The 59,613-nt window shown below is 40.0% G+C and overlaps 3 protein-coding genes across 13 annotated transcripts in view; all 3 read right to left on the bottom strand.

Annotated features, from left to right (window-relative positions):
- Positions 1-947, bottom strand: part of hyou1 (hypoxia up-regulated 1) — a 20,426-nt gene extending 19,479 nt beyond the window's left edge. For both annotated transcript variants that reach the window (XM_034889520.1, XM_034889521.1), the window contains exon 1: positions 692-947. The gene's annotated coding sequence lies outside the window, so the exon portion shown is untranslated. The remainder of the gene's footprint in view (positions 1-691) is intronic.
- An 836-nt stretch (positions 948-1,783) lies between these two features.
- vps11 (VPS11 core subunit of CORVET and HOPS complexes) lies at positions 1,784-19,011 on the bottom strand. The gene is made up of 16 exons (XM_034889522.1): positions 18,818-19,011; positions 17,887-18,035; positions 17,653-17,788; positions 17,388-17,551; positions 15,494-15,741; positions 12,028-12,229; positions 11,785-11,936; positions 11,398-11,584; positions 9,121-9,264; positions 5,855-6,052; positions 5,542-5,703; positions 4,269-4,402; positions 3,964-4,166; positions 3,014-3,185; positions 2,592-2,814; positions 1,784-2,360 (listed from the first exon to the last, which is right to left on the bottom strand). The coding sequence occupies exons 1-16, from the start codon at positions 18,957-18,959 to the stop codon at positions 2,196-2,198; spliced, it is 2,781 nt and encodes a 926-aa protein (XP_034745413.1). The 5' UTR covers positions 18,960-19,011; the 3' UTR covers positions 1,784-2,195.
- A 1,006-nt stretch (positions 19,012-20,017) lies between these two features.
- On the bottom strand, positions 20,018-50,233 carry LOC117955205 (HMG box transcription factor BBX). 10 transcript variants are annotated; one of them, XM_034889523.1, is made up of 17 exons: positions 50,116-50,230; positions 48,586-48,649; positions 47,138-47,215; positions 41,779-41,950; positions 41,165-41,425; positions 38,636-38,843; positions 38,485-38,552; positions 38,181-38,252; positions 37,432-37,512; positions 36,201-36,266; positions 34,570-35,428; positions 32,282-32,414; positions 30,420-30,571; positions 30,139-30,228; positions 27,426-27,620; positions 25,215-25,410; positions 24,070-24,148 (listed from the first exon to the last, which is right to left on the bottom strand). In XM_034889523.1, exons 4-17 carry the CDS (start codon positions 41,935-41,937, stop codon positions 24,070-24,072), a joined length of 2,619 nt encoding a protein of 872 aa, XP_034745414.1. In that variant the 5' UTR covers positions 41,938-41,950; positions 47,138-47,215; positions 48,586-48,649; positions 50,116-50,230. The 10 variants fall into 10 exon arrangements, with proteins under 10 accessions (XP_034745416.1, XP_034745422.1, XP_034745419.1 ...); XM_034889525.1 differs by lacking the exon at positions 50,116-50,230 and having other exon boundaries at positions 20,018-24,148; positions 48,586-48,714; XM_034889531.1 differs by lacking the exon at positions 50,116-50,230 and having other exon boundaries at positions 20,018-24,148; positions 30,154-30,228; positions 48,586-48,714.
- Positions 50,234-59,613: the final 9,380 nt, after the last annotated feature.

The raw sequence follows: 59,613 nt of genomic DNA, 5'->3' as shown, positions 1-59,613 counted from the left end.
ATATATATATATATGTGTTGGCACTTCCAAACACGTGGCATTACAATCATTGTCAAGCTTTGATGTCAGTTAAAAGTTCAATATCTACAGAAAACCACTCTAAACTCAAGTGGAAATACGAGATTAATAGAAATGTGGGAGTATAAGGGTTTTTCAATTATGCAAATGCATACTGTAGTGAGAGTTTAGCATTCAGATTAACTAAGGTTAACTTTATATTGTTAAAAGAAGAGAAAATCAGGCAATTTGCATAGTAATACCTCTAAATGTTAGGCAGTGACGCATGAATGCAAAATGGATGAACAACTTAAACCCACATTATTTGAAGAAAAAGAAAAGAAAAAACAAAGTCTAGTCTTTTGGCATTTGTAGATTACGTTAGACAACGTCTAACGTCAGCTGCAGTGTAAGTGGCTGATGTGTCTTAGCTAACGTTATACAGCCAAGTTAGATACAACCATTTTTGTTTAGAATTACATAATTAACGTTAACAATTAACCGTTCAATTCAAACGCAACTGGACAACGTGGACCATCTTTGCACCCTTCCAATTAAAAAGGCATCACTATTAAACTGGACAAAATAGCCCTAACATAAGTTGACAGCTAACGTTTCTGTTAGCTAGCTCACTGTCAGACAACCGTCAGTATAAAAGCATGATTGACACACTGTGCTGATAGCATGAACTTACCTTTCCTCAGCCGGCACAAATGCTTGTGTAGGTTAGGCTTGTCTGGCCGGGTTCTGAGATTAGTTTTACTAGTCCTGCTTGATTCAGAGCCTCTTCGTTGACACGCTTGGTCGTTTTTAGTTCCCCTTATCACCGGCGGCTCGCTCTCCGCTGTTGGGCCCGGAACGCGGCGTCACCTCATTGGATCCACCGAAGCCGCTGCGTGGAGAAAAACGGATGTGAAGCTAACAAGAACCACACATACTGTTTCCGGTTGGCATTTAAGTGCAAAACACATAGCGGACTAACAGACAGGTAAAGTAACCGACTCAAATAGTTATTTTTGATTGGATACCAAATTGAAAATGAATAATCTTGTTAATAACGCATTTAAATAGACATCTAGGTAACTAATGCTGGAGCTGCTGCCCCCGCCGACCCAACCCAGATAAGTGTTTAAACTGAGTGAGTGAAGTAACTACTTAAGGCATTATGTAATGAATTTAAAAAGCATACATTGCTGTTAATGTCATTATCAAAGTAAAGTTTTATTGAATCGGCCTAACTAATAGCATTAGCTGGTTAAACAAACTCAGAGAAACGTGTCATGTGCGTTAATTGGGCTAAGCTAGTGTTCGCTAATAGGAATAGCGGACACAATTTATGAGCTCTTGTTTTGAAAGGAAGACATCTTTGGCTCTGGTAATCCACGCCGCCTATTTGGCGCCCGGTGAAACATCCGACAATGCTCCTGTACCCGCCCACCTCACTCCACGCACTGTCCTGTGATTGGTCCACGTGAGGTGAGTGACGTCGGAATACTTCTAGCTACAGTCAATTGGTCCACGTCCAGACAGTGGGCGTAAACCGACTGATGACACTTCAGGTAAAGTCTGAGCAAACCACATGGCTCCCTAAAATTATTTGATTTAGTTAATTTTACATTTACTCACTTTCATTTATATTTTAACTGAAGATCATTTTAATAAATCAAAGTGATGGATGACAAATGTTTTAAAGCTGTATGTAAATATAAAATTAGTGTTGTAAATAATCCACTTTACAAACAGCAAAACCCATAAAGCCCAGAGACAATGCTACGTTGACAAAGTGCACTTAATAAGGACTTTATTCACAATTTTAATCCTCAAGTTAGAGTGAAAGACTTCGAATAATTCTATTAATAACAGACATTTTAACTTTTTATGTGTTTTAGTTTTATGTGCAAGATTACTAGTACAAGCAACCACATCGAAGCAAAATTCGCCAAGGTGTAATTCAGCAAGGTTTGAAGACACAGTGTACATGTTTTTAACTAAAGTACATTTATACAGTCCCCAGTGAAACAAGACTAGGAACAACAATTATGCAAATAGGTCCATCACAGGAAATAAAAGCAGGCGGCTGCTAAATAAAGAGACATCCCGAGTAGCAAAGCGTGTGGTGGAGAGCCTGTGCTGAAGTGAAGCTGGACACAAAGTGCCTGCTAAGGTAGGATTCAGACCATAATCACAAGCTGAGGTTTTTAACAGTTTCTCTTGGTGTGGATGAGAAGGTCTCTCTGTAGGTTGACTTCCAGATTCCCAATGGTTTTGCTGCCAGGTGGGTCGGTGACCAGAGTCAGTTTGTTAAAAACTCCTCGACCAAAATAGTCAGCCACGACAGAGAAACCATCATTAGAGCTGCGTAACTGAAAACCAGGGAACAGACACAAGAACTTGCATTAACTCAAACGTTCCTGGGGTTTTCAGGAAAGTGCCCTGCTCTGCAGTTAACTGTTACAATTACACCAAAGTCTAACGTAATGAGTAAAGCAGGTTATTAGATTAGATCAATGATAGGAAGTCCAAAAGACGAACAAACACAGAACTTCTAATGTTTTTGGTTAACATCCTTCTAGTCAAAGCTCAGATATCGTTACCTGTCTGTTGAAGTGGTCATGCAGGTCACGTTTCTGGTCCTGGGCACGCAGCATGTCCATAACCTTACGGTTCTCGGGAGTGCAGGTTGGGCACTCCGCCTCACTCTCAGCGTAGCTTTCGAAGCAGTGTTGGTGGAAGGAGTGGCTGCACAGGAAATGAACAGACGGCAGCTCCAGGGGGCTGTTGCACATGTTACACTTGGTCTTCTGGAATATCTTAGCACTGGGTAGAAAAAGAAGGGTTACAATTTACAGCCATATAGGAAACTCTCTACCCCCCCCTCCCCCCCAACAACAATGTAATTCACAAAAATTAGATGACAGAATTCCACTAAGGAACTTGTGTTTATCAATGAAAAACAAGACTGGTGAATGACATATGTATCCTGACTGTCCAAAATGCCATCCTTCATGCAACCCACCTTGTTTTGAGTTCCTGGATCTCAGAGCGAAGGTGAGCCGTTTCTTCCCGATACTGGCGGATTTTGCGTTCGTCGTCCTCTATCTGCTGGCTCTCCCTCTGCAACTTATTGATGAGGTAGTCCTTGATGACGGAGAGGGTGGCTGTCGAGTTGTGTGCCAGTGTTTGCACCACTACGGCAGCATATAAAAAACACAAATTGAATACAGTGCTTCTTTTTCAAACAACATTCTACTAGAGATACAGACACAAGCAATACACGCAATATTAAAACGTGACAATATTCCTCATTGAGGTGAAAAGTATTCCTGCAATATTAGAACACAAGTGCAGAGCTGCAGCAAGCATGACAGAGTCTGGCTTTGACCTCACAACTAGCATAGAAGATCCCCCGCCTGTTCTCCAAAGTTGAATTTTGCAGTGCGGCAGAGGAGATGCAGTTAGAAAAAAAGCTGCCTGTAAATCCCAGCGTTAGAAGCTCCTGGAAGTATGGTGGCGGGTACAGAAACAGAAAACCTAGTTAGGTACTTCCCTTTGGAACCGATAATCGGATTCTAAACCAAATCTTCTGAACAATTTTAGTAAAAAAAAAAAACAATGCTGCAATGAATTGAATGCAGAGGAGAAAAGAGCATATGTTGCCACAAAAGCACCTGTTGAGTGTTTGGTGGTTATTTATTTGTGCATAAGAATGTGATCTCTGTAAAATAATTGATTTTTTTTACTGCAGGAGACATAGTTAGTGGCCAAGGGCTATAAAACCTGGACATATGTCTAAAAAAGAGCATGACCATATCTTAAGTTGAGTAGTGGATCATGTTTCATTATTGATAGAGTAGTGCTTTGATTATGGTTTGCACTTTAAAAAAAAGTCATACAAACCCCAGAATCCCAGAAAAATACCTGAGCTTTTCAGCATGCAGGTATGAAGTAAAATGTCCACTAGCTCACCAAGTAATGGAGGCATCAGGTTGTTTTGGTCAATGTGATGTAGGACCTCACTGATGTAGGTCTTGCAGTCCTCTTCTTTTCTGGCAAAGTATCCCAACGCCTGCTCCCAAAGACAACCCTCCTGATCCCCAAAGCGCTTGCAGGCCTCTACCACTTTTCCATACTCCTCATTTTGCATGTGGTAGTGCATAATCTGTTGGTACCTGCACACAGATCATGTCCAATTTACCTATAGTCCTGACATGGACACACACGCACGATCTGCTTCATACATATTCAGATGGTGTTCTGTCACTCTCACTTACAGTTTGCCCTTCTCATAAAGGTAGAGGACGCCTTCTTTGAAGTTGTGCATCTGGCAGAGGACCAGGGCCTTATCAAACACAGTGTTGTCGCTCCTCAACAGTGACACAGCTTCCCCCTGCAGGACCTTTTTTCTCTGCCAAACATATGCATTAGAAAAAAAATATTATTACTGCGTTAAGCAAAATTTCTGCAAAGCCTTCTAAGGGTGATTTTAACACCTATAGTTCGGTAGACTCGGTGCTATTCGAGCGTGAAGTTAAAAAGTGAATGGTAGGAGACAGGAGAGGAAGTTCTGGCTGTCTGGGAGATGTCATCCAAATCCTCGGTAATACAATGTGGTTACCTGAACCATAAGGTGTTTATCTGCATAACAATATCTAAAAGAAAACCGATCGCAGTGTGTCAATTCTGCAATGTAACGCTAAATGGGGAAAAACGCTATCTAAGAACAGTCCGTTTACATTTAACAGACACAGCTGTGGCCTCCAAACATTTTTTTCTGCACTTAGTAAGCAGGCATAAAGAAAGGTAGGCTAAGTGTTAAGTGATGCTACCAAAGCTAGCTTGCTTACGTTATCAATCTGCCACTGTGCCAAAACTCTTCAGAAAGTCTTCAGCTTCACCCCTCACCCAAAGGGATATAGAGAATATTAGCTATACACGTTAGCTTGTTGTGAATCTACTGTATGCTTCAGAGATGTAGTTTCAGCTGTTTGGTCTTGACTGGCTCAACCCCTCAAAGTCTTGGTCTTGGCTTGGTCTCAATACAATTTTATCTTGTTAATGACTCAGTCTTGGATTAGGTGGTCTTGACTACAACACAGGTTACACGGTTGAAACAGTCGCTTATCTATTGGACAGAATCTCAGAAACTCGCCGACACTTCCCGCTCTCAAAAATAATGGAGCAACACCAAATTTATAATGTATTGGGTTTTCTGGTTCTGCTTTATTGTTTCTAATATTTTAGAGAGGTACGACGAACAGTATGAGAAGATGGTAGACAGCGAGGCAAGGGGAGAGATGATGATGTATTGTCACACAGACAACCAGTAATGGTTGGTCATAATAGGTTATGGATTTGAATGTTAAATCATAAATCAACCATAAATATCCAATGAAACACTCCAGGGTTAAAACAGAACAGATTGCTCAGGTGTGAAAGCACCCTTTATATCTGGAATAACAAAACACAGCAATCTCTACGTGCAGCAAACTGTATTATAAATGTATAATACAGGATTAACAGCTAGTTTGTGTGTTTTGGACTGACCGCAGGGTCCTGTTCGTGTGCCCAGTCTTGTAGCCGGAGCTCCAGCAGTGTGTCGTACACGCCCTGGGGAGAACGGGGGTCCACCTTGATCATGTGCTCCAGGAAGGCTTTCAGCTCGCGGGGGTTGTTGGCAAAAATTGGGATGAATTCCTCGGAGTTGGCCTTATACCAAAACAAAGATGCACAGTCATTTATAAGAACATTTCTGACATTATAGTACTCTGAACATTTTCAGACCACAGGGATAATACAACATCACATGAAAATGAAAGGAGTTAGACTTAAACAGAAAATAAAACAAAGGCAGACTGACCTTGTTGACCAGACCGCTGCCCAGGCTGTCTTTCTCAGCTGTGTCTCCACTGGGTTGGTAGTTGGTGCATAAACCCTTCAGGAGCAGCGTGGTACCTTCAGGTACATGGTGCATCAGCGTTTTTCCGTAACGCTTCATGTTGCTCTCAGCTTGTTCGAAAGGCAGACGTCCAATGTAACGCAGCCCTTCCTGATAGTTCTGGGTTTTGGAAGGGAAACATAGTAAAGCCACAGAACATGTAACATTGCTGGTTTTAAATATGTACCGGGAAGCACAAAGCCATGTTTCTATCCAAAATTTTAAATAATTTTAAATAATGTCAAATAAAAAAATAAATACAGTGCATTATCCAATTATAAAAGCTGGAGGGAAGCAACAAAATTAGACAAAACTGTAATTAGATATCACTGAAAAGGTTTTTCTACTTTTGTAGATGAAGAGTGAAATGCAACAAATAGGCAATGTAAACGGGTTTGTCAAATAAATGATGTAGCAAATATTGCATGAAGAATCAGCTGTTCGGTGCGATTATATTGCTAACCCTAACCATTGATATCATATTAATAGGGTTATAATAATATAAATAAAAATATACTAGGTTTAAACATGCTGAATGTAACCAGGACTGTCTTTAAATTATCTGCAGAATAACTTTCTGTGAGCTGTCAAATGCACTGATGCACGTGTAGGGGAGACTCCTGTGACCTGTTGTCGTATGAGCTGAACAAAAGAACAGAAGAAGGCAGAAACAGCAAAGCTCTTTTATTCCATCTTTGGACCATTGTGCTCAGACGCTCGGGAAGAGTACATAGAGCCAGGAGCGCAGCTTTAGGGAATTTAATCGTCATATTAACCAGTCATCGTCATGGTCCCTAAAGTCTCTTTCTCTCCTGATTTTTCCATACTAATACTGTGTTTGACCCCCTTTCGCCTTCAGAACTGCCTTAATTCTATGTGGCACTGATTCAACAAGGTGCTGAAAGCCTTCTTTAGAAAGGTTGGCCCATATTGATAGGATAGCATCTTGCAGTTGATGGAGATTTGTGGGATGCACATCCAGGGCACAAAGCTCCCGTTCCATCACATCCCAAAGATGCTCTATTGGGTTGAGATCTGGTGACTATGGGGGCCATTTTAGTACAGTGAACTTATTGTCATGTTCAAGAAACCAATTTGAAATGATTCAAGCTTCGTGACATTGTGGCATTTTCCTGCTGGAAGTAGCCATCAGAGGATGGGTACATGGTGGCCATAAAGGGATGGACATGGTCAGAAACAATGCTCAGGTAGGCCGTGGCATTTAAACCACGCCCAGTTGGCAATAAGGGGCCTAAACTCTGCCAAGAAAACATCCCCCACACTATTTCGCCACCGCCACCAGCCTGTACAGTGATAACAAGGCATGATGGATCCATGTTCTCATTCTGTTTACGCCAAATTCTGACTCTACCATCTGAATGTCTCAACAGAAATCGAGACTCTTCAGACCAGGCAACATTTTTCCAGTCTTCAACTGTCCAATTTTGGTGAGCTCTTGCAAATTGTATCCTCTTTTTCCTATTTGTAGTGGAGATGAGTGGTACCCGGTGGGGTCTTCTGCTGTTGTAGCCAATCCGCCTCAAGGTTGTGGATGTTGTGGCCTCACAATTTGCTGAATACCTCGGTTGTAACAAGTGGTTATTTCAGTCAAAGTTGCTCTTCTGTCAGCTTGAATCAGTTGGCCCATTCTCCTCTGACCTCTAGCATCAACAAGGCATTTTTGCCCACAGGACTGCCGCATACTGGATGTTTTTTCCCTTTTCACACCATTCTTTGTAAACCCTATAAATGGTTGTGCGTGAAATCCCAGTAACTGAGCAGATTGTGAAATACTCAAACCAGCCCGTCTGGCACCAACAACCATGCCACGCTAAAAATTTCTTAAATCACCTTTCTTTCCCATTCTGACATTCATTTTGGAGTTCAGGAGATTGTCTTGACCAGGACCACACCCCTAAATGCATTGAAGCAACTGCCATGTGATTGGTTGATTAGATAAATTGCATTAATGAGAAATTGAACAGGTTTTCCTAATAATCCTTTAGGTAAGTGTATTGTTCAGTTCACCACCTCAACATGTGCAACGCCAATTCCCATTGGCCCACATTTATGCAACGTGAATACGACCTAATCCAAGTTTAGGACAGGCGTACGCCGATTCTTACGCAAGGCAAGCCATTTTTCAATTTGAACGTGAGTGTAGGCCACAAGAAACTCTGCACAACATTGTGCAGGAACATAGGGTGCCATGGATGTAGTGACAGAGTCAGATGACCTGATGCCCTGAGAGCAGTGTCCAGCACAGACCCAACTGGGGGATATACCAAGGAGACAGGATATCATTCCTCGCTTTAAAAAAACGGTATATTGTTATGTGTGGCAATGATATTCAATACAGGAAACATGAAAATGCACAACATTTTTATTCTTCAGGTTTTCGTTTGTCTTTTAAAGTGTTGTTAATGGCCACAAGTGAACGATTTCTTTTTGCTATTGGCGGACATATTTTGGCTTGTTTTCCAGCCCCTTTGCTGTCAAGAGGCCGGGTCGGGGTGGTGGTCCAGTCTAATACCTTGCGGTGGCCTGGCTCTGCACGTGTAAAATAAAAAAACACTGCATAAACTCTGCTACTGTGTGTTTATTTATATTATATAGGTACATTTACATGAAGGCCTAAGTGATTGCAATAATAGGCTGTATATTATTATTAGGACTATAGCATACATATGTCAAGGATGTATAAATTAAATAAACTGAGTCGGATTCAACATTGTGGACAGCATCAGTTAATTCTTTCCATTCCGCATTCTTCCTACATCCTAATAACAGTTTTTAGACTGTCATATTGGACATACGGTAGGGAAAATTAAACGGAGATGTCAGGATTTCCATCTCTCTAGGAGCACATTCTGCGGTCCTCACGCAGAAATCCAACCATTTGCATGGTAAGTGGCGTATGCACATTTTCAACCCTGTTTTGTGCGTATGCCACGCTTCTAAATGAAACCCCTGATGAATAGAAGCAGCACCTTTTTTCACTAAGTTTTTAAAACAGATTGATAGACGTTTACAACAAAAGACTTGACACATTATGATGTTTGTGTGTTCAGATTTGAGTGAAACTCAAGTGGTGTGACATTTGTGGAAAATTGTTACCGGAGAAAAAAAAATTATATTTCAGCACAAATTTTGGCTTGCATTGTATGTCTACATGCATATTTTTTTACCTTGAGGTCTTCCAGCTGGATCTTCAGGTACCATTCATGGTGCATGTGTTTCTCAGCCAAGAAAACAGCGTGGCTATGGTAGGCGGCCTGCCGAAGGACCTTGATGGCGATCTCAACATCAAAGTGGACCTCACTTTCACTGCTCTGTTGAAACACAGGAGGAGGACCATGCTGTTATATATATGTGTTGTACCGTTACTGAAGCCCAGCTGTTCTAATGGAAACCACTTATCTCATCGTCAAGAAGCTGTTTTACTGTACAAGTTCCTTCACCTTGTTTATTTTATTTTTTTATCTGTATTTATCAGAAAAAAACTCCACCAGCACCTGGCACATGCACAGACAGAGCGGGGAGGGGGCTTGAACAGCTGCCATTCGCCCTCCCAGAGAAAAAGTGGTCTTTGAATGTGTTGATGTGTTTTGTTGCGCACAGCCTGCCCTGCCGAATAGATATATTGATTGGATCAAAATATCAGGTTGGGAGTTGGTGCTCCTCCTTGGTGGGAACCGAGCATTTTCTTTAGTGAAGACTGCACGTATACTTAGTTGCACACATATGCAAGCATAGACATTCGACAGACACTCAGTGTAATGAGTTACTATGAACAAGCCATTATTTCAGTAATTTTGGAGGCAAGGGATGAAGGAATCTTAACTAAAAATATTCAGGCCTATCTTAAATCAAAATAAACCAGTGTCCAATAGCCCTGCACCTTAACTATGGCTTATGCGTTGCTTTTTAGAATTGTGACGAACATTATCGCAGGTGCTTTGCCTTCTGTGATATCATTATGAGATCACTGTCTCCTCTCCCCCTCGCTTACAGACAGACTAGACTCCAGGATTCTTCCTACTGCAAAGCGGCTCTTAGCTTCACTCCATCTGTGGTGGTTTAGTTAACACCACAATAACATTTGTGTAGGCAGTAAGCCAAACAATTGTGACATTTATGCGTGTTCAACCATCCAATGAAGAGCCCTTTACAGCTCCTTCCCTAATTTTGTCTCATCCAGAGAGGACCAAAGAGGTTCTGTGTCTGTCAGATGGTCTGAAGGGCAAACTACCATATCAGCAGAGCATTAACGTAATGCACAGCAGACTGTCGGCCACGTGGAATTGTTCTTGAAATACTGTGACTTTATTTTTATTAAATGACAATTTTATTTATATGAGGGAGTTTAAATGTGCAGAAAGAGTGCGCTTGGACAGCTCAGTTGGTAGAGCAGTTGCCCATAGATAGAGGTTTATTCCTTGACACAGCTACTCCAATCCAGCTACTCTACGGTAGAGGCACAGCTGGAGGATGATAGGGGGATGTTGTCAATTTCCCTGGTGGAAGTTGCTGAGGGAGTTAAACAACTCCACAGTGGCAAAGCCCCAGGGATTGATCACATCCATCCAGAAATGCTGAAAGCTCTGGGTGTATAGGGCCTGTGACCTTCAGCACACACTGGATCGGTTTGCGGCCGAGTGTGAAGCGGCTGGGATGAGAATCAGCACCTCTCAATCTGAGGCCATGGTTCTCAGCAGGAAACCGATGGAGTGCCTTCTTCAGGTAGGTAATGAGTCCATACACCCAAGTGAAGGATTTTAAATACTTTTGGGTCTTGTTTGCGAGTGAAGGGACAATGTAGTGGGAGATTGGTCAAAGAAGCGGCGCAGCGGGTGCGGTATTACATTCAATTTATTGCACCGTTGTTATGAAAAGAGAGCTGAGCCAGAAGGCAAAGCTCTCGATCTAGTGATCAGTTTTTGTTCCTACCCTCACCTATGGTCATGAAGGCTAGGTCACAACCGAAAGAACAAGATCCGAGGACAAGCGGCCGAAATGGGTTTCCTCAGGAGGGTGACTAGCGTCTCCCTTAGAGATAGGGTGAGAAGCCCAGTCATCCCTGAGGAGCTCGGAGTAGAGACGCTGCTCCTTTGATTCGAAGGAAGCCAGTTGAGGTGGTCCAGGCATCTGGTAAGGATGCCTCCTTTGGGTTGTCTGCTGGAGCTGCTGCCCCCGCGACCCGATACCGGATAAGCGGACAAAGATAGATGGATGGAATTGTTAACTGGCGCCTGAATGTTTTCCTTTTTTTTTTTTTTATAATAAATAATGACATTTCAATCCTAAATTGATGAATAAAAGCCTAAAAGGTGTAAAGAATACAGCAGAGTGCAGGAACTTAAGTGTTTGATCTTGTCTATGGAATAATAAGTGAATTTAGGTCCCTGCCCCTCTAAAATCCTTTGCACGTCCCTTCTCATCGCTTACTTTTACAGGTCATTCACCTTTATGAACTCTTCCAGCTTGGAGCTGTCCTTCAGCTTGGTGTAGCAGTTGAGCAGCAGTGTGGTGTGGTCTGCGTTGGCCAGAGACTGCCTGTGCAAGGCTTGCAGATATGCCGTCAGGTTATGGATCCTCTGCGCGTCCAAGAATTTCCTGATCACGTACGATGGCTCCAGTTTCCCAATGGTGCTGTGGGAAAATACAGTGATGTTATAACATGGACACTGATCAAAAACACAGTCTCCGAAGGCTGTGCGAGATAGAGCAATAAGTTTAGGCGTGACTTTGTGTCAATCCCAACGCAGTCCTCTCAGAGTCTATAGCATATATCCCGGTCCGATCTAAAACTCAAAGTTTAAGCCCTGGATAATGTTCAGTAATGCGATTACCGAATGTACTGCTGGATTGCACCGTCATGGTCTCCCTTCAGGTAAAGGTGATCACCGTACTGTCTAAAGATTTCAGACAGGCCGTCACTGTCAAGGTGCTGGCTCTTCGCCAGGTTTATGGCCATCACAAACAGGTTCTTCTTAAACAGCATCTTAAAAGACAATTAAGGAGGTTACAACCCTGCTGCCGGGTCCACCGTACAGGATTAGACAGTGGGTTTATTTTATACCCTCCGGACTCACCTCCAGTTTGGTCTGCGTGTCTTTCTCCTGAAGAACAAACATTTTTCCATCTCTAGTAAGGATGTAGAAGGAGCCCCACTCTGCCACTACATCAATGACATCATCAAAAGAGGCGCTGTAGGCAATGAACTTGTTGTCCAGGTCATAGATGGTCAGAAGCTGTTTGTCTGATGGAGAGTTCTCCCTGCTACCAAACTCTGTCCTGGGTAGAAAACGTAACCAATAAACAGTCTGATAAACTTTACAGTTAGATTGTAATGTAAATCTATAATGTAATGTCTGTAAGGCATAGGAAAGAGTGAGATGTGGGAAGCTGCTCATCAATTGCTGGACTAAAACCTGGAATTTCAAACACTTCATTTTCACCTTGTAAAATCAGTCCGGTAAGCAAGTATTTTCTTTTAAATTACTGGCACAGCCTAATGTGCTGCACTGCCCTAAATGGGGGGGGGGGGGGGGGGGGGGGGGGGGGGGGGGGACTTTCAAGCATGTTGCAATTGTGGTGACACCCCAGAATGTGAGGCAAAGCAAGTTTTCCTGACAGTGTTATTAATAATAATAATTATAATAATAGGATTTACCCTGCAGAGATCTGTTGGGCAGTTAACCATAGTCCTTTAGGAGTTTAGAATGCCAATACAGACTGAGGAAGGTGACGGACATCCGGCAAAAATAAGGGACATACGGCAGACTTTCTTGCAGTACTTGGAACAATCACAGCCTCACTCTTGCCAATGAACTTGCTCAACCATCAGAGGCGGACTTACCATTAGGCAAAAGGTAGGCCTTAGGCCCCAAGCTACCAAGGGCCCCCTAAAACGCTTCATAAACTTATGGTTACGATTTGTTGTCTTACCTTTCACCAATTAGTTATATATCTAAACATTGAAACGCTAAAGTGCTCTCCGATTGTTTAATTCATGATGAGAAACTCCCCGCCCAGTCCCCACTACATTGGACTATTCCATTATCCTACTGCGCATCAGCGTGTGTTTGTAAACAAACGGCTTAGCATGCTGTAAGCTGTAGCTAGGCTAAAGACGGTTGAAAAATGAAGCGAAGCTACCGAAGTGGTTCTGAAAAAAGGAAGCAGCGGGAAAAAGCAGAAAACTTTTAGCAAAACTTCCAAAGGTATCACCTTTTTCACGACGGCTACTGACAACACTAACATTACGTTACCAAAGATCAGCAAGAAGCCGGTGTTCCGGTTTAACGAGAGTCCATGTTAACTGGCGACCGTCAGCCAAAAGCGTCTGTTGTTGTCGTGGTGACGACAGCTGTTGAAAACGGGAAGAGAATACGTAGCTGTCCGATTGAATGCCTTTTTGTTAAGTTGTCATTAAAATGTAAAACATAACGACGTGTACATTATCTCTCTGATTTGTCTTTGGAGTGTAGTCTGAAGAAACTTGTCCGTCGCGTTTGGAACGTGACTTGCTGTTAAGGAAAACAGGAACACAGCGTTAACGCTACTCTTCCTGTTAATGTCTAGAATACGTTTTATTAAATACACATTTTCGTCTTCAGAGCCTGTTTGAGTAAACACATGTCACGTAGAAAAGTATTTAGCCCTTTTAAAAGTAGAAAAACATGAATAATGAGTCCCAACTTGGATTCGAACTCGTAGCTGCCGTTGTGAGAAAATATATAAGACTCAAGGGTCACACAGCGTCTCTGAAAATGAAAAGGCAGCCAGATCAACTGGTGACCACACCACACTGCGTGCAAATAACTCACAAGTTTTCTTGCTCAGAAATTGTCTTTATTTTGTTTGATTCCCACAAAATACACGCCTTGTATGTTTGTCAATTGTAAGCACTTTCAAATCCACCTGAAACTCAAATGTTCATCTCTGACAAAACAAATAATAAATAAACATGATTTCACATACACGTGTGTGCAGGATGAATAGTACAGTACATATGCAGAACAGTTAGCATGGACAGCCCTCGGACAGGAGCGCAGGCAGCCATACTTTAAGTCACTAAGTGAGATAAGGGTTATGAATTTCAAAGTTTTTTTTGTAGTTCATTTCAGTCATTTGCAGCTGACAACTGGAAGGAGTGGTGACCAAAGGAGGTGTTAAGTAGCCTATTACCTCAAAGTTGAAGCTACTAACACAAATAGCCTATATCATTTATATTAATGTTAGTAGCTTAAGGCTATAGTGGTCACAACTGGATCTGACTGCCTCCTGTTTTAAAGATATAATGTATGAGATAGCTGAGACTTATTATTTGTTTTGTCAGAGATGGACATTTGAGTTTCAGGTGGATTTGAACGTGCTTACAATTGACAAACATACAAGGCGTGTGGGAATCAAACAAAATAAAGGCAATTTCTGAGCAAGAAAACTTGTGAGATATTTGCACGCAGTGTGGTGTGGTCACCAGTTGATCTGGCTGTCTCTTCATTTTCAGAGACGCTGTGTGACGTTTGAGTTGATATGAAACCATGCTCAACAGTTTCAGATACGATGCTATGGCGCGTTGCGTTGGGCCCTTGAGTCTTATATATTTTCTCACAACGGCAGCTACGAGTTCGAATCCAAGTTGGGACTCATTATTCATTTTTTTCTACTTTTAAAAGGGCTAAATACTTTTCTACGTGACATGTGTTTACTCAAACAGGCTCTGAAGACGAAAAGGTGTATTTAATAAAACGTATTCTAGACATTAACAGGAAGAGCAACGCTGTGTTCCTGTTTTCCTTCCACATTCACATTTCATTGACAACTTAACAAAAAGGCATCCACGCGGACAGCTACGTATTCTCTTCCCGTTTTCAACAGCTGTCGTCACTACGACAACAACAGACGCTTTTGGCTGACGGTCGCCAGTTAACATGGACTCTCGTTAAACCGGAACACCGGTGCTTGTGCTAGCAATGCTAACATTGAGGTGCTTCCCACCGACAGTGTCAGCCCAGGTTGCTCTAGCGATGCGGGGGCTACATACAAGACAACCTTACAGGATCCTTCGAACGGATATGGTTACGGAACTGCTTTCACTGTCCATGATGATAACTATGGCAATGACGAAGATGGTGACACACATAATACTCAGCAACTAGACCTCGTGAGTAGCAGTCACCCTAATCAAGGTGTTATGATTGAAGATGATCCAGCACTCTTGCCAAAACAGCTGCCAGACAGAAAGCGCTGCTCAGTATTGCAGAGGGAAACATAACAAGTCAGGGACAGAGTTTTTTTCAAGAAACAAGAGGGGCGCAGATTTACAAGCAGTAACTTTTACATGCAAATGAAGAATGGAGAAAAGATAAGCAGGTCTTGGCTCCTATACAGTGAAAAAAAAGGACTGAAAAGGGGGAGTACAAGGGTTGTGGAGGGCCCCATGCCTGTGTTTGCCTTAGGCCTCAAAATGACTAAATCCGCCCCTGTCAACCATAATGTTATCCCCACAATGATCAATTCACCTTCATCCAATTTATTCAGAGCTGTCCTTACTTGTTGGGTGACTTTGTATCCCTGATGAGTAGAAACAGATATCCGCGGTGCCAATGGGCCAACATTTTGTGTCCATCAAAGGCAAAGCAGGGACCTCGTTCATCAGGCTGGTACAGGTAGACGCATTCATCCCCAGCCACAATGAATTGGGAGTCCTGGGAGGGATCTGCCAGGGAGGAGCAGCGCAGCGCACAGCCATGGGTGTCCAACTCTACTTTGGGATATTCCTTGATGGACAGGGTGTAGCACTGAGCAGGGGCAGACAAGGAGGTCAGAACGGCATAGAAGAACTGTACAGTATAGTCATCCTCAGGTTGAGAAAATGACCGTTATTAGGTTCTCATTAAACCAGGCACGGCGTCATGGGTGGGCCTGACGGGCCTAGGCCCACCCACTTTTCAACAGGCCCACCCACAAATTTTCATTAAAAGAAAAAAAAAATAATAGATTTTAATTATAAAGAATTATTAAAAAATTGCAAATTATCTCATAATTTGTGCTAAAATAGGCTAAATCTTAAATAGTTTTTAACTTAATTTAAAAAAAGTTGTTTGTTAAGTGACAGTGATCTGAGCAACATTTCCAACGCGCTAATAGACTGCCAGCTTAATGAACTGAACACTCGATTCCACAGTGACTCCTATGGCCTCATGGCATCTGCAGCGGTCCTGATGTCTCCTGCCTTCATACAAAAAACACCACCTGCTTGGCCACTCTCAACGATGCAGGGAAGCGCTTCAACATAACCGTGTCAGAGTCGGAGCTCGCAGTGTTTGTGCAACTCATAGAGAGGAAGAAAACTAGAGGAGAACATCTCAAAAGTCTTGTTGAAGTAATGGACATATGCAATGAGGACGTTTTCCCAAATATCCATGCTTTCCTAAAAGCTAAGATAACACTGATGACGTCCTGTACAGTTGAACGCGTCTTTTCCAGTGTCAACCGGATTAAAACACCAAACAGGAGCACCATGCTTACGTCTCGCCTCATGTCTCTGTTGACATATGAAAGAGAGCTTACAGTAACTCTCGACATTGATGAAATCATTGACATTTTCAAGAACAAACCCCGCCAAATACTGCTGTAATTTGTGTCCGTGTGTGTGTGTGTGTGTGTGTGTGTGTGTGTGCAAGGCGACCTAGACACATGCGATGAATCCGTAGGCTACATGTTGAAAGTTAGTAACATAGCAGAGAGAAAAAGAGGAAATTAGTTGTTCCCTGTTCGCTTCTTCTAGGCCTATTTTAGCTAGTTTAATTGTGTACCATGAGGGGATAAGAGTAAGGTATGTGAAGGCTACTCTGTCTGTATTGAGATATATTAAAATAATCAATTCATACCCCGTTACAAACCTACAGGCTCATTTCTATATCAGCTTGTTACTGTTGTTTTTTTTCCCTCATGGGTCCCCTTGTTATGGGCGCTGAGTCTGTTGTTAATGTGATTTATTTCCTTTTGTTGAGTATGTTTATAACATGAATCACACTAAGGTAACTGACCACTGTTACAGTAGGTCTATGGGGCTTTGCGTAATAGCGCAGCCAGGTATGGTGCGTAATGGAGATTCCAAAGCGCTCTTCTCTGGTCAGAACCAAGGAGAGCGGTCACGGATAGGGTCGTCCTGTACAACGAAACGTTTGTACAATGTTTTTTTACAAAATATTTAAAGAGCATCAAGCTATTGAAATCTCTATTATGTTAGCACAGATGATATAACAGTATATTAGTCATTTGTATTAGGTTAAACAGTGATTTGATAACATGTTTTAATTTAATGACCACCCAAAATTGATCTGGCCCATCCAAAACTGGAATCCTGGCGCCGTGCCTTAATTAAACCTTCCTGAAGATACAGACAAATGCACTCAAATGTTCTACAAGGGAGCAGACTTACATGGACTTTCTCCAGAGTGGCAACAAACAGATGTGTGACCTTTGCCATTTGGCGGAAAGCAAGGCCTGTGACTGGGCTGGTTCCCTCGTGCAGAGTCAGAGTTTTACTGTGTCGATCTCTAGTGATGTCACCTTTGGTCAAAACCACACTGCCATCTGTGAAGCCTGTCAAGCAACACAACAAGCATTATAAACTGGGAGGAGAAAACTCTGTTAACCAAGCAGTGATTACTGGGTCAACTGACAGACAGCACACCCTTTCTTACCAATTGCCATGAAGTTGAGGTTTTCGTGTACACTGAGGCAAGAAACTTCAGTTGGTTTGCTGCCAGGAATTGCAGGGAAAATCCTAGTGCACAGAGGATTTCCACTGTCTCTCTTTTCAAGGTTCCAGACCTTTACCTGAAAAGTTAGTACCGATTCTGTTCAGTGGTGGTCCAATAAAGTCATGGGCACAATTGTTCTGTGTTTTAGGCTTCTCTGGAGAACTGCTCACTTACTAGAGGGTTTATTCCCTGTTCATCCAGCCCCACTGACACAAGGATGCTGTGCTGCTTCAGCTGGTAGAGATGTGTTACCCGCAACTTGTAGGCCTGAAAAGATGTGAACTGCAGGGAGCGTGTCAGAAGCCAGATTTTGCCATCCATATGTAACATTGTAGAAGTTAAGGACAATTAGGTACAGTTGTAGCAAGAGGGCATGTATGCCAGGGGCGGTCATTCCTGTGGTCATTGTGGTTTTAGGATATATGGGAACCAAAGCTAGACTGTCATTACACACTTTGCTAGAAGGTCGAACAAATTCCATTCATTTTCACCCTGCTGACCAATAATTATGTATTTCTGCAGGGCAGTGTTGTATAAAACATGTTTAGCTGGTGCTTCAAAAATAAAAAGCTAGTGTAGAGAGAGAACATGTCCTCCATTTGTTCATCCAGTAGCTACTAACACTTATTTATGTCGGACTACTTGTAACAATACCGCCTTACCATGACTGACACGGATATTGACATACAAAAACCTGCAGACCCGAAGCTCAGAATGTTATTTTAATAAAATTCCCTGCTTTAAACTAAATCACGCGACTCGCTAGTTTGTAAGCTAGTTAACGTTACTATGAGGTGGAAGACTGTGGGTTTATCAGTAGTCATTAAGCGTAATAGCTGTTCAGTGTGTAGAATATAAAACCCAAATGGAAAGTAGCTCCCACATTACGTCTCCCATTAAGCAACGTTACCGTTCGTTCAGTCTTTAGCCCATTGCTTCGAGCTACTGTGAAGGTAAAGTTGTTAATTTCCCGGTACAGGTAACGTTACCAAATAACCTCTGTTTGCTGTTTGTTGAGTTTTGGCTAGCATCAGCTGTCACTGTTAGTAACCTACAACAACATTATCTGAGCTAACGTTAGCTAACTAGTGCTGGTAAAGGATATCTCCCAGAACAATATGACCCCGGCCGGAGTCACAAGCCGATATTCCGCTTGGGAAAACAAAGTTTTTCCCATTATCCACAGGATCCTTCACCGTGTCTTTGTCAAAAAAAACAAATTTTCTCCACTGTAAGAACGCTGCCATTTTGTTAGTTAGCAGCAGTGTCTTTAACAGGGCGTTGTCATGTGACAGGAGTCACGTGGGCTAACAATAAAACGTATTTAGTTTATTGTTGTCCGTCAACACTTAATTTCATAATCTATATAAGCATTAGACAGGCATTTATAATATCTAACACATACTTTCTGTTGCCTTGATATTTCACTGCACAGATTTTGTTATTCTTCGATCCTGAATACAGTTTATGGAAGATCACTAAATAGTTAGATATGTGTAACTGGAGCACTGTACAAGTGTAGATGGTTCCGTTATTTTCAATGTTTTAAAGTGTAACAGAAACTATAATCAAGACACAGAAATATCCAATTGACCAGCAACTAACCCTAACAACTTAGTTATTATAGTGTGGTGAGTATATCACTTATAAGTGAGAAATATAAATAATTATGAAATGACTTCTGAGTGTAGACATATGTTATGTAACACCATATAGTAATATAAATGAAATATAAAAAAATATATATTTGTTTCAGATCATCTTCAGGGTGAATCTGTTGTGGCACATTTGTTATGAACATTCCCGTTATGTACTTACACTAAAACATAACACCAGCACAGGGGCCTGCAAGAAGTTGCTCGCCAATAGGTTGACAAACTGAGACATAAAATGGCCACAATATTTAAAGTGAGGTAGCTAACTTTATGGGCCATAAACATGTGAAGTGGTAAATTGTTATTTGACCATGATGGAAATATTTTCAGTGATGTAGCTATGTGGGCTAGGAGAAGTGTAAAATAGTCATGAACCTTGATGAAAAATCTTCACGTGAAGTGAAGATTTTTCATAATCTTTGGGTATTGCAATTTCAGCAAAAAGTAGCTTCCTTCAGCTTATGTGTTATGTAAATAAATGTAAGCAATGTGATGCAAGTAGCTCATTTTAAATTAGCCCTCAGATGACCCCTGCACCAACGTAACATTGGAGCAGTGTCTAGTTTAAGTGCAGGTGCATTCTGATAGTTTTCAGTGAGAGCAACCATGTGTTAACAAAGCAGCATGAACAACAAATCTTTTCACACAGATGCAATAGATGTTATTTAATAGATTTTTCAAGAAGTAATAGTTGCGTCAGCAGAAAGTGTAAAAGGAATAATAGTTGCATCAGCAAACAGTGTTATGACATAGGAGTTATGGGTGGGTGGGGGGGGGGGGGGGGGGGGGGGGGGGGGGGGATAGATAGGTGGTGTGGGGGGCAGAGGGAGCCCTCACTAAGCAGGGGTTCGAGTAAGGCAAGGCTGTATTAACCACTGGGCTGTAACAATCAAACACATCTGTCATGTTTACCAGTAGCATAAATTAGATTAAGCACATGTTGTACAAACTATCAGAGGAAAGAGACTTAAAATATCTGGCATAACCTCTTCTTCACAAACAAATAAATAAAAGGAAGCCATGATCTACATTCCAGTAAAGGGTAGGTTATCTTATACACGTTCATGTATAAATGGATGCATATTCAGTTGTATATTTTATTGTTTTTTTATTCAACTAAACGGAACAGTAATAAATAAGTTATAACTCAAGCATTCAATTGTTCTATCTGATTGCAGGAGCGTCCTTGTTTTATAAACTGTCCTGATCAGACTTTCACTTTTACTGCAAAGGAAAAAAAGAAGTAGCAAATTAGGGAAAGCTATTGTCCCACCACTCAAAATGCAAGACTCTCTCAGTTATCAGTCTCGTGGATGCTCACATGGTACAGTGAGTCCTTTGGACTTGAAACCTCCACACATTTTCTCTGAGTTCGCAGCACAGCAGCTATCCTGTCATGAGAACTGTTGGTCGTAACAAACTATGCACCTAAGGAACAGTATACCATCATAGCATACATACAGTACAATCAAGACTGAATTAGAAAAATACAGGTACAAAATGATTACATTCAAGAAGACAGTACTAGCACAAAAGGGTATTATAGTCATTTAGGTAACTAATATAGGAATTTCAAATTTATAGAAGCATTTTCTAAATAGAAAAAGTGAGGGGATGGGAAATGACAGTATTATGGCTGTTTGGTAGATGTGTGGATTTGTTAATAACTGGATTCTCGCGTATATAATAGTTAAAATGCATAATTTCCATAGCGTGGGTAAAAATTATATATTTTCTTCAAAGACCATGATCATTTTGGTTTGGGTCATAAGGTGCAAATACTGTATATTAAAAGAGGCATTGAGTGGTACCCTTTTGTTGCACTTCATTCCAACTCTGAGCACAAACATCAAGGAAATCCCATTACATACACAGGATGAATTGTGCTGATATTGTTACCTGAAGATTTACACACCTAGGAAATGCAGTGCAACTGTTATGCCAGCTTTATCTTTTCTTTTTATTCTTTTTCCTTTTCTTAAAACATGATTTCCATTTGAATATACTTTTCCCTTTTCTTTGGCAAATGTCAATAAACTCACTTGCTATAAGCAAATATATCTATTTTGGGGGGAAGACAATTTCTTTGTCTTTGCAAAGAATTACACTGATGTCCATCAGTGGAAGAACTATACAGTTTACTGCTTGGATGATATCATCCTTAATGGAACTTTTCTCATATTGAAAAAATAGATATAGTATTTAGTATTAGGATAATCTTAAAGCATAATGTGGTTCCCTTAAGTTTAACTGGGAAACATTTGCAGTTAGAAAGTATGGACAATTTAGGGGGGAATTATAGATTTGTTGCATGTACTGTTCTTTTTGCACACAAGGGCCTACATGAGTCAAACATTATTACCATGTAACTATGCCTTGAAATTGGAAAACAATGCTCTATTTCCAGACCAATACGTTATCTAGGTCCCATTAGTTTCTTATTTGTCTGTCCTGTCATTAAGTGTTCAAAAGTACTCTGAACACATCCTAATGCATATCCAAGAAATTGTGATGCAGGCGCAGTCAAATACACACCTCAAGAGGTGAAAAGACAAGCTTACTGTGTAGAGACTGTGCATTTTATCTCAGTGCCTGTTTGCTTAGCAGGTAAGCATAAATGCATTCATCATCTATGAGCTTGATCTTTTTTTGACAACATTCTTAATCCAGTAAACTTGACCTCAGGAAAAAGCATAGAGAACCTAGTTAAAAAAGCATCATAAACGCACACACTTTAACAGAATAACGATTAAATAGAAAACAAGGAGCTATAAAAGTTATAAATGTGAATCTAAAATGTGATAAATTATGTATTGGTCTACACAGAGGAACTAAAGGCTGTTAGGTAAGGAGGTGAGGGGTATTGCTGTGGAGTCTGTGTAGCTCTCAATTACCCTCCATGCCTCTGGCAGCTCCTCTAGCTTCCATTCTTTCCTTCTTTTTCCTCACTACTACGGCTGACTAACTGTAAACAAAAGTATGGCAGAGACAGAGGCATGGAAATGGAATGATTTGGACCAGACACGGACAAAACAAAGCCAAAAATAAAGAACACAAAGTTGCATCTAAATATAAATACTTCTAAGAATCAAAACATGGATTACATGTGACCTCTGAGTGGACCATAACGTGGCAATAAAATCTCAAAAGGCCATTAGGACAAACATGGGGCACTGTTACTAAATGCCTTGTCTCCATTAGCTCTGCAAGGAGCCATAGCACAGCGGGTCCCATTTCAACACATTCAATCAGAAATAATCTCAACTTTTTGTTTCTGTATTTTCTTCTCATTCAAATTGCTCATTTTATGAGACGTGTATTACAAAACAATTTCACGAACCAAGTATTCCATGTAGATTACCAACCTTTTGATCTTCTATGTTGGAGTTTGTGGCTGACTTTAGCCAGGTCCTGAGGACATTGACTGGTGGAGACAAGGCATTTCAATACCCTTCCAAGAGCAACGCAAACTTCAGCTACAAATTAGTGCAGTGTTTATGTATTAAAAAAAAACAACCACCTATTTCATGAAATAAGTTTCACACAAGGAATTAACCTTTCTAATTGCTACGAAAACTGCAATAAGATCAAGTAACTGCGTTTCACTATTCAATGTTTACACCAACTTTAGGACAGTGATGACATCGAGCAAGAAGCTGGTTCTAGGTCTGGGTGGGGGAGGGTTAAGGCTATATTTTAATTACTTTAACACAAGCTCCCCATCACAAGAAGACGTTTTTAAGCCAACCTACTGTCTCATAAGCCTGACAGGAACACTGTGAACCTACTACTAACGGATAAGCAGGACAAAGAAACACCCTCCGCTATAGTCAACTCTAGTTCAGATGCAAAGCTATACACAGGTCTACTCTTACACATTCAGTCTAACATAATTGGTAGCTACCACATACTGTTTTACAGTAGCATCATAACTTACATATCAAATACTCAACCATGATTTCTTCGTAGTTTGAGTCCACCAGATTAGTGTATCCCCGGGAAACACTAAGCAAGTAGTTGGTAAATCCATCATGATCATGTACCCTGGTTAAAGTCATTTTGGGTTGAAGCTGGAAGGAATTGGAGGGATAAGAACTATTCAAATACAGAGGTATTCTACCAGAGGTGGAGGGAACTCTTCAGTAGGCGTGTGTGTGAGGTAAAAAGGTGACAGAAAGCTGTTTTTGTCTATAAAACAAATGCAGTGTTGGGTTTTTGCCCTACTTAAAATGCTATATATATATATATATATATATATATATATATATATATATATATATATATTTTTTTTTTTTAATCGCAAGACTTGACCTTAAAAGCGGCCTCTATTTGACAAAACAGTGTACAATAAAACCCATGACAACCATCTCTATAAGGGAAGCCATGCACTGGAAACAGCGTGGTTCTTCCACAGGCCCAAACAGAGCATCTAAGGAGGGGGAGAGGAGTTCAGAAAGGCATCCTCCCTCAAACCAAAGGAAGGCTTTTGGGGAAAACACTGAGATAGCGAGAAACAGGGAGGAGGAGAGGCTCTCGTTCCCCCACCATGAACCCAAGCGCAAGCTAATTTCACCACGTGGGTAAGGTGGAGTCAGTCCAAAGCTTCCTGATCAAGTCTCCCTTCTGCGTAGGGTTACCACTGAGGAAAGTACAGCTACACTGCCAATGTCCATGTTGTGGCTCCTCAAAAACAGCAGCAGTTTCACTGGTCAGCACAGGAGATGAGGACTGGGGTCTGGCCAAGCTCTTTCTTCTGATTCTCAACCAAGCCTCTCTGGCCTCTGAAACACGACATCACAAAAGACTTAGAAGTTTGTTCACACTTATTTATAACAATAGCCTGTGTTTGTGTGTGTGTTTGAAATTAAAGCATATAGATACTGTGTCTGCTGAGTTGAGGTGCGGCGTTAAACCTGCAACGCTACCAAGCAAGCTGTAGCTGAAGTTGAGAAAGGTGCTACTTTATTGGAGAATTACATGATGAGCGGAACAATGGTGCCTCATACAATGAACTTTGAGTATTCGTCATTCTGTACATCTGCAGATGAGTGGTGCTGCAGTACCAACAAATTGTTGAATGTGACAACTTCTCTTAAAACACTCGTACGAGCGACATAAAAACAAATCTCTTGTTATGCCTTCTTCCTGCATGAGGCCAAATGTAAAGATCTACGATCTGAATTATGTAGTGAGCTGAGAGCTTTTAGTGACAAAGAGAAGAGGTCCTTGACAGTTGCATTTAAGTTTGCTAGCAGTGACATCTAGGTAGATGTTTTTATGTAATTGGCAGAGATGTTGGAACAGGGTTTCTGCAGGTTTTACCAAGTAAAGTTTTTAAGCTTTTAAAAAAAACCTTTTTAAGACTATTATGAATTAAATGTAAGACCTATATATCACAACATCAAATAAACAAAAGTAAGTCAAATGTCTGAAAGTTGTTGTTTTTTTTAAGCCGAGGATCACTTAACATGCACTTCTCCATAGCTAAAGAATAAAATCCGTTTTATGTCTGTGGTACAATCAAGTGTCCTGCAACAATAACACAAAAGTTGACTGGCTGCAACATAATTTGCATGTTGGTCTCACTTGTAGTCGTAATACAGAAACTTATATTTTAAATACCCCATTAATTTCATAACAGTTGTAGACAATCCACAAATTAAGTAAAAGCTTTGGGTTCACTTTTTTGCTCAACAGGACAACCTTTGCAAACTATAAGTATTTCTACAGCCTCTAACAACTTCTATTGGTTGATTGGAAGTCACCTAACTTTATTGTGAATGGGCACAAAGGAGATTAGATGCAGAGCAAACAGATGAATGCAGAATATGCTATGTGTGTCTCTACCTGTGAACGTTTTCCATGGCTGCGACCTCAGCGAGGGCTGCCAGGCTGAAGAACGCAGGCAGCTCCGGGGGTCCGGTGCTCCTCTCTGCCTCCTCCGCTCCTCTGGGATTACTGTAGCACCCTTTATCATTGCATAAATTCTGTTGGGGTAATGGCTTCTTATCCTCTTCCTGGTTCAGGTCCCTAGTTTTGTCCTCTGTATAAAAAAATTAAAACTACATTAACATCATTAAACGTTTTTTCACCGGAGCATTACTTTTTCAGATGTGTGAAATGTTTTTTCACTAAAAACATAATTGAAGAGACGAGACTAGTGTTCTAGTAGACTCCTAGTTCTAGTAAAAGTTTCTCATTGAAGATTTTTGATCACTCATTCATCAAGAAGTATCTTTTCACTTTATTTTCTATTCAAAGTTACTAATATGAAAAATATTACAAGAAAAAACATGAGAAATATTGACATAGGTGTCATTAATCTTTGTGGTTATGGGTGGTTAATTCTAAATTTACACATAGATTTTCAATTACCAAGACACAATTCCAACGCCTTGTAATGTCAAGTGAACCTGTGACTTTATTTCGAAGAAGTCAGAGGTGCTTCCTCTCTGGACTGTTCCTACCACATTACTCAAATACAGCTCATAAGGGAAGAATGTACTGGTTGAGAAATAAAAAAAAAAAAGAAATAAAAAAAAGAAAGAAGTAATAACTATAATACTAATAACTATTAATTCACTGAGAGCATTTTATTAACTTAATTTTCAAAATGTTCCATTTAAAGCAGTAACATGTTTCCTTACATACAGTAGTGCATCCTGGCTAAACCGTTCTCTCTTTTTAGACATGAGGAAGGGACAAACTAGGGCTGCACGATTACGGCCAAAATGATAATCATGATTATTTTGATCAATATTGAGATCACGATTAATTATCATGATTTTTTGTTGATTTTAACCAAAATATATTGTCACATAGACTATTTAAAACTGCTTTCACATCAAAACATTTTCTAATGTTAAAGTTGTATGTTGTACATACATACAACTGCAACACCTATCAGAAATAAATAGCCTAGGATATCTAAAGAAAATTAAAAAAAAAAAAATGTATTGCTGAGAAAGGTCCTTCACTTGTTTTCAACAACAACTGAATAAAAGAGCTAGGGAAAGAGGGGGACTGCGATGGACGTTTGCTTGGCTACTTACAGAGTGACGGCTGACTCATTATGAATGGGTCCAGCACGGGTCGAATGGCGGGTCAGCAGAGTTACACATATGAAACGTCTGTATTGTCACTGCACTACTTTTTTGTACTATGATATTCTGGCCATGGGTCACATCTCTTGCCCAGGTCCATGAGGCTCCGTCTCACACCCTCTTACTCTACAAGAGTACATTACTCTATAAATTGAAGGTAGTTGCATTCAATAACTTCTGTGTTTTTTGCCGTGGCCGCCGCAATAACAGAGAGAGAGAGAACAGCATAAAGACTGGTACAAATACAGGTTTGCCTCTCATGCTCACTCAGCTGTGTTAAAAACAATTAAAACTGTAGACACATGTCAGAAGTGTGGACCGGCGTGGTTGCCGCTGTCTCTCTCCATGTTGCTAGGATTCGTGTGTGAGTGAATGGGGGCGGGGCTGCGGGGAGAGTAAGAGGAGAAATCTAAACACAGGGATGGCGTTACTGAGGAAATCGAATATAAAACAACATTGCTTCGTTTGTCAAGAGGCAGCGGATGCGAGGACATTAGGTGCACCGGTGCAACCTAGGAAAAATGAGCTAACAGATGCTAACTAGTACTAGTCACTGCTGTTGCCTGAAAAACAACACAGACGGGACAAAAAGATGCGTTGACTGGTAAACTGGTAAACTTTGTGACTGACGTATGACTGACTTCTAACTGTTGTGGAATTTTCCTCACATTACTATGGCCTCTGTGACTGTCTAAATCTAGAAACTAAGCTGCGCGGTGCAGGGAAAAACTGGCACATGATCCGACAGTGGTTTACAGAGCGGTAGATTGGCTTTGAAAAAAAACTGGAGCGTTCTATGAACAGAATGACACGTTTAAAGTACTACAATAATATATTATGCAAATTTGATTGTGGTAAGCCAAAATGTTTATTCATTTTGCAGCCCTCAGACAAACCCATCTTTTTTACCCCCACACTGGTCAATCGTTCAACTGATGAATGGTTGATAACTCACCCTCGGCTGGAGATACGCTGCCATCAGCTGTGCGCACCAAGTGTGTGATCTTGGTCTTCCTAGCCTTCCTCTTCTGGCTACCAACTAGCATCTCCATGCTAGTGGGGCCCTGGACATCTGGGCACATTATGGCAACAGGGGCACATGATTTGGCTTTTGAAGCTAAATCCAGCATGTTGGAATCACTCTGTAACACTGTTGTGGAGGGAAAAAAGGTTCAGAATAGGTACATCGGTAACAATAAAAATCAGCTGTGTTTCAGTCCTAGTCACAAGAAGGGAAGATACAGGAACACAGGTCCTTGTTCATTTGTTCAGTGCAGAGCTATTCAACAGGGGGTTTGGGACCTGTAGTGGCTCCTCAGAGTCACTGCAAGGGGGGAGGGGGCACCAAATGATTGTAATTTTTTTAAAGTTTTTTTTTTAAAACTAAAATGTCTTAACATGAATCCAACATATTATTAGAAAATATATATCTGATTATTTGTGGAAACACACACACACACACACACACACACATTATAGGCTTACAGGGCCTTTATAGTCATTAAGGTAGCCCTCCACAGATGCAGTTCATCCTAAGGATTGACAAATGTGAATTTTAACATTAAAACATGATTTTATACATCATGCCAACAATTATTATTTTAATAGCTTAGTATTCTATGCACTAAAAAGTTTGAATAAAGGCTTTAGGCTGCCCTGCATGTTATTGTAGGGCCAGTTAAATATATTTTATACAATATATGTAGTTGGAGTCCCTGCTCTGCCTCTCAAAGTTAAGGGGTCCTTGGCTTAAAAACGTTGAAGATCCCTGGTTTAATGTCATTGTGACTTAACCAGATACAGTGGGGGAAATAAGTATTTGACCCCTTGCTGATTTTGCAGGTTTGCCCACTTACAAAGAATGCAACGATCTATAATTTTAATCATATGTACATTATAAACAGTGAAAGACAGAATCCCAAAGAAAATTCCAGAAAATCACATCATATGAATTTATTAAAATTGATAACCATCTGATGAGGAAAAACAAGTATATGACCCCCTACCAAACACCAAGTATTCTGGCTCCTACAAGCCAGTTAGTCTTTCTTTAAGACACCCCCCCCAATCCCAACCAATTATCTACATCAAATACACCTGTCTCACCTCGTTACCTGTATAAAAGACACCTGTCAACCCCCAAACAACCAGCATCCAACATCACCACCATGGGCAAGACCGAAGAGCTTTCTACGGACATCAGGGACAAGATTGTAGATCTGCACAAGGCTGGGATGGGCTACAAGAGAATCGGAAAGCAACTTGGAGAGAAAAGATCAACTGTCGGTGCAGTTATCAGGAAATGGAAGAAGCACCACACCACCGCCAACCTCCCTCGGTCTGGGCCTCCACACAAGATCTCGCCTTGTGGGGTGTCCCTGATCATGCGAACGGTGAGGAATCATCGCAAAACCACAAGGGGGGAACTGATGAATCAACTGAAGGCAGCTGGGACCACAGTTACAAAAGAAACGGTTGGTAACACACTACGCCGTCATGGATTGAAATCCTGCAGCGCACGCAAGGTCCCCCTGCTCAAGAAGAAACATGTACAGGCCCGCATGAAGTTCGCCGTTCACCACCTGGACAACTCAGAAGAGGCCTGGAAGAAGGTGTTGTGGTCAGATGAGACCAAAATAGAACTTTTTGGCCTCGCCTCAACTCAACTCGTCGTGTTTGGAGGGCAAAGAACACTGAGTACAACCCAAAGAACACCATCCCCACCGTCAAGCATGGTGGTGGCAACATCATGCTTTGGGGGTGCTTTTCAGCCAAGGGGACAGGACAACTCCATCGTATTGAGGGGAGGATGGACGGGGCCATGTATCATGGAATTCTGGACCAACATCTCCTTCCCTCAGTGAGAGAGCTGAAGACGGGTCGAGGATGGGTGTTTCAGCACCACAACGACCCTAAACACTCCGCCAAAGCAACAAAAGAGTGGCTGAAGAAGAAGCACATCAAGGTTCTGGAGTGGCCGAGCCAGTCTCCAGACCTGAATCCAATTGAAAATCTGTGGAGGGGGCTTAAAATTTGAGTTGCCAGGTGACAACCTCGGAACCTGAATGATTTGGAGGCTTTCTGCAGGGAGGAGTGGGCCAACATCCCTGCTGAAATGTGCACAAACCTTGTCACCAAATATAAAAAACGTTTGACATCTGTGCTGGCCAATAATGGCTTTTCTACAAAATATTAACATGCTGTTAGTCCAGGGGGTCAAATACTTGTTTTTCCTCATCAGATGGTTATCAATTTTAATAAATTCATATGATGCGATTTTCTGGAATTTTCTTTGGGATTCTGTCTTTCACTGTTAGAATGTACATGTACATGAATGTAAGTGTATTGTTTGCACATGGGCCTCAAAAGCTAATTCTGAATACGCATTTCTTATGAATATATCAATTTCTTTAAAATATAAATGGTGCACATTTAAGCATGAGTGTTGTACATACATTACAGCCTAGATTACTGCAAATATTGGCCCTTTTGTGATTTAAAAAGGTTCATTCTATAATTCTATAATTTCACTAAAGGGGATTTTAAAGCAAACTAGACATTCAAAATGTTGTATAGAAAATGTGGTAATTGATAACTGCTACAGAAATACTTTTTAAAATGTTCACATCCCTGCTTTATAATGCACAAACATCAACATTCTAGTTCACCTTTGTCCACTGCACTTGGTTTCTCCTTTTTGTGTTTGTGCTTCCTAACAATCTTGTGGAATGAAGTCTTTTTCTGAGATGGAGATGGCCCTGATATAGCAACAAAAAAGAAAAGAAAAAAAGAGCATGGAAATGTTATGTTATGGAGTAGAGATGTTTTTTTTTCCTTTAACAAAGAGAAAACAGGTCCTGAACAGGTGTGGAAAACATGACTCTACAGTCAGCTGCAGAGTGGGGCATGGATGATCATTAAATGGAGAATTATGTAATATTGTTTTTACCTTTCCCCGCTTTAGATACTTCCTCTGGGATATTGGGGCTGTCAGTCTTTTTCTTCTTTGCGACAGCAATCCCCTTCTTATCAAATGTCATTGGGCTATACTGTGGTAGACTGTTAAACTTCCTTTCAAACTCCTCCTCCAGTTTCCCGAGGCTGACAAGTCAAGTTCAGAGTTTACATAATTAAGCATATCATCAGTAGCCTCACCTAACCTTAAACAAAGCAGATGTCAAATCACTCATAGAATACATTTCCCTGCAGAGATAAGTTTAACGTATCTTTGTCTAGTCCTGCAGGGGAAAACCTTGAGAGCATCACAACTAGCTTGCTCCTCACTAAACCCAACCCACACACCCACCCACCCACCCACACACCTTCTACTACTACTACTACTACTACTACTACAGAAAGGTTGTTACATAGCTTCCATTTCATTTGTTCATAACGTTTTCTTCACGCAACTTGGTTGACAGTTTAATATGATGTAGTAACTGAAAACAAAATGATGACTAATCTGAAAAACTTAGCTATGCTATAATGAGAGAAACAAATTGTCTCCCCTGTTCTTTTTGACCACAGTGAGAAATCTGTAGCAGGAAAAGTTAACCTTCACCTTGATTACACGTTGTTTATGGAAAAGGAGAACCAGGAAATGAGTCGGATGCAACGCTACCAAGCACGTCAGGCTACTTACATAAATTAAGCCATAAGAAACTAACGTTTGTTTTTAGTGCAGATGAATGAACAGCTAGATTTGTCAGCTGGTTAGCAGACCCAGATGTAGATCCCTATGCAGTTAGCTCCAATAGCTAATCCAGGAAACTATTTTCGATTTACTTTGGGTCAGACTCAGAGTCAAGCATTCAAAAGTGCAATGCTGTCATGAGTGCAATAGAGGGTCTGTGCAATATGTTGGCAACTAAGTAGTAGTAATGTAATGTTCTTTTTTTAATTAATGTGATCTTGTACTTATTTATTACCTGTTACCATTGTACCAGCTATATTTATTAATCAACAGTTTCCTATATATTGACTGGTATCTTTTAATCTGAATGTAGATCACTACTCACTGTTTGTAATGTATGCAGCATCAATGTGGCCAAAATGCCAGGAGGAATGAAGGGTATTGTGTCACATCGTAAACGTTTTCTGTGATATTGGCCTTTATCTGGAAAGCTTCATGAGGCTTGCGCTGCTCATCTTGATATATGTTATTTAGCTTGAGTCACATTTCTCAAATCTCTACACAATTATGAGAATAAGACATGGAATAAGCAGGACTTGTGAACGGTATCAATAAATCCAGCAGATGCGTTTATTGACTTGTTTAGTTGGGTTAAGAATAAGTAACAGAGTTAAATGGATGTACAGACACTATATATTGTCAGATATTTCACATTTGCATTAGTACTGAGAGGTGGCCATTCTATAACATGATTGTACCGCATGCTACACAGAAAGGTACAACATAGTCATAAGTAGGGGTGGGAATCACCAGAGGCCTCACGATACCATATCATCTCCATACTTATGTCACAAAACGGTACTATTGCAATTTTAAACATATTGCATTATCGTGTGACATACTGCAATTTTTTACCTTTTTTCCCATCTTCAAATTTTTCCCAATTTCTAATGATGTCCCCAAAAGGAACCGTTGTCAACATATGTTTTATCTAAAAAGATACTTGTCTCTGTTGGTTCATCTCACTTCAATTTTATTGCTGCATAACATATATAATAAAATATAATACAATCTTATAAAAGATGGATACTTGACGTCTGTGTATCGTTACAGTATTGCCATGGAAAATATTGCGCTTTATCAACCCACCCCTAGTAATAAGACGTGACATGACTCACCCCTGTGAACATTCATCTTTGGACTTGGACTTTTTCAACTTCTTGGGGTTGTTAGGTCCTATCTGAGAAACTGTCCAGCTGTCATCACTCCAGTTTGCATCATGGTCTGAACCACGGAAAACACCTCTTTTCCCTGCAGACACAAATATAACATCCATTCACATACTGTATATACAGTACATTCACTACATCAGAGATCTTCAATACGGGGTACTGGGCTTAGAGCTACTGGCAGGGGGCCCACCAACCAACAATTTAAAGGTTCTTTCAAAAACTAAAATGTCTTTACACAAATCTAACATATTATTTACAAATATAAATCACCCTAAGGATTCACTCTGACACATGTATTTTTAACATTAAAACATGAGTCATAAACTTATGCTGCATGATATGAGGAAAATATTCAATATGCGATAACGCTGTTGAATATTGCAATAACAATATTACTTGCGATAAATAAACAGATACTAAAGTGTACCGCTGCCTTCAGTTTTCTACTAAAATACATAATAGATTGGTTGTTGAGAAAGAAAAAAGATAATAATTTCCAACATTCTTGTATTAAAGTACCTAAATTAGGCTAATTTTCAGGTTCACAACTGTATTTTGAGGAATAGGTTTACATGGTTTCATTTTTAAAAAAAAAACATATTTATGTTCACTGCCGCAGATCCTGTTTTCACCCTGTGTGTTTAGATCTCTGTTTCAGCTCCAGAGTGAGACATCTCACTTCTATAGTATCTTTGTTGGGAGTCGCACATGTCCAGTAGCTAGGTAAGATCACATCAGCTAGATAACTCTTTCTCCATCTTTGGTCAGTACAAGGCAGGATTAGCTGGGAGACCTCTTCTAAATGAGAGCCACTTGTGGAATACCTGCAGGACAGGGACATGGAAGTAGTTCTTTTGTAGATTATGGTGAACTAGTGTGTGTTGTAAAAGTGTTTGCCATTGAGAACGAGCAAGCCTGTTAGCGCTAGCATGTGCTACAGTTAGCCACTTCGTCTTGACGTAGAAAGCCGTGCAGATGTTGAACAGCTCACCTGGAGACTGAAGGCAGAGGACATTCAGAAACCAGATCTCACTCAAAACAGCATGAATAGTTTTTTTTTTTTTATACGTGTGGAAGCACCAGAGACAAGATTATTTTGATCAATATTGTGATCACAATTATTCTCACGAATATTTGTTGATTAAGCTTTTCGAGTGCGATGGCTGATCATTATGGATGGGTCCAGCACTGGTGGACACGTTGTGTGTATGAAATGTCTGTATTGTCACTGCGCTGCATTTTTATGAACTATGATATTCTGGCCATGGGTCACATCTCTGGCCCAGGTCTAGCAGCTCTGTCTCACACGCTGTTACTCTGACAACTGAAGTTAGTTGCATTCAATAACTTCTGTGTTCTTCGCCGTGGCCGCCGCGATAGCAGTTACCTGCGGAAACACTTTTACAAATACATGTTTGTCCCTCACACTTAACAATATACAGCTGTGTTAATAACAATTAAAACTGTAGACAAATGTCAGAAGTGTGGACCGGCGGCTGCTGTGTGGCGGGCTGCGCGGAGAGTAAGAGGAGAGAGAGTAGAGGAGAAACCAAACACTGGCACGTCTTTACAAAAGAAATGGGTCATTTAACGCATAAATTAAACCATATCCATGTAACAACATTGCAGCAGATGCAAGGACATTAGCGCCAGTGCATCCAAGAGGAGCTAACAGCTAACAGACGCTAACTAGCACCGACTAGCACTGGTCACTGCTGTTGTCTGAATCACAACACAGACGGGACAAAATGTTGCGTTTACTAGTAAACTTGTAAACCTTGAGACCGACGTATAACCGACTGCTATCGGTTGAATTTTCCTCCCGTCACTCTGTCCACTGTGACTGTCTACATCTAGAAACTAAAATGCGTGATGCAGGGAACGACTGGCACATGAGCAGACAAGGGTTTACGGAGCGGTAGATGCGCTATGCAAAAAAAAACGGAGCGTTTCATGAAATGACGCTTAAAAAAAAATCAAGCAAATTTCATCGTGATTCAAATTCGATTAATTGTGCAGCCATATCAGTAACCGTTTTAAAGTGCTGTTTTCTACTGAGTGTCTTTTGCAACGTGTATACTGCAGGGCTGTAACGATTCACCAAAACCAGGATTCGGTTCGTATCACGATTTTTGACCCAAAACATTGGAGACCCCTACCCTACATAACATACACAGACTAGATCATGCCTTCGACATTTATGAATCACTTAGCCCTGGAATTTAAATGGATACCTCGGTCAATGTTTGCCCTCAGTGAAGTCAGCATTCCTTCAGAAACCAGGGTTTTATACAAGGCGCCTTTACAGCTCCGCTCTGACTTCCTGGAGCCGTGGTTCTCTGGGTTTGAGTCACAGGTCCCGTCACTCGACCGCTCCTTCCCCTTTTCTTCTACTTTGAGCTTGGTAGGCGAGGGGCTGCCGGGGGACTGGTGGGCTTCTGCAGCGCTGCCCTGAAGCTCTGAGCTTCCTATACTGGCTTCTTCTGCCTCATCCTTGGGACTGGCCTCAGCCATCTCTTCCTTCATTTCCACCTCAGAGGAACTGTACTGCCCACACTGCACGCTGTCCTCCACCATCTCCTCCTCTCTTTCTTTGACAGGGGTCTTGACTTTGAGCTTACTCTTTTTTTTGGGCCCACCAGAGTTCCCAGCACTTGGACTGCTCTGAATCTTTTTCTTGGGCTTTTCCTCTATGTCCTTCCAGGCTCCTTTGGCTACTGCCTCAATTGTACTGAAGACACTGTCCACGTTTGACTCTGCATGGTTGCACTTCTTGATGATCTTCTTCGCTGAGCAAGGGATCTCGTCATTATCATTCGACTTGGCCCCCTCTTTTTTCTTGCTCTTGTTTTTGACACGTGCGTTTTGGCTGCTAAGTTGTGGCTGGATGACATCAGTGGAGGTAGACGTGACAGAGGAGAGTGAAGGTACAAGGCCCGATGTGTGGGGGGAGGAAGGACAGTCTTCCCTGTCGGCTGTCTGCACCTTGCCTCCTGGCCTGCCGGTGGTTTTCTGGAGAGAGGCTGTAGAGCAGCAGTCCTTGGGCTCACATTCCACTGAGTCCATTTTTCCAGCTTCAGACGCTAAGCACATCTGACCAAGCACAAAACAAAAACTCACTGTTAAGCAAACAGATATAAAATCTATGATCTGATTATACATCTGTACATTCCATTTCTTTAGGTTCCGTCTAAGTGGATCAGAAATGTCTACTAATTGCATTGTGTAACTGTTCTTCTATTGTACTTAATAATCTTGCCATGACTGAATGCTTCTTTTCTCCAATTGGTAACAAAAACCTTTCTTTACAGTGTGCCCGGAACAAATCTTTGTATTTTTAAGCACTATTTAGTTACCCTAATGTGTTATCTACAGATAGCATTAATTAAATATTTGTATTATTTTTAACATGTCATGTGACACAGACTTGTGCCAGTGATTGAAAGACACACTTGTAATATGTCAACCTTCATCTGTCGGTCCCCCAGTATAGTTAAATAAACGGCAGTAAACTATTAATTTTGACGCTCATTACACTGTTATTTTTGGAATTATAAAATGCACTGTCGAGTATATGGATAAAAGGACAAAATATTTGGAAGTAAAGGGAGCAATTGTCATAACTAAGACTCCCTATCACTAAAAGTAACAAAATGTTAATGTTTACTTTCTAGTTATAGCTCTTTCTTGCAACAAGTACACTCATGAAGGGAGCTTTGTCAGCTTTATCACATTTTTACAATCTGTCAATCTCTGGCGTGAAAGATAACTGATGTCATAGTCATGTCATAGTTTTCTCCCCACTTATTGAAAATATTTGGCAAAGTTTTAACATGAAGTCTTTGCCATCTTTTGAATTCCTTACCTCAGCCAGCTGAAAGAGAGCGGACTGCCCGCATGGCTTTCCTTCAGGTGCCGCAGAGAGAGATGACTGTGAACATACAGGCCCATGGTTTGTCACATGTTGTGTTTTTAATAAGATCACAGTGTTTAAGATTAAATGTGGGCCTGTGCTTTAAAGTGGCCCATGAACTGGGGATTATTAAGATGGTTATCAGATGGCTCTGTTAACTCTAGGAGCATGTGGGGAAAGGCAAAATAGTCAGAAACAATATGAGATGAAACGGTGACACCTGCTGGAAAATTCAATTATAGCAACCCAAAAGTAATATTCAACAAAGTTGTGTGTGTGTGTGTTTTATATTCTAATTTCTTCAAAGTAGCCACCCTTTGCTTTTTTGATAGGGCTGCAAACCCTATGGTATTCTCTCAATGAGCTTCATGAGGTAGTCATTACGTCTATCGCACGCCCCCTCTCTCTCCCTAGCTCTTTTAATCAGTTATTAAGGAAGGAGCTTTCTCTTTAATATATCCTAGGCTATTTATTTCAGATAATTATCATTTACATCTGTTGCAGCTGTATGTATGTACAATTTACAACTTCAACATAAGAGGAATGTAGCAGAATATGGATGTGAAAGCAGTTATAGCCTATGTGACTATTATTTTTTTCTGGCTAAAATCAACAAATAATGGTGATAATTAATCGTGATCTCAATATTGATCAAAATAATCGTGATTATCATTTTGGCCATAATCGTGCAGCCCTAGTAGCGACTGATCCAATCCAGTGCAGCAGTGAGCAACGCTTGAAAGCACACTGTTTGTACTCAGTAGCTTTCATGGAATCAAAAGGGCCTGTTAGATTACTGACATTTTGCACTGAGGGGGCACTAAAATGGCTATGCAGATCATTTTTTTCTATGTTCGGATTAGACAGCGATGATTGTGGTTCCACCAATTATTGAAATAAGTCTGGTGTTTGCAGTGACACAGTGGATATGTAGCTCACCTAAATGCATCGCAGTCACTCTTAATGTTATCAATCCCACCTGTGCTTTTCCTGCTATGACAAGTCTGCTGTAAAAAAGGTATATACTGTGGGGCAGCCCTGTATGTTTGTCAGCAACTGCTTCAAAGGCGTCTATGCACATTAACATAACTGTCATGAACCAAAGCAACAAGCAATGTTGTAAAAAAAAAAAAAACTCTTATGATATTTAGTGCATCATTCAAGAATGGAAATGCAGTCGTACCTCTGCCTGTGCGGAAGGGGCAGCCTTAACCCTGCTCTCAATAATGTCAGGCACTCGGTTCGGTGTTGTCCCAGACAACATCTGTAGATGGAAACAGGGGGAGCAAAAACAAGTCACTTCTGCAAGTTATTAAATAACATATCCGTGTTAAAGTGGGTTCAGCTATTCCACATTCACGTCATCAATATTGGGGAAACTGAGTGTACAACCTTTTTGACAAATGTTGTTACTGAATCCTTTAATTTGAAATTATCAAATGTAAAATCACTCATCATGCAGAATAATACACTGTATATTATTAGATTCCAACTGTTTGGACTGACAACTGACATTTTAACATGAACTATCTGATAAAGGCAGGGCTAATTTGAACTTCTATAAACTGCAGGGTAGCTTTCTATCATCATTTTTGTTGATTACCTTTTTGCATTAATGATCAGTATTCAGTATAGGTATTCAGTAAGTAACATGACAATGTTATACAGGAAAATACTCAAGTATAGTATAAGTATTTCCAAATTGTACTTGAGTACAGAACCTGAGTAAATGTTCTTAGTTACTTTCAGACACTAGCTACTGCAACACATGTGCAGCACTGGGTATTATGCATATGTTTGTAAATAGATATACTTTTAACTTTGCACATATCTCTGTCTAGCCAGACCACATCAGTAACCTGCTTTGGATAGACAACACAACCCCAAGTATCTGGTCTAAAATAAACAGTATAGACGGGAAAAGAAACACACCTCTTCCTCATCCCCTGGAAATGAGTTCCCTTCGCTGGCTGTGTCAGGTAAACTAGATTTAGTGCTGGGGATCTAGAGAGGTCAACAACACTGGGGTTAGTCACTCTGGTAAATAAAACATATTTTTAAATCGCGTCATGCGTCAACACAAACGTTTGCGACAGATCAAACTGGCATCTGGGATTATTGAAAATACATACAATTATGTTTAGGAACTTTATTATCCATTTACACTGAAATTCATTTCGCCAACAAAGCAGGTCAACAAAAAAATACACACAAGTCACCTCCAACAGTGATTTACCTCTCTGTTTGTGAGGGCATGTTCCCCAGCTAACAGCAGCATGCTAAGGCCTCCCATCTTTGTAGGGTCTGAAAGAGAATGACAGCAGTTACAAAAACAATCCAACATTTGTCATGCTGACACTGTAAAAACCATCTGGTATTATACACACCTGCCATGGCAAAGTTTAACTGTGGCATGCTTTCAGTTTTGGGCATTTTTTTGGCAGTGGGGGAGTCCTTGGTGGAGTTGGAAGAGAAGGACCAAACTTTCTTGCGGGGGCTGCTGCTGACAGGCTGACCGGAAGGGCTCTTCACCGGCTTGCTGGTGGTGGGACACCACTTGTAACCCGGGTTGGCCTTCATAAAGGCATCCTTGTACTGAAAGGACAAAATGGATTTGGTTAAACCCTGGTTTCAAATCGTCAAATATACATCACAGTTTTTCACTAAAAACATGAACTATTCTAAGGTATTATCTAACAAGAGAAACAGTCAGAAGTTCTATTAATCTGCTTTATCAGTACTGGGTGGGTCTGTTTTGATCTAGAGCTGCAACAATTAGCCAACAGTCGTCAACTATTTTAATAACCGATTAATCTGAGTCATTTTTTCTGATAAGAATGTAAAACTTATCTGATGGCAGCTTGTTAAATGGGATTTTCTAGTTTCTTTACTCCTCTAGGACAAGAAACTGAATATCTTTAAGTTGTTGACAAAACAAGACATTTAAGGACATCATCTTGGGCTTTGGGATCCACGTTTCACCATTTTCTTAAATAAAAAAAGGTAACTGTAATCTACTTACAGTTACTGGGGAAATTGTGTAATTAAATTACCGCTTATGAAATTCTTCATGACTACATTGGGCATAACATCTGAATATTTTCCGTAAAACGCTAGGCTAAATGTTGAATAATTTTCATTTTGTTCCTTTGCATGTTTTTCATATGTATGTTGTCTTTTTAAGCCATTTCCAGCAGCAGCCGTTTAATAAAGTGTGATGCGATTCTGATGCTTTGGATTGGTTCTCCTGTTTGAAATTTGCACACCGACCCTCTGACGGTGAAATTGCCTCTCAAGCTGTCTGAGAGCTGCTACTATGGCTACAAACAAAAACACGTTCCAGTTCTGTAAATATAAAAAACATTTCATTCAAAAATCTGAGAAGGGTTCCATCATAACCGTGCAATGCAAAGAATGTTTGCCAGCTATAGATTTGGATGTCCAAACTCAGGAAACATCAGCAGGTATGCAAGATATGTTAGTGCACAGTAATTGCCAGCAGTCAAATTAAATAAATTAGGGAAGACATGCATATCATCTGCTTGACACACCGGGCTTCTAATGTGTATCGAAGATGTATTTTAGCAGCATATTTTGCTTGGTGCATGTCCAGTGGTTGATAGTGGTCGCCATGCATAAGAAGTTAGTTATATAATATATATAGCTGTAAGAATAGAAAAAAATAGAATAGAATAATACATTGGTTTGTTACATTTTTTTCCATTCCAGATTGCCAGGATATTTTTATTTTGTTTTGGTATGATGACCTCAGAATGATCTTTTTTTTTTTTTAAACAGGTGCTTTTTTAAAACAGACTGTTGAACTTCTGATCCATAAACTGAACTCTGCACCTATTGCACGTCATTGGGCATTAAAATGCTGCTGAACTTTTAGCTATTTCAGTTCCTTTCTTTTTTACTCTCATACAAAGGAAAAAAATGCATTTTTGCACAAATGCCTTTTTGAACCGAACCACTACAATTTGCACACTGTTCATCTCCTGCACTGTTTTACACTTTGATCATTTCTGCACTTTTGTATAACTTTTTGTATAATAATCCGGAAATGTATTCCATCTCACCTGGAATATCATTGCAATATTTTATAGGATGTATGCAACGCAATTTCGTTCTGTATGCACTCCGTACATATAAAATGACAAATAATAAAGTTGAAGTTGAAGTCTGACTTTGGGGTGGCTGTTCTTCAAAATTAAATGATTCCAATTAGGGCTGGGAGATATGGTAAAAATCAGATATTGCGATATTCTTGTCCTAATACCTTGATGTTGATATCGTGGCAATTTTATAATGTTGAGAATTGGTGCTTTAAAAAAATTCTTTCACAATTAGATTTTAGATTTTAAAAAGTAATGTCTAGTCTAATATCACAATATCAATATAATATCGATATTTTTTTTCCTGCCAATTTGAATTCATGTGATGAAGGATTTTAAAGGAGTGTGCTGCTCTAATCTTAAACCTGCCAGGATTATCCATTTGAAAATGGTTCACTTAGTTAGAACTTTAGAAAAGTAATCAAAAAGTAATTAAATGTAATAAGTGCAATTTCAATTACTTTGATAAAGTAATTGAAATAGTTTTTAGGGTCATTTGTAATCGGCAACCTATTACATTTCCAAAGTAACCTTTCCAACACTGTGTAATTCTCACATCAAATATAATTGTGGGATTGTTAGCACAGAGTAGTGTTAATGGAAATACAGCAGCTTCAACACTCACCGTAAGAAGCTTATTGCAGGCCTTTTAAATGGTCTGTTTTACCACTCGTAATCATTTGTTTTGGGTGGTGACACGTGCAAAACAAATCTTTTTGGGACATTTTAATGACACTTTCTATCTAATGTACCACCGAGGGTCAGTTAGAAATAATGGTAGAAGAAAAGCAGAGTCACCTCCTTGGCCATGTCCGTGTACTTCTGCTTCTCTTTGGGCTCCAGCACAGCCCACCAGTCAGCCAGTATCTTGGTGGCCCCGCGGTTATCCAGGCGAGGATGTTCCTGCCGCACCAAGGAACGGTGGCGCTTGCAGAAGAGGAGAAAGGCATTCATTGGCCGCCGTGCACGCTGCTCATTTGAGTCCTCCTCCACTTCCTCTGTTGTGCTTCCACACTGCACATGCTGCGAGCCCTGGTCCTGGCCACACAGCTCTGGCTGCTGAGAACAAAGTCATAAATCAGAGCTAGCATCAACATCATAATCATAATTGCCATTGACACATATCTTGTCAATGGAAAGATATGTGTCAAACCATTTTGAATTGAGTATTGTGGTGCTGATGTTCCAACCTACAAATCTTACAGACCAAAGAAAAAAATCTCTTTGGTACAAATTGTTGCAAAAAAAAAAGAGGAGAATTTTAATAATTGTCAGTGAAAGTCTCATTTCAGTACTAAAATATTGCGAATCATGTTGCATATGCAATATCAGTCAAGACAATGGCAAAGATGTTTTCCTCGTATCTTGCAGCCCTAGATTAAATAACCCGTCAAGTTGTCAAACCCACTCACCTTCTCCAGCTCCTCTTCATCCTCCTCTTCCTCCTCCTCAGAGAAATCCAGAGCCTTCTTGGACAGGAGTGGGTGCCACTGCAGGCACTTGCGTTTGGGGCGCTTGCCAGTGACCTCCCCTGCAACAGGTGGCTCCTTACCTCTGCCTCCACCCTTCATGGTACTACCGCACCTAAACAACCACAGATGGCCACACCATAATATCTTAATGTGCATCATTGGTTATGTAAAATCATTATTAGTGTTATTATGGAAGCCGAGCTACCTGCTGCCATGATAGTTAGTGTTTGAGGTTTGTATTTGCGAGTGTGATAATACGTGCTGTAATGTGCATGACCTGACCAGAACATGTAATGACTTCAGGCCAGCTTGAAAAATAGGTATGGAATTAATGATTTAGCATTAGTAATCACATCAAACTAAATTTCCAAAAGAGTTAATAGTTGTCAATACAAATCTGATCCAGAAAAACTGATCTGTAATACATTTAAATGTGCTTGTCATAATTATCAAAAGTAATTATCAAAATGAGTTGAACTCTGGCTTCCAGCTGTAGTAAAAATAATTCTAAACACCAAAATGGCTGCCAATCTCTGTCCCTGTCAGATAAAGGCATGAGGAAAGTGGGATTGATTTAAAGCTCAAAGTCTCTTCAAACCCCTCAATTGCAGTTTCTGTCTTCATTTGATTTAATTATAAAAGCAGCTTAATGATCCCCCCACTGACCATTGTTTCCTCAGCCTTAATTTACTATGCTAATTTTCTGTCTTAACTCACCTTAGAGGACCCATGAGTAACATCACAGTAAGCTACAAAGGAAGGTGATTTACAACTGATGTACTTAGTAGTGCCTTTGATATTGAATTAGACAGACTTACTATGAAATAATGGTCTGAAAGTTACAGAGCTGCACTAAAATATCAATGACAAGAATTGATATCAATGAGTATGAAGTGGATGTACATACGGCATGGTCCAGAAAGTCTCACTGCAATTGCAAAGTAATCATTCTAATCTAGACTTCTTCAAAGTATTTCCATCCATGCTTTATTTCCCTAAACACTGAAGTGCTCTTATTATGAAGCTGCAGTAGGAGGCCCAGTTACAGTCGTAAAGATGTGTGGCTGTTGGATAGAAATGTAATGTTTGTTAATGGCAAGATATGTGTCAAACCGTTTTGAATTGAGTAGTGGTGCTGATGTTCCGACCTACAAATCCTATCCCAGAGACCAAAGAATAATAATTATAATCTCTCTTTTTGTACAGATTTATTTTTTAAAATAATTTTAATTTTTATAATTGTCAGTGTCATTTCAGTCCCTCCAATATCACAAATCATGTCGTAATTGCAATATCAGTCAAAAATAATGGCAAAAATATGAAGATTTCTGGCATTTTGTTGGAGGTTCATTTGGAACCATTTTAAAAAAGGTTAAAGAATGTGCAGTGAAAGTTTGACTATGTTGAGTGGGCAGAAGTGAGTGTCCTAACACTGTTCTACAAAGCTTTGATCATGTTGGCTTGGAATCACAAAAGTGTTTTACTTGTAAAGAAGCCTAAGATTATGATTTGACAATATTAAAGTAAAATTGAACATATATATTAGGGCTGGGCAAGTTAACGCGTTACTATAGCGTTAACCAATTCCTTAATTAATGAATTAACTCCGACAATTTTTTTCTTTATTATTGTAAAAGTTTGTTGCTCACAGGCTTTGTAAAACTGCAAAGTTGAATTTTCTTTTCACCGGAATACTTCCAGTCTGAAATATCACCTTGATAGTTGATCCCAGCAAATCATTCAGCGAAACACACAGTGGTGCGAGGCTTTGGCAGACTACGTTAGATACAGCGTGGTGGGGGTAAGTTTATATAAACAAAGGAAAGAGACGCTAACAAATACCATAGCGACGTGGATAGCTACAGACTGCGGGCCCATTAGGGTTGTGGAGGACATCGGTCTGAGAATCGCGACAACGACGGCAGGTATAAGATTCCCTCAAGACGCACCATCACAAGAAAAATACACGAATATAGCTCCTACTGGGGACTACTGGACTCACTGGGTAACCAGAATTATCTCGGAGTTACAGTGCATTATATTGATGAAAAGTGGGCGCTGCATTCACATGCTCTAACTAAAATGAAAACAGAGGAGAAACATTATGCTAAAACATGCGCGGGACACTTTATTAAAGTTGCACAGCAGTGGAATGTGTCAAAGTCACCGCAGTTAGCACAGATAGTACAAATAGATCCGAAACATGATCGCTGCTACGAGCCCTCTGCCTTTTGATTATGTCCCCTGCTTTGCACACGGTCTCCAGCGTTCTGTCACAGTGTCTCAGCTTAACACTGCGTTTGACAGTGTCCTTGTGAAGTGCAGTGAAGTTGTGGGGCACTCTAAACACAGTCCAGCAAGTGCTGCGGAGTTAGAGCAACAACAGAAGAAGGTGTACATAAGAAGGAGTCGCTTATTCACCAGAGTTAATTCATCTCTGGACATGATAAATACATTGTTTATGTACACTAAACATTTTATTTAACTGCTACTTTATAAACAAAATGCTGGTAAGTTTTCGCAGAACAAATGTTACGGCACTTTTGTTCATATGGCAGAACATACACTACTTTTTAATTCATTATTTAATTTTGCAATTAATCGCAATTAATCAGGGAAATTATGTGATTAATCATGAATATTGTTTGGCCATTTAAGGCCTTTATATTTTTATTTTGACAGGTTAATGCATCAAAAATATGTATCACTTAGAAAATGTAGGTTATCCCCTGATGAAACTATAGTCAGGACATTCATAATAATTATGACTATTAATTACATTACTATATTATTACATAATACTATTATAACTACATCCACAATTGTATGTTTAATCACTGTTACAAAATGAGTTCAAGATTACTGAACTACATTGTATTTGGAGCTGGTGATATTTGGAGTTGAGTGTCAGACACATCATCACCAGCAGGCCAAGTGTCAGACCACCTTAATTTACTAATCTAACCAATAGGCTTTATTGCATGGTGGGACTGTTGACAAAAAGGAGTGCCACCTACCTGCCATAGACATGGGGTTTTTGTGTTGCATTTTGGGCAAGAAGAAAACACGGGAAGAAAACATCAGACAACTGATGATTGGAATCTGACCAAAATATGTTTGTACTAGTCAGTGCTGTTGACCAATGGGCAACTGGCTCTTCTCCGTTACTGGTCACTACAAGGGCTACGCAAGAGGATTGTGGACGCTTTGCTTTTAATTAGAGCTTTCCTTGGCAGGTTTTTTTGTGGGGAAAAAAAAAGGTACCAGGAACAAAGTCACAACAGAGAGTGGTGAGTTAGACGCAGACCTCAAGAACTGCTGCAGTCCATCGCATAAGTAGTTACATAAAGTAATTTAAAAGTGAAATGTTACCTTGATTCTGCCACATGTTAAAGTTGAGGGGTCACATAAAGAATTGAGAGAATTGAAGACTTTCTTATAAATATTATGGGAACACCACGGTACAATAAATGGATTTGCTGTATGGGCATGGTATTTTTCCTTTTTTCCTTACACTATCATGAAGGGATTGAACAATTAATGGGCCGATATTTGGCAATTTGCACATAATCTGTAACTGTGTTTTATTTTAACAATAAACCAATAAAGTTAATGAAGTTAATTAAAAAGAGTGTTAGTTTGGCTCTGCTACACTGCAAGCAGTCTGCAATACCTGCAAACACACTGTTAGCATGAACATCAGGAAACTATTTTTTTTTTTACTGGGTATAATGTTTAAAGTTTCAGTTTTATTAAAAATAAGTGCTTTAAGCATTTAAACAAACATTTGTGTTGGAGGCTGTAACATTCCAAACTGTTAATGTTGACAAAGATTTTCATTCTTACTGTAAATGCATATCGGTTCCAAATATTGGTCAAGGATTTCATTAACAACTGATAAACGGTATTGGCCCTTAAAAAATGTATTGGTCCACCCCTACTCTCATGTGTCTTCAATAACGTGTCTTATAATGGACTGCAGCTGTGCTACTCAATATAAGTCATTCAGCATAACAATATCTAAATGCATCAAAGTATAGGAAAGTAAATTGCACCTGACCCATTCTTACGTTGATGCACTGATTTTTTATAACCTGGACCCTATATTTGTGTGTCTAAATGACTGATGGGAACAACAATCTTTGACATTGATCCAGTATTAAGCAAGATTGCTGCAATAGGGAGCAGCAAAACAAGCTACAATGTAAGTTAATAGGACAATCGTCCAGCTTGTAATCACCTCCACAAGTGTGCTAGTTTTGCCACTGACAGGCTCAGATTAATATTCTAAGTGTCTGACAACATTATGGAAAGGATTTCTACGGAGGTCGACCTTTCAGTTAAAGAGTAAGATCCTTAAAAAAAAAAAAAAAAAAAAACAAATTGCAAATTGCATTTGCTAAAGCCACCAGACTCCATGTAAATAAACAGTTATTGTAGCATCGTAAAATACAATACGACAGAAACAAAATAAAACCATGAAAAGCTGTTTTGGATTGTCTTTCCACTTTTCCAACCATCACAATGCTAGTTTGGGTTGAAATAAACACAAAGTTTACTGATTTACATGTGAAAATATGTTGGCTCTATACACGCTAAAACTATTGCTTATTTTAAATGGAGTCTGGTGGGTTTAGCGCTAGCGACTTCATAGCCGTCTCTGGTTAAACAGAAAGGTCTTAAAGAGATTTTAAATGTCTATCTCTGAAGGGATCCTTTCATATTGTTGTCAAACACATAGAATAATAATCTGAGCCAGTCGGCAAGAAACCAATCACTTTTGTGGAGGTGAATACAAGCTGGACAATTGCCCTATTAACTTACATTGTAGCTTGTTTCACTGCTGCCAACTGCAGTGGTCTCGCTTAATACTGGACCAGTTTCAAAGATACTTGTTCCCATCAGTCACTTGGACACAAAAACATAGGTTCAAAGTTGAAAAAAACAGTCAGAGAGACTAAGGTCTCTCAGTGATGTCATATAAACCCCAAGAGGTTTATCTCAAAAAGTATGCACCCTATCACAGCCATATGTTGTCTTTAGATTAGTTGCACACTTAATGTTCTGCATACATGCAAATCAGCAGAACTACTGATCATTAGTAATTAATAATCTCTGTATTATTTCCATCATTGGTTTGAATATCTCAATATGTTTGCACTTGTTCTGTGTCTATGACATAAACGAAATTAGCAATCAATCAATGAATGAATGACTCAATGTAGTCCTCTGGACATCATCCAGACTTGATGCCAGTGTGTGTATTTATGAATGTTGAGTGGAAAACGGGGATACTTACTGAAGAAAAAAGTATGGAAATGCTGTATGAGTGATGAAGATGAATCTGCCACAGCCTTTGTCATGCAATGACGATGCCCTATAAAATACAAGACACCGTTCTCAGTCATGTTACACTGTCATCTCTGCAACAATTTCCCAACAACAGGAGCTGGGCTGCGGGGGGAGAGACAAAAAATGTGTGCAAAGCAACTTTAATAGATCATTCGTGGTTGACACTGCAAAGCACCTCGCCAGCTTCGATGTACGGTGGGACATTTTGTCAGATCTGATTACTGATCACTTCAATCGTGCAGTCGATCCGCCCTTGTGGCCAAAACCAAACACGAAGGCCAAAAACCCTTCGACCACTGCATGCATTCCATATAGTATACAGCCGAAATGAAGCAGGCACAGTAGCAGTGACTATTTTGCTACGCAGAGGTTTAACGTTAGTTGTGTTGTGCTCAGGTAAAACTGCTGATGCCCGACCGGACTGCCTGCCTTGGGAGTGAAGTCTTGAGCTACTGTATCGAGCTTCTCGCGCACATTATCAGCACATAACGTACGAGGTATGCGAATAAACGATCCGTTTGCCTACCTAATGTGCTCCCATCTCTAAGCACACATTTTCATCTCCGTGCAAAATGTCGATTTGAGCTCTGACAAGAGACAAGCCGAATGAGAGTCCATCTTGCTTTGGTGTGGAGGAGAAACCCCAAGTACGTTACAGTAGTGGGGATATTTCACTCCTGTCAAACTCTCCGATGACAATGTCGCCGAAATGTCTCCCACTCTGAGTTGGAAAACATCCACAGTGATTAATTAAACTGGGGATTTTCTGTCCAGGCACATGCATCTGTGGGCAATGTTTTGCTGGCCAGTGGCTCCATTTCCTAGCAGTGTTACTAGGAATAAAAGTAGCTAGCTAGCTTGCTAGCTCTACAGCCTGCTAACTGGACGTGTCACGGTTTTAACATGCAATGGTTTCCCAAACAGTATAAGCTTGTCGTACAGCTGCTGACAAAACTAATGGACTAAACTGTGGTCGAAATGGCCGTTTGTGCTGTTGCAACAGTCCGTTTACATACAACGCAGGTTTGTGGCTATGTATTTGATGCGGATAGGAAGAGGAGGGGGGAGGCAAGTCATACCACCTCACTGAGAAACAGTTGCTTTGCCATTTATTTCACACGTCGATTTCAAACAGGAGTGCAGACATATTTAAGCAACACAGTAACAGTGACAACGTATGGTGTATAACGCTGGTTCTCAATGAAATGTCGATGGAAAACAAACAAATTCAAAGGGGAAAAGCCAGCAGGCGGACATCATGTCCAAAGCTGCGATAATAACAATTTTTCAGAGTGACTGACTGAGAGGTTGAGAAAATAGCGAGCGGGTTTTAACGGGAAATCAATAAAAGCACAAGTTCTCTGTCATGAACGTCTCCTTAATGTCTGAACGTACCTCTAATATCCTGCTCAAGTACCGGGGGGGGGGCTCTCATCATTGGTGCCGTCCACCTTTATAACTTATTGACACATCATAACAGTTCAGCACTGGCTGTACTAAACACAGCTGTGTGAAGTCCATCCAAATAAGACCCAAGCAAACCGGAAGCACAGCAATATGTAACCAAAATAAAGACACTTTTGCAAATAGCAACGCAGCTTATTAACCTTCCATTGCCTATTGGAAAATGAGTATGAATGGATATGCATTGATGCAGATTTGTTTTTAAGTAAGCTGTGTTGCAATTAAATAACTGCAACGCAAGGCTAATTTACAGTAGGCTACCTTTCAACGACAAAGGCATCTCAAAGGCAACACAAGACAATACAAAAAGGCACATTTAAATAGGATTTTAATAGAGTAAAATAAAATAAAAAATCTTTGGAAAAAATCTTCAAGATTACCTGGATTAGCCGCCTTTGAAGTGCTGTAAAAAATGAAAATGCCTACAAAAAGTAAACTCTATAAACTCTTTAGTCAATTCATAAATTATAGAACTAATAGAGGCAGAAAATTAATCTAAAAAATATACAATATAAAAATAAGTTCACTGATATTATCAGGTTATGTGAGAAGGTAACAATGTTATTAGAAATGGATCTATAGAAAATCAGGTTAGCCGAAGTGTTTTATTGATAACAATAAGCCTAATAATAATAATAATAATAATAATAATAATATTATGGATGATGTGGTTCACGAAAAAGAGCAACAAGGAAAAACAATGTAGAATATGACAAACGCACTAGGACTATATCAATAAAATGGTATAGGTAGGATTGATAAAAACACAAGTTAGTTTTTTCTATAAATGAAGCAGTAAGAACAGTAATCCCAATGCTGTTGCACACGTATGTTACTCTGTCAGAAAAATGTAGATTAGGAGAATATTAAACATTGGCATGCAATATATGCATAAAATACTGTTTCCAACATAAATTCAAGTCAATAATTTTATTGTCATAATGTAAACCGGAAGTCCTGTTTATTATTGTGTGTAACTTGACAGTGGTACAGAAACGCAGCACTTCGGTAGATGAGGATTTTTACCGTCGGCGAAGGCAACACATTAAACGACCTCAGTCCACGAAAGTAACACCACAATGCGTTCATTCTGGCAGAAATACAGACTTGTTCAGTCATATAATTTTAGAGAAATCACTTTCGCTTTCCTCGAGGTGGGAGAAAATTCTCATCTCAGCTAACCTATATCCCTCCCCTCCCCCGGTTTGCAAAGTGCTCAGACCCAGCCTGGCCTGTACTTGCTAACAACATCCCCGATTTAACTTAACCTTACAGCAATGGTCCGATTAACAAAGTCGCCGAAAAGCTGCCGGCTACATCAGAAAACACCGATAACGATTTCCTAAACCTTGGTTACCATCTATCTCAGTTTAGTTACTACTTGTTTCCTGGGTGTTTGTGCGCGTGATAACAGATACAAAATGTTACAGAAATGTATCACCGTAGTTTAATTGTACATACCTGCCAGTAGCAATGTAGTAAACGAGTGGCTAGTTGCTTAAATCTTCTTTAAAAAGCTTTAGACGTGAAATTATCAGTTTTGCAGCACACTGTACATTGACAATATCCACCCCGGCATGTATTGCTGTATGTGAGTGGACACTCCTTTTGATGGACAGTTGTGATACACCAATGAGAAGCGACGTTATATTCCAGTGTTTTGAGATTAGGGTAACGTCCTCAAATTTAATGTTCAGGACACATGTGGTAGATTTAGGCCTAAACAGTACAACATAACGACGGTATAAACGTAATGTGTGCCTGTGGTATTCAGTAGTGGAACTACATTGGCCTGCTGGTATTCCATGGTGTGCTTTGAATCTCCTAAATAATGCTACTACAGCCTTTCCAAGCTTTTGAGGTAGGCTACTTAGGTTTTCTTTAGAGGAGATATGTACATGTTCATGTAGGCAAACTGTTCTTGTAAGTGTCTCTGAGCAATCTGCTTTTTGATTAATTGTGTCAGTTAATCAGGTAGAGCTGATCAGCTGACTATAAATTGAAAAATACTGGTCACAATCCAATGATACACATACAATGTCCAAATTGGCTACAGAGGCTGCAGAAATGAATTTAAATCTGAATCTGTGGTGTGTCAGTGCTGTAAATCCCAAAGATATGATATGATGATGATGATGATGATGATTTGGCATACACAATAAACAGCACAGACTGACACTTAATGAATTAAACTAATACTAGCATCATTTGGCAGTCAAACAGAGTTACAATGTGCTTAATGCATTATGGGAAAATCAAGATTAAACAATTCAGCTCAATAAAATGAAATTAAATCTAGTCTTTATTTGGGAGGGAGAGAGACGGGCCCTGCTGGAGGATCTGAGCCTGCTCTGGTTCACAGTGGAGCACAAATTCACCAAGATCACTGGAAGACATCTAGAAAGTACTGTAAAAATGAAAATGCCTGCAAAAAGGAAAATACTCTATATGCATAATTTATAAATTAAGTAACTAATAGAGGCTGGAAATAAATATTAAAATAAGTGAACTTATGATGAGGTTGTTAGATACATACACAGATGTACACTGTTAGATAATAACAACAAAGCTTTAAAGGCATATATAATGTTTTAAACAGAATGGAGAAATGGATCTATAGAACTCAGGTTACCCTCAGTGTTTTATTGATAACAATAAGACCAATAATAATACAAATAATAGGGAAGACGTGGTTCATGATAAAGCTATGAATAAACAATTTAAAAGTATCACAGACACACACTGTTTTTAAAATTACATGTTCTGAAGATTATGGGTCTGGTAGATAGACAGAAGATATGACTGCACACATACTGAATGAAGCAAGAAACTACTTGCTTCTGGGTAACAAACTAAATGTTCTCGGACAGAGAGGACGGTTATCATTTAAGAGTTAATTCAAGGAAACAAACCTAATGTGTGGGATGAGTATGTTGAATGGTTTGGAAATAGAACTTAAGCATAGTCCAAAATATAAATTAATTTAGGATGTACAAAATAAATAATTTGTAAGAGGTATAGGGAATATGAGGTTACATAGGATTGACACTGGGTTTCTACATTATAGAAATGGATTTGTTTGTTGACTAAATGTGATTTCATTGTTACATTATATAAGTGAAAACTTCTTCCTACTCCTTTATTCATATTTATGATCATTTATTTATAAAGAGTGTTTTATATGTTTACTGTTCCTTTAATTTACCATCATTAACATCCTGTTTTCAACGCAGGGCTGTTGTCTTCAGTTCCATGTCAAAACAAGAACTTAATATGTTTGACATTGATCTAATTTGATGTCAGACAGGGCCTAACATTGACAGAGGACCTTGATAACATTGCATATACTCACCAGCAGATGGCAAACAATGCATATGAGATAGACGCAGCACGCATGAACGTTTGAGTTAAGACAGGAACTGTCAATAGTCAACTGTTTGAGAAACATGAAGTTGCATTAATGGGTTTTTGGAAAAGAGGAAATGGAGTGACGTGTAACAGCACATACTCCAATCTGTGGCCCTCCCGTCTTTTAGAGTCCATGGCTGGATCCTCCTGTTTCTTCAAAGCACACATTCAGCACATTGACATTAAATGGGTCATATTTCATGCTGAAAGCATTTGAGAGCATGTCAAAAACAAGAAATAAACATTAATATTGAGCAAAAATAAGCAATAATAATAGAATCAGGGGGAGTGCTGCCCTATCCACTGGCAGTGAAGCAGGATTGGGGCACTCTCAGTGGCATCCAGAGTCAGGCAGGCTGAACCGGGTTAGAAAGGTTTGAAAAAACTGCTCCAAGGCCATAAGGGCAGTTGTTTATTATGGATAGACAGTGGTGTGTAGTTCTGTTATTGGTTGAAAGATGACTCTGTAGCATGTCTATTCCAAGGTGACACAGCAATGTAGTCTAACCTGGTCTGGTGACTACCTGATTGAATGCAGGTGTGTTGATTGGCTGCAGCAGATGTCCTTTACATATCAGAATCAGCTTTATTCGCCAGGTATGAGGACACATACTAGGAATTTTTCTTTGGAGCATTGTTGCTCACACTGTGCTTACACATAAAACAAAACAAAACAACCAGAACTAAAAATATACACACTAATATATACACGCAATATATACATACTCTAAACAGAACAATATAGAGGCATGAGTGCAATGATCAATAAAATTATTTAAATGGGGAGCATAGTGCAAGGATACTGGGATAAATAGTATTATGTTATTATATTACAATATATATTCTATAAACTCTCCCAAACTTAGCTTTATGATGTGCCCTTAGTGGTGAAACTGCGTATATTATTCATAAATACTGCAGCTTCTTGCCTGCCACAGTGGTGGTTAAACATGGGTGGAAAGTAAACTAAGTAAACATCCTGTACTGGCATGATTGTCACCAAATGTTTGAGAACAATGGCCTAAATGATTAATCCAACAATAAACAAAATAGCAGTCATACTTTAATAAATAAAAGAACCAATCTGATAAATATCCCTTTCCGTTCAGGCTGGAGGCTGCGGTCCATCAGGAACTACTCTATATCCACAAGGTTCCATCCCCTTGATTGCTCACCCGTGTCATGAATTTCGTCTGGATGCATGCTTTTCACCAATGTTTGTTTCCGCTTCCTTTGTGTTGGCGCGGTGAAGTTTTGAGGACTGTGGTCTACTGCCCCTCAGATCTCTGCAGGGTAAATCCAGACAGCTAGCTAGACTACCAATGTAAGTTTTCTGTTGCATGACTAAAACTACTTTTTATTGTACACATGTTCTACCAAAACAAGTTCCTTCCCAAGGCTATTTTGCAGAGGAACCGTGCGGAGCTTAGCCATGCCCGTGATTGTGATTGGTTTAAAGAAACGCCAATAAACCACATCACGTTTTTCTTCCATCCAGGAATGGTGTGTGGAATAGCCAGACCCTCCTCTACAGCGCTGTTGAGGCAATGAACCCCCCGTCCCTAGTCACTACACTTTGCATTAACGTATCCTGGACTGCCCATTGCACACATTATATATCCTAAATGTTTTCACAATATTAAACACTGTGAACATTCTGCACCATTCCACATTTAAGCTGAGCATCCATTTTATGTTAACTTTATACGTCTACTTCACCAAATTTTAAATTCAAATGTAAATGGACTGTTCTCATATAGCGCTTTTCTAGTGTCAACAACTACTCAAAGTGCTTTTACATAGTACAGGTATTTATGGGCTAGTGTTCCATTTTTTCTGCCCCATATCCAATCTCGATCACAGACCTACTTTGAATGTTAGCCTCTCTGGGGGACCCAAATATTGATCGGTCGAATGCAAAACCACTTGGGACCAAGCTTAGGCCACAACGTTCTGAAATCATGGGCCAGCAGCTTGAGGCTTGTACATTGGCGTATAGTTAATCCCACCTGTAAGGATTGTTCCTTTTTCTCAGGTAGACATAAATCTTTTTCCAGGATAGATTTTCTTTTTGCATCCCCTCAATTATTTCATTTAATTGATAAAGCGGTGTTATTTCCAATTGCATTATCTGACCATGAAAGGGTCCTTTGCTCCACCACTGTTGGCCAACTACTTGCGGTTAGATGGTTTCTATACTTTTTTACTGAAAAATGAATCCTACATCATTTAGTTTATTGCATGATTCCAAATATTTGCAGAAATAAATGTTGGCTCTGTAGAAGACCCAAGGAATTTTTTGGATGTGATAAAAGGTTTTATTAAGGGCAATACTATACTATTCTGCTTTAATGCGCAAAGCCTTGTCACTTCAGCTAAAAACTGACTCATTGTCATTTTACTGAATTCCTCATCCATAGAACGAGGCAGTGCTATCATTTCCAGGGCAAAAGACCTAGTCATCTACTTGGTATGAGAATTAGCCCCAATAACCATTTTGCAGATATTCCCGCTAATGAATCTTCAGATGTTAATATTAGAACTGACCCTGTTGAAATAAATAAATCCTTTCAGACAATTTTATTCATTTGTATGAATCAGAGGTCACTTTGGATAAAACTCACTGTGATGGATGGTCAAATCAGCTTGACCCACCTCAATTGTCAGCAGATAAATCAGCTGACTTAGACAAATTGATTATTATAGAACAACTAAGCTTGGCAGTGCAGAATATGCAAAAGGGAAAATCACCAGGAATTGATGGGATGCCCACTGTTTTTGGCCCTTTCCTTCCGTTGTTTGAAGTTCCATATGTCAAAATTAGTGAACTCCGACCAAACTGGATTCATAAAAACGAGAATGGCAGCAGATAATGTTAGACGCCTTATCCCCATTGTTGACGGGGCAGGAGACCGCAAGACCCCAATGCATCTTCTTTCTCTTGATGCAATGAAAGCCTTTGACAGACTTGAGTGATCATTTTTATGGTCAGTCTTGGTGATGGGCTTTGGTAACACTTTCATTGGTATGATTAAAGTTAAGTATTCTAACCCCTCAGCCCATGTCTTAACATAAGACGCACCTCAACCTCTTTGTTTCCAGTTTCTAGATCCTCCTCCCAAGGCTGCCCCTTGAGTCCTGCACTATTTGTCCTCTCCCTAGAGCCTCTGGCTCAAGCTATTTGTCAATCGATTATGGTGTCACCAATATGCATTTGCAATTCACAGCATCACCTCTCTCTATTTAGGCCTTAGAAAACCCCTCTCAGTCTCTTCTTCCCGCTCAATCCCTATGCGAGGAGTTTGGTAGCTTATCAGGCTTTAAAATTAACTGGTTAAAGTCTGTATTACTTCATTTGAATGATTCTGCTCACATTTCAACCATCCCTGCTAACATCCCCTTTGTCAAACAGTTTAGATATTTTGGTTTTGAGGTTTTCCCTTGCTTAAACCAGATTGTTAAGCTGTATTCTGTTGCTCTGAGCAACATTTCAAAAGATATAGAAAAATGGATGGGTCTTCCCATGTCGACTCCCCACGCCCGTATCTCTGTGGTTAAAGTTAATGGTTTACCCAGGATTGACTTTGTGAGCTCTATGGTGCCTCTTTCATCTCCTTCTGGTTATTGGCACAAATTACAATCAGCAGTGTCTAAATGCATCTGGGAAGGTAAACGGCCGCGACTTAAGATGTCTACACTGCAGAGGAGGAAAGAGGACTTTAAAGAGGAACTTTAAACATTATTTTTGGTCTTTTGTGCTAAGGCCCCTCCTTTCCTGGCTCATCCCAGATGTGTCTGTTTGCTGGTGTACCTTAGAAAGTGCTGTGACAGATCCTTGGTCACTCCACGACGTCCTCTTTGCCAATATCTCTAATAAACAGTGCCAGCTACGCTTTGGTTGCATTATCTCATAAAAACCTGGAGAATGGCTGAAACATATTGTCACATATTCTGTCACTCCAGACATTTTCCTCTTTATAGGAAAAGAGGGTGGTTCATTATCTAAAAGACATCTTTAGCAAGACTGGCCTGTTACCTTTTCCCAACCTGTAAAAGGCATTCAGAAGATGATGAACCCTTTCTTTTTTGGATGCTGTATATACATGCATCCCATCAGAGGGACATTTCTGTATTTAAAATCTGTTTCTTATTGATTTCATGTAATATGCTAATTTTCTGAGATTTTGAATTTTGGGTTTTTATAAGCTGTCCGCCATAATCAACAAAAATGATATAAAATAAAGGCTTGAAATATCTCACTTTGCATGCAATGAGTCTATATAATTTATTAGTTTCACCTTTTAAGTTGAATTACTGAAATTAATGAACTTTTGCACCATGTGCAAACTTTTTGAGTTTCACCTGTATGTGGAACTGTCAACAGCTCGCGAAAATGGAGCCCTAGGAAAAATGTTGAACACTTGGTATAGCATTGCTGACTGTATAAAGGCCAAGCTGTAGGCTGGTGCTGTGGCCTTCTTGCTTCTGTTTGCGCATGATGGTCCCTTGTCATTTTTCCGTCTGTGGGTTTGTGTGTCTGCTTGTGTGTGTGTTCTGTGTATATATTGTTTTTTTTATTGGTCCTGAGACATGTTCTCATGTCTCTTGGTCACAAAAAAGAAAATATTGTCTGTACTAACTTCCTTAAGAACAAATAAGGGTGTTAGTAAGTCTTTTCGTACCCTCGATACAGCTGCTCCAGAGCTATGAGATAAAGAAAAATAGTAGTACCTGGATGTAACTCTAGTTCCATGAGTGTGTGCGTAGCCCTCCAACAGGATTTGCTAATGGTTTACCTTCTCAAGGCTCCATCTTTGCATCTGAGAAAAGATTTCTGTACTCACTGATCAATCACACACCCGTTTTCTCCATTTCTCGGTATCCATTTCTCCATTCTGTTTAACACAATCATGAAACTAAAGTTACAGTCAGGTAGCCACTGTCTCTATTTCGTATAAGCTCTGCTTTCTAATGGGCTTTGCTATTGGTTAAAACCTAAGGCAGAGGCCGTAGGGAAGAGATGTACTCCCATCTAAACCGGCCCTGACCCAACTTTGGCTCGAGCCCAACAAACTACCCTGAAACAACAACAGTCCAGCGGCCGTGCACCTCCTGCCTGAGGGTCTCACACCAGACTGCACAAGCTGGTGTAGAATTAGCTCCTGACTGAAAACAGCTCCAAAACACAGCTCACTCTCCCGTTTTAGCAAGATTTCACACTCAACCGGTAAAGGAGAAAATGTCCCTCCGTTGCTTGTACTGAATGTCATTGATTCATCGCAATGAGCAAGTTAAACTTTGCATGGGCACCAAACTGGATGCAGAAGACAGGAAGATTCCAGGGGTGGAGTTACCAAATCAATGTGAGAGACAAACTGTGGTGTACTTTTCAAACAGATCTTGCCAACTGCAGTTTTAATACTTACAGGAGCTATGTATAATACGTTTGTTCATGGTTTATATGTTTCACTTATTACGTAACGTAAGACGTCATGGGGGTTGTTCTGACAATAATCTGTCTATTTATACACCTTTGCACCTGCATGGCAGAGGCGAGATAGAGGGGGTGAGTATGGGTTTTTGCACTTTCCGTTGACCGCAAGCTTCTTCACATCTATCTTCACAATTTTGCAGTATTTTTCAGGCAACTGGATTTTGTTTCTTAATGGGTTTTTTCCAGCCTTGAAATGGACAATAAATCTTTGAAAGCATTGATTGTTCCATGACTCAGCCTCTTGGTGGCTTATGGAGGTTGCAAAGAAGTTGATGCTGAGCAAGCAGTTACGAGTAGTGAGTTGTTGTCTGTAGAAAAAGTTGGATAAAGCTAAATAGCTACTGGAGGCTAAAAATAGAAAAAGAATGAAGAAAAAAAGAGATGGCATGTCAAGGTTTGTGACAGGCAGGATTGTGACGTCTGTACTTAGGGTTTACTGCTAGCTTACAATATGCAAAACCAAAGTTGCTAAGCTGAAAACTGGAACACATAAGGTAGCATGTACAAGAAATGAAACGTAACTAATGCAATAACTCTGGTTTACCATGGAATCATGCATAAATTTGCTACCAAACTTGGAGGCTTGCCAACATTCATGTTAACAGACTGTTCTCAGACTAGCTAGGGTTTGCTGTCACTAACAGCAGTAGTGGGCTTTACGACTAGCTCAATGCTAACCAATGTTGCTGATAGCTACATCTGGATTTTGGGTAAACTACGGTGACCATATTTTGATTTCTAAAAAAGAAAACACTCGGCCCGACCTCGAGACCCAATTTCAGACAGGTTTCTTAGAGGTCAGTGAACATGCTTTATTATGCATCAGTGATACAAAAATAACTTAAAATAAAATTAAATCTATAACAAAATAATAGCTCTCTTTTCAAATAAATAACATGAAATAATGTTATGACCTCTTCTGTGTCAGCTTCAAAATCCAGCTTCAAATAAATAGCTGTATCTAATGTCAAGGAAGGATCTTCCGAAGCCAGAATTTGGAGGATGCTACGTCATCGACGTCCATTGAAGGACCGTTTCAATGTGAAGGATCCTTCGAATACCTCCAAGGAATGAATCCTTCTTTCACAGAATTCCCCATAGACAGAGAAGGATACATATGTGTATCACCCACAATCCTATCTTTAGTATTTACCGTTTTTTCCAGTTCACAGTTCCACGTCCATTTTGCCATCCAGTGTTTTGAAATGCAGCGTGGAAGTGAAGTTGGCGAAACAAATTCAATGATGCAAGCACACAATCACATGCTCTTGCTAGCCTGTTTGTACATGTTCTACAAGTGCTAAGGAGGACTCTGACCTAGCCTCTAAAGGACCTCTGATAGTCTTACCATGGAAGGATCCTTGACATTGAGAAACGGCAAAGATCTGTTAGAACCTTTTTAATGTTATTAGCTAAATAATAAAACAGTCTCACAAAGACACTAACTTAACAAAAAGGATCAACACTTTGTATCTTTAGTAGTCCTTTTCAATCCTGCTTTTCTTCATCATCCTTGTCTGCCCTTCCACATTTTGTTGTAGAGCTCATCTTTCCCAGCCGTTTTTGGTTGCTCGACAACTAAACAAAAAAGGTCTTGGGTGACAGTTTCTCAAATGTTGGAAGTGGAAGAAGGGAGCGAGCAGAAGCCACTGACAATCAAGCTCTATTGACAGGAGTTCCAGGCATTCAACCACCTCTTCAGTGTGCATTAAAGCTGAGGCAGACATGACTGCACTGTTTGCACAGCAACATTTTTTAAGGGATAAACAGGATCTACAGTGGTGTGAAAAAGTGTTTGCCCCCTTCCTCATTTCCTGTTCCTTTGCATGTTTGTCACACTTAAGTGTTTTGGAACATCAAACCAATTTAATCAATAGTCAAGGACAACACAAGTAAACACAAAATGCAATTTGTAAATGAAGGTGTTTATTATTAAAAGTTGAAAAAAAATCCTAACCATCATGGCCCTGTGTGAAAAAGTGATTGCCCCCTTGTTAAAACATACTATAACTGTTGTTGTCCACACCTGAGTTCAATTTCTCTAGCCACACCCAGGC

Source organism: Etheostoma cragini, chromosome 13 (genome assembly GCF_013103735.1).
Source record: "Etheostoma cragini isolate CJK2018 chromosome 13, CSU_Ecrag_1.0, whole genome shotgun sequence".
NCBI lineage: Eukaryota > Metazoa > Chordata > Actinopteri > Perciformes > Percidae > Etheostoma > Etheostoma cragini.
The sequence above is the reverse complement of the archived record's forward strand: the minus strand, read 5'-3'. Positions and strand labels throughout refer to the sequence as shown.

Coding starts and splice junctions, on each gene's coding strand:
- vps11 (XM_034889522.1), bottom strand. CDS start 18,959: ATGGCAGCGTTCTTACAGTGGAGAAAATTTGTTTTTTTTGACAAAGAC. Junction 17,552..17,652: donor CCTCAACTTCATGGCAATTG/GTAAGAAAGGGT, acceptor GTTGCTTGACAG/GCTTCACAGATGGCAGTGTG. Junction 11,585..11,784: donor GCAATCCAGCAGTACATTCG/GTAATCGCATTA, acceptor ATTTTCCCACAG/CACCATTGGGAAACTGGAGC.
- LOC117955205 (XM_034889524.1), bottom strand. CDS start 41,937: ATGAAGGGTGGAGGCAGAGGTAAGGAGCCACCTGTTGCAGGGGAGGTC. Junction 36,267..37,431: donor CCCCTTCCGCACAGGCAGAG/GTACGACTGCAT, acceptor GTATGTTCACAG/TCATCTCTCTCTGCGGCACC. Junction 35,429..36,200: donor CTCTCTTTCAGCTGGCTGAG/GTAAGGAATTCA, acceptor GTGCTTGGTCAG/ATGTGCTTAGCGTCTGAAGC.